Source organism: Nicotiana sylvestris, chromosome 1 (genome assembly GCF_000393655.2).
Source record: "Nicotiana sylvestris chromosome 1, ASM39365v2, whole genome shotgun sequence".
Classification (NCBI taxonomy): Eukaryota; Viridiplantae; Streptophyta; class Magnoliopsida; order Solanales; family Solanaceae; genus Nicotiana; species Nicotiana sylvestris.
In genome coordinates this window covers 142,888,572-142,941,297 of record NC_091057.1, presented here as the reverse complement: position 1 = coordinate 142,941,297, position 52,726 = coordinate 142,888,572, and the positions used below count along the sequence as shown (strand labels likewise).

General features: G+C 38.3%; 2 protein-coding genes across 3 annotated transcripts; both read left to right on the top strand.

Annotated features, from left to right (window-relative positions):
* The first annotated feature begins 10,634 nt into the window (after positions 1-10,634).
* On the top strand, positions 10,635-16,059 carry LOC104233930 (receptor-like protein 56). Of its 2 annotated transcripts, XM_009787390.2 has the most exons (5): positions 10,635-11,121; positions 11,399-11,554; positions 11,658-11,810; positions 12,504-12,659; positions 14,039-16,059. In XM_009787390.2, exons 1-5 carry the CDS (start codon positions 10,743-10,745, stop codon positions 15,871-15,873), a joined length of 2,679 nt encoding a protein of 892 aa, XP_009785692.1. In that variant the 5' UTR covers positions 10,635-10,742; the 3' UTR covers positions 15,874-16,059. The 2 variants fall into 2 exon arrangements, with proteins under 2 accessions (XP_009785692.1, XP_009785693.1); XM_009787391.2 differs by lacking the exon at positions 12,504-12,659.
* Positions 16,060-22,347: 6,288 nt separating this feature from the next.
* Positions 22,348-25,004, top strand: LOC138875532 (uncharacterized). Its single transcript, XM_070154369.1, has 3 exons — positions 22,348-22,751; positions 22,901-23,115; positions 24,721-25,004. Exons 1-3 carry the CDS (start codon positions 22,348-22,350, stop codon positions 25,002-25,004), a joined length of 903 nt encoding a protein of 300 aa, XP_070010470.1.
* Positions 25,005-52,726: the final 27,722 nt, after the last annotated feature.

Genomic DNA, 52,726 nt, shown 5'->3' with positions numbered 1-52,726 from the left:
CTCAGCGAGATCAAGCGACTGTGTAATGTCTATGACGGTGGAAGGTATACAGAAATGTTAGTTTGAGACAAGGTAGGTGGGTTACCTCCTGCGGAGTGTTCTGAAGTTGTGTGATACTTATGTTGTCTGTTAGAAGATCTCATTTACAAGTGAATTATATGTGTTGAAATTTGAATTTGGGTCGCTTAAGAGAGTGGGCTTGACCGTTACGAGGGTGAACGCGATATTTGCAGAAGGTTTAAAGTACTAAATGGTCTGTGTTTCATGAGCCATGAAGTATGGAGTTTAATCTCACTTTGGTACTATGGCAGCAATAGAGTATATGCGTTAAGAGTCATCGTGTATGTTTTGATCTATGGCTTCGAGCCAAGTGGGGGAGTCTACTATTGATTAGTTGACTACACGGTTATGTGCTATGTTGGTATCAGTTGAGGCGTACGGGAGAATCAGTTATGGCCTATGGAGTTTGAGACCGAAGATGTCTCAAGTAAAGGAAAATTCTTGACAAAGGTTATAATATGCTTCATAGGTGTGAGAATCACGGAATGTCTTGAGTTGTTGTTGGTAAAGGATGCTCGGTGCATAGAGTAGGAAGTTGTTGGGTTGTTTTAGGATGAGGTTATACTCTGCGGTGTCGGAGTGCTATTAAGGCACGGGTTGTTCGGTTCGTTTGATCAAGCTAATTGCAGTTTGAGTAGAGTGAATGACTCTCGAGAATGTTTATAATGCATCCAAGATTTTATATGTGATAATTGGATATTTTTAAGTTGTATATATGTCTAGAAACTTTCATTGGAGGATGTAAAGACTTGTGGCATTTCTATATCAACTATGGGGGTCTATATATAAGTATCAGAAAGGTGAAGGTAATGGCTTGGGATTCGCAGGAAGTCTCTTTAGGGTAGGTATTTTGAACGTGGTGCTTTTGGGAATAATTAAGAGAGTATTCAGTGGCTTATAAGCCTTAAATGGTGTGCTTTATGCTTGGGTCTCGTGTGGTAAGTCTGGGTTAAGGAATTGTGATGTTATAGCAAGAAGGAGTATCAAGTTGAAGGTAAATTAGAAGGGAACTCGGATAGATGGGATAGCTTGGTAGTAGGCTGGTTCGGTATGGTAAGGATATGATTAGTTATTGGATGCTTACGAGGTAATGAGTTTCTACAGGTGTTTTGCAGAAATTCTTTTGGGTTTTAGTGACATGCGTAGCTCGGTTGAGTTAGAAGGACTCAGTCCTGACAATTTAGAGTTACGCAAATGGAATTCAGAGAGTTCTAGATGGTTTCCACCACAGTTAGAGAGGTATATTTTTCCTATTAACATGAGGATCATGGGATGTATATTGATTTTCTACTAGATGGGATCAATAGGAAGTTCTTGGCTAGTGGAGTACATAGTTTCTTGTGGCTCAGATGGGATATGAAGTTCTCGTAGTTATCCTAGGATGGTATGGTTTATGCGGTATGTTGTGTAGGATTGAGGTTTGCATGTGTAAGTACACGGTTCAGATTTGAAAGTAAGGTCACAAATTCTTAAATAGCATGGGTAGCTTCAGGTGACTAGATAAATGAGATCGCTGATTGGTGTGGCTTGATGAGGGTATATATTTCAGAAGGGATGATGTGTTTGAGTTATGGATGCTTTATTGGTATTGCAGCACTATCTCGTCTAATCGATTGATGATATTCGAGTTTGTTTGGTGGCACAGAAGAATTATGGGTGTACCCCTCATGGGATGATTGAGTATTAGAGGTGTGTTGTATATTCGAGCGGCAAAATTGGGATTAGATATGGTAGTTCGTGTGCCTTGTGGACTTGGAGACTGAAAGTTATCATAAACAGGTTAACTCGTGGTTGTGGACGGTATAGATGTGGGCAAGTTAGTCAGATGATAATATGTGCTATGATTCAGTCATTATGAACTTTCGGAGGGTTATTTATTTGTTGTGGGTGACTAGAGTTGATGTGTGGTTCATTGGTAGACCTATATGGATGTGTGTTATGCATCGAGATGGCTTTGTTGACTTTGAGTTGCTAGGTGAGGGATGTGTTGATTTGGTTGTTATGAAGCTATTAGTAATCAGGGGGATCTATGAGGTATCTTCCATGTTGCGAGACGTTAGGATTTGTTGGTTATAGGCACATGTGGTGCAGTATTATTAGGGCCTCTCAGTGGAATTCGAGCGGGAAGAGCACTAGGCATTACTCGGTGGATGGCGTATCAGTTATGTCCTTTCAAGTTGTGTGGTGTTATGTAATTGCCTCGTGGTGGTTATGATGATTGCTTTGGTTTTAGACATCATATTGCGCACGATTGTCGATTTTGAGCATAGTAACTTAAGGTGTCTCATGTGGACTAGTGTTTGGATTAGGTCGTGCATTGGAGCGAGGCTATGTGGAAGTATGATCCTGCGGGTTAGATTTGTGTGTTTTGTTTCTACAATGTGTGGTAGGTTCTCAGCCTTGTGTTGTGGTGGTACTAGTGAGCTTGCAGTACAGCTCTTCCATTTGAGTCATTTTCATGGTTTGAGTAAGTTCGGATTGTGGCTTATTGGTGCACGGATTGCACAAGTCATGGCTTTAGTTTGTATTGATGTGTTAATGTCACCAGAGTAGATATGTTGGATTAGATGAGATCGTCGAGATCTTTAATGACTACAAATAGATTTGATTTCAGCATGTTGGAAGGATAACATCGAGGTTCGACACAAAAATTTGCTATGGTCTTTGCCAAAGGAGAAGTGGCTTCATGAATGGTTGATCTGAGAAAACGGTTATGGCTTACTGCGTGTTTTATTTATCATTGGAAGTATATGAAAGTATTGGAATGAGACTTTAGTTGATAAGAGGTTTCCTATCGATATTCGGTTGTTGTGTGCAGCTGCTGTGATTAGAAGTTATCGCTGCAAGCATTTGAGTTATATGGTATATCATGTAATCGCACCGAGGTTGCGGGTATGGGTTATTATAGCTTGTTCAGGTTTAGTTAGAGTATAGATGTGAGATTTTGATATTGTGGATGATTTCGGTGGTGGAAATGTGGTTCTAAGGTTTATGGGCTAGGATGGATTGTGAAATTTCAGTTATATTGTGTTATCCGACCTATATGAGATAGGGTGATATGGGATCACCCTCGGATATGTGCATGGTAAGGTTATTCAGTGATTGGTTGGCTTTTAGAACAACTTTGGGCATGTTCGAGGACGAACGTATGTTTAAGTGGGGGAGGATGTAACGACCCGACCGGTCATTTTGAGCTTTTGCACTTTGCTCGCCAGTTCTCAGGCATGACTTGCTCCGTGTGATGTATTATGACTTATGTAAATTGTTGCTTTTGGTTTTCAGGGTAGTCGAAATGAATTTGGAAGAACAATTCTCAATTTGAAGCTTGAAATTTGAAAGGTTTGACAAAGATTTGACTTGTTTGTATATGATCTCGGATCAGAATTTTTATGACTTGGTTAGCTCTGTTAGGTTATTTGAGACTTAGGATCGTGATAGGAATGCATTTTGGAAGTCCGTGGAAGGTTTAGACTTGAATTGGCGAAATTGAGATTTTGGCATTTTCTGGTTGATAGGTGAGATTTTGATATCCGGGTCGGAATGAAATTCCGGAAGTTGCAGTAGCTCCATTGTGTCATTTGTGATGTGTGTGCAAAATTTCAGGTCATTCGAACGTGGTTTGGTTGGGATTTTGAACAAAAGCGTAATTTGGAAGTTCTTGGAATTCTTAAGCTTGAATCCGATGTGATTTTGGTGTTTTGATGTTGCTTTGAGCGTTCCGAAAGTTGGAACAAGTTTGAATAAGGTTATGGGATATGTTGGCATGTTTGGTTGAGGTACCGAGGGCCTCGGGTGAGTTTCGAGTAGTCAATCAGACCATTGCATGTTGTTTGGAATTGCAGAAAATTTGTTGATCAGTGTTGCAGAGAAATGGCCTTCGCGTTCACGAGTAGGCCCTTGCATTCACGAAGGGTTAGCTGGTGAAGGCTGGAATTTTAGCCTTCACGTTCGCGAGGAAGGTTCCGCGTTCGCGAATGGTTAATTATTTGGGCATCACGTTCGCGGGTGAAGCTCCGCGTTCGCGTAGAGGAAATTGGCCAGCTGGGCTTGAGGTGTTTTATTCATCGCATTCGCGAGAGAGGTAACGCGATCGCGAAGGGTCAAGCTGAGGAGCCATCACGTTCGCGAGTGGCTGGTCGCGATCGCGAAGAGTAATTTTGGGTCAAAGTTATTTTGTGCTTCGCGAACGCGAGTTGTTGACCGCGTTCACGAAGAAGGTTTTTGATGCCTGGGCAGAATGTTTAAATAGCCATTGTTTGCGATTTTGGGGCTAACTTTCACCATTTTTGGGCGATTTTGGAGCTTTTTGAGAGGATTTGAAAAGGGATTCAAGAGATAACACCTGGAGGTAAGATTTTTGAACTCAATACTCGATCCTATGTTGATTCTTACTTGTTTAATCATGAAAAATGTAGAAATTAAAGCCTAAAAATTGGGAAATTAGGGCTTGGATTTGAAGAGTGTAAATTGGGAATTTGAAAGGGAAATTGAGGTCCGATTTTGATGTTCTTGGTATGTATAGACTCGTGAGAGGATGATGATTCTATTGATGTGACTTTTATCAGATTCCGAGACGTGGGCCCGGGGGCCGTGTTTGAGCAATTTCGGGATTTTTTATGTAAATTGGATATTTTCTAGTGGGCTTTGTTCCCTTAGCATATTTTAATAGTTATGTACTGATTGTGCTAGATTTGGAGCATTCGGAGGCCGATTCGTGAGGGCAAAGGCATTGCGGGCTAGAGTTTGGACTAGATCAAGGTAAGTAATAATTGTAAATACCGTCCTGAGGGTTTGAAACCCCGAATTTCACATCGTTGTGCTACTTTGAGGTGATGCACACGCTAGATGATGAGAGTGGAGTCATGCACCGTTGGAGATTATGACTTGGTCCGTCCCGTACGACTGTTAAGTCGCGTACTTGATTTGAAATCTTATGATATTCCATATTTTAGAGATTAATATTATATTTTGGGTTGTATGTCATGTTTGGGGCCTTGTGCTGACCCGTTGAGACCCTTAGGGGCACCCTTACTATTTTTCCTCACTCTATTTGTTTTGAAAGCATATCCCCAGTCATGTTTTACCTGTTTATTTTTTAAATATGGTTTTATCACTTTACTTCTTAAAATGTGAAAATTGTTTGGGCTGAGTTCCTTATTTTACTAATGGTTCGAGTGATCGTGAGGTTGATGACTGAGTTAGACCGAGAGTCTGATTGTGAGGCTGATGACTGAGATAGACCGAGGGCCTGATTGTGAGGTTAATGACTGAGAGAGGCCGAGGGCCTAGTTGTGAGGATTATATATTTAACGATCGGTCTGCATGCCGCAACGATATAGATCTTGGGCTGTAGGAGTCTCTCCGGAGTCTGCACACCCCTAGTGAGCGCAGTCGACTATATATATGGATCGGGCTGCACGACGCAGCAATATATGGATCGGGTTGTACGCCGCAGTGGTTACTATATGGTACTTATTGAGTGTGAGTGCTGAGTGTGAGCGCTGATTGGTAAGAGTTGAATCACAAGTGACTGAGAGGCTTGCCCGAGAGGCTATCTATATACATGTACACGAGTGATGCTCGCCTGAGGGGCCTGTTTATGAGCTTAGTGTTTTTCACTTTTCCTTAAAGTGAGTTTCTATCGAATATGTTGATTTAATTATTGCTTTCACTCATCTTTAGACCAAGCCTCTATTGAAAATGTTGAACAAATGCTTTAAACAATTTTTATTTAAACTGAAGTTTTAAGTTATGAAATGGGTATGAATTTATGTTTTGCCGAGAGGCTGTATACGAACTATGTTTCGCCCGAGGGGCCGATTATGATTTTCATCACTTTCACTATATATATATATATATATATATATTTCATTAAACCTATATTGAAAAGGTTAGAAAGATAATTGTTAAAGGATTTTACTGAAGTGGGAGTTTAACGAAATGATTTGAGTGGTATCCTGATTTGGAAAAAGGCTGTAATCATTGTGGTGCTATGACGTGGTTGACGCGTTTTCTTACTGCTCAGTCTTTATTTACTCTTATTACTTACTAGGTTGGAGTACTCACATTACTCCATGCACCTCGTGCGCAGATTCAGGTATTTCGGAACCCGGTAGCGGGTGTTGATTGCTAGAGGCGGAGTCATCAGAGTTAGCAAGGTGGTTGCACGATGTTCGCAGCACTATTTTCCTTCCCCTCATTTTCATTACTGTATTTAGTACAATTTTTAGACTCTTGTTGTATTCAGACCTTGGTAGATGCTCATGACTAGTGACACCCCAATGTCGGGCTTGTATAATTATTCCACACTTTTCTTTAAAAATTTCATTATGAGAATTATTGTTTATAAATAGTATAAAAAACAACTTTTATTGGAAAATGGTTGACTCGGGAGTTGTGTTGGCTGGCCTAGTTTCACGATAGGCACCATTATAACCTGGTCGGTTTTGGGTCGTGACACAGATATACCTCGGAGTCTCTATGAACGCCTCGTCTCAAGTGTGGAAAGTTTGAGTTGAGGTACTTAGATCTGCATATGAAAAACATGCACAGAAAGGACATGAGTACACCACATCGGTAATTAGTAAGTGCCAAGTCTAACCTCGGTCGAGTAATGACGAGGAAGGTCAGGGCCCTACTGAGATTAAATAAAATATAAGGGATGACAGAATAAGATAAGTAGTACAGTTGAAAGCTAACAGTAAGAATTTAATACAGGATAATAAGGAATACAATAACTGGAACAGAGACAAAAAAACAATCACAAGGAAATACCACTCTTCACAAGAATAATAACCGGGGATCTCTCAGTATCCCGAGGATCTCTTAGTATCCTCAATACGTGCCAGGAATCTCTTTGTATCCCGATGATCTCTTGGTATCCTCAATATATGTTAGGGATCTCTTGGTATCCTCAATATATGTTCTAAGGATCTCTTGATATCCCGAACCTCAGCTCAATCATAAATACGTACAGGGGATCTCCTGGGATGTCGTCACGTAGTCCCAAAGTAAAACACATAGCAGGCTTACATAAAGAATACTCAATTAAGCTCAATTTCGTACCAAGTAAAACAGGTAATTCTAACCTAACATGCTTCACATAATACAATTAGGGCAGTTCAAGCAAATAAGCAATTAAGTCAATTAAACATGCTTTTTCTAAGCTAACAACAGGCTTAAGTTGCAAGTAGTATAAAACAAGAAAAAGGAAACACAATTGAAATTAATTAAAGAAAACCGGATTTTCAACAATTAGCTCAAGTACGTACTCATCACCTCACGTACAAGGCATTTCAATTGTCAAATATACCAAATCCTAAGGGGAAGGTTCCCCACACAAGGTTAGGAAAGCCACTTACCTCGAACTAGCTCAAATCAACCTGAAACCACGCTCTTGTCACGAGTAATCAACTCCAAATGGCTCAAATCTATTCAATTCAATTTCATAATGTAAATAACATATCAAGTAACTGATTCTATAAGAACATTCTAATCTAATACGTGAAATTAGGTAAAATGACCAAAATGACCCTCGGGCCCACGTCTCGGAATCGGGTAAAATTTATATTTCCAGAATCCTCACACTCTCACGAGTTCATTCATACCAAAAGTACTAAAATCGAATCTCAAATAGTCCCTCAAATTATCACTCAAAGGTCTTTAATTAGTCAAGCCCTAACCCCCAATTTACCACTGATTTTCTTAAATTTTCATGTTTATAATGATAAACATTGCCCCCAATAACGATTTTAAGGACCAAAGACCTTATCCCAATGAATTCCTCTGAAAATCTCCCTTGAAAATGCTCCCCCAAGGCTTCTTCCCGTTTGAAAAGAGGTGAAAATAACTCAAATTCGCGAAGGCAAGTATTTATATGTTCTACCCAGTTAAACCGCATCTATGGCTCTGGGACTGCACCTGCAGTCCCGCTTTTGCAGAGCCAAGGTCGCATCTGCGACTTCTCATTAAATCAATTTTTCGCTTTTGCGACAAACTTTCCGCATTTGCGGTCTCGCAGGTGCGTTACCCTTCTCGCACCTATGGCTCCTGGAGCTGGACCAAATTTCCGCTTCTACGGTCCAATAGCCACTTCTGCGGCTCCGCACCTGCGGTCCCACACACGCAGGTGCAGTTATGACAGGTTCAGCAATGCAAAATTCTTCCTAAGTCCAAATTCAACTTCCATCAAGCACCCGAAACTCACCCGAGGCCCCCGGGACCTCAAACAAATATGCCAACCAATCCTAAAACATCATTCAAACTTGTTCCAACCTTCGGAATGCTCAAAACGACATCAAAACACCAATTTAACATCGAATTTAAGCCTAAGACTTCAAAAACTCACAAATTATGCCTTTGATCAAAAAGTCTATCAAACCTCGCTTGAATGACCTGAATTTTTGCACCCACGTCATATTCAACACTACGGATCTACTCCAACTTCCGGAATTTCATTTCGACCCTCGGATCAAAATCTCACTATCGACATTTCGGCAATTCAAGCCTAAATTAGTTACAGACCTCCAATGCACAATCCGAACACGCCCTAAGCCCGAAATCATCCAACAGAGCTAACGGAACTATCGGAATCCCATTCTGAGGCCGTCTTCACATTGTTCCTACTATGGTCAAATTTTCAATACTAAAGCTCTCATTTAGGGACTAAGTGTCCAAAAATTCTCCGAAACTCAAAACCGAACATCCCGGTAAATTAAATTAGTAGAAATAAATACGGGAAAAGCAGTTAATAGGGGATCAGGGCGTTAATTTTTAAGACGACCGGTCGGGTCATCACACCGTAAAAGTTCAACTCAATTTTGTTGAGGCCATTTATCAAATGGTCACTCAACTATCACAAATTATCTACTAAATTCACTTTTCTTACGTTTGTAACAACAAAGTCACTAACAAAATCATTAACAAAGTCATTAACCTATGCTTATTGCACTTACAAGATAACTTAATTAGATTTTCCAAATTTTGGATTGTCAAATACCTATTTTACCCTCTAAATTATAAACATTTATCTCTTTTTTAAAACTTTTTAATATTATGATTTTTACCTTTTTAATTTATATTATGAACTTACTTATAGAATAAATAAATATTATTTATAAATTAAAAAAATAAAAAATTATTAAACATATATAATGCTGGAATAACAAAATAATGAGCATAGTAAAAAATTAATTAGAATAATTTGTTAGTAATAATAATTTTAGTATTAACAACAAAAATTCTAAAATTTATTTACACAAATTAGAATGAAAGAAAATAAAGTTTATAAAATATATATTCCATGCAAGTAATATAAAAATAATTATTTAAATAAAGTTATTTTATTGTATACATTATATATTCTTGAAAATTATGCTCAATTATATTATTATGATTCTACCAACTTTCCGATGACACAAAGTTACTATCTGTATAGGGTAAAATATGTTATGTTAAGTCGTGCATGGAATATATATAATATAATTGAGCATAATTTTCAAGAATATATAATGTATATTATAAAAATACCTTTATTTAAATAATTATTTTATATTACGTGCATGCAATATATATTTTACAACCTTTATTTTCTTTCATTCTGAATTGTGTAAATAAATTTTTTAATTTTTGTTGTTAATACTAAAAAGTTTTTTTTAAAAAAAGAAGATAAATGTTTATAATTTAGAGGGTAAAATAGGTATTTGGCAATCCAAAATTTGAAAAATCTAGTTGAGTGACCTTCTGAGTGCAATAGACATAGTTCAGTGACTTTGTTGTTACAAACGAAAGAAAAGTGACTTTAGTCTTTAGGAGATAATTTGGAATAATTGAGTGACCATTTGAGTAATTAACTCCAATTTTGCTCCTGCTCGAGACGCACTTGATCGATTGAATCCGAATCTTGAACTCTAGTTGTGTTTTACCTTGAAGTTAAGACAAAAATGCTTGTCCAGCATTTTGAGAATTAGTTTATCCTTTTATTTACGTCCACCATGATTGAATTTCAGAGTTTGTGTATCAGAAATACTCAGAGCAAACCAACAAGTGAACAACTAATATGCTGAATAATATATTTTGATCATTGAGCCTGTAGGCACAAATTAAAGGTGATCAACTTAGTTCTTTATGATGCTGCAGCCTGCCTAGCTAATTAATTTTTATTAGGCAAATAGTTTTGCCAGCCTCTGTAAGATGATCATTAACATTATTTAGATTGATGACTGTAAGATGATGAGAATGGTAATTGATCTTTTTTCCATGTGCTTAAGTGGTATCTGTATTGGTGGGAGGATAAATATACTTGACGGAACAGTGGAGGTGCGCACCGGTTGACACTGCCCTGTATAGAACGTTTAATTAAAAGATGATATGAATAGTTGATTTTAGAAGTCAGGACCAAAATTCCAGCAAGGCGGCAGCATTTGTTGGACAAAGTAAGGATTGGCCTGCTTGACTTGGCATATCTAAAAGTCTAAAATGGTCACTGTCATATCTTTGAAAAACTTGGCATATCTTAACGTCTAAATATAAAGGTCACTGGTATATCTTGGAAAACAGCAAATGCTCAATTACTGATGTACCTAAGGTCTATGATCATCTGGTGACTTCAAAATCTTTAATTTGGTGTTGACTCATGGCTGTAATGCCTACATTTAACAAAGGGCAAATTTAGTGACAGTACAATGGCTGGGGGGTTGTGTCCTATGCTTCAGCTTCTAGGGACATGCTGGATACTGCTGTGCTTGAATTTCTTGGGTTGCAATGGAAAATTAGTGGAAGAGGAAAAAAGGGCACTTTTAGAGCTGAGGGATTCCCTTAACTATCCCAATGGCTCTGCTTTAATTAATGAATGGGTTGGAGAAGACTATTGTGCATGGGCTGGTATTTTTTGTGGCAGTGATCCGAACAATGATTCGCGTGTTCTTGATATTTTTCTTACCAATAAAAGACAACTTGGACTTGGAATATGGAATCCTGATGCAAACTTGTTGACTCGTTTCACGCATCTTCAGTCTCTGTATGTATCTGGCAATGCTATTGGCAACTGGATCATGCCAGAAGGTATTCTTTTGACCAAAAAGTGCGTTCATTACCTGTATTCATGTTTCATTTGATCAAACCTACATGATGCTACAGCTTATCTCCCTCAGTATGTAGTAGTATAATTTGTACAAACGCTTACTGCTGTTAATATTTGTTTAACACAATGAGCACTTCCCCTTGAATCCTTAGATCTCTAAGATTTGTTGTTTTTTTAAAAGATTCTGCACCCATGGCCCTGATCTCCTTCACTTCTTCGCATGTTGGAGTATCACTTTTTAACAACTTAAACTTGCAGCATTATGCAAATTGCACAACCTGAAGGAATTGGATCTAAGTTTCAACCCTTTAAATGGTGATGCTCTGCCTCATTTTCAAGTATGTAGCCTCACATCTCTAGAACAGCTGTACCTTTCAGGGGTTTATCCTAGTTCCTCTTTACCACTTCTCAGAGGTTTGTTTTTTCTCAGTTGTAGATTCTTAATCAATCGTAGATGGTACATCAAAGTTTTTACCTTGGTTTCGTTGTAACACATTTTAATGAATTCATGTATCAGTGTGTGGACTAAAGAATATCCGGAGATTGGATCTAAGCAACAATAATCTTATGGATGATAGTATGCCACATTGCCTATTCAATGATCTTCCATACCTTGAAAGCCTTGACTTGTCCAGGAATAACCTCAAGAATTCCAATCACATTCTATCAGGTAATTTAAGTTGGATATTTCCTGTTGTTACATGCGCTGATCTTCTTCAAATTGTCATTGTCATTTTGATTTTCCTATTGTGAGAACATCTTTTAATATTAGTATTTCCATGTATAAATGGTTGCCTCCAGCTGAACAAACTGTTAATTGGTGGTAGACCCTCTCATTTGCTCTCCTCAACTGCCATCTTCTCGCTCAATACTCTTTTATTAAAGCATTTCTTAGTGAGTGTGTATGAAACACATATGAACTGACTACAATGTTGAAGTCAATGACATGATTCTCATTAACTAAATATAGCTTGTATAAATGAAATACATGTCACCAGGAAGGGAACTTGTGTCATCAGATGAAGACTGCAAGGATGAACTATTTTCTTGGTTGGCTAACTCCAACCTTGACCTACTCAAATTTCTTAAACTGGACAGGAGTGAGTTATGGAACCTTCCATAAGCCTGAGAATTTTTTTCCGATAAAAATACATAATAAACATGGTACAAGTGAAGTTCTAGCCTGTAGATTTCCCAATTTTCCCTAACAATCTTCATGCCAGCATAAAGCAAGGCACAAATAATTTATCCACTGTGTCGAGTTTTCAGAATTTTCCTATATATACGAAACTCGGTTTTACTCTGACTAGTGAACTTGACAAAAAACAACCCTCATATTGCTTCATGTATTTCTTGCATGCAGCTTTATGTAGACTGCGGAATCTCAAAAGGTTGGATTTGAGTTATAATTTTCTGGATGATGGAAGCGTACCATCCTGCCTATTTGAAAAGCACTCGCTGCTCGAAAGTTTAGATATTTCACATAATAATATCGGGGGTTCACCTGGTTTCGTTTCGGGTAATGCTGAAATTTTTAAAATTTCTTTCAATTCCTTTACTTTCAGTTCAATGATGAAATGGAATTCACTGAGCAGGCATCAGCACTAGCATGTCTTTTCTATCTATGAGACATGGTTCTCTGTCAGGTTTATGATCTTCTGATGAAGTCCTCAATAGAAATGTTCTACGCCTGGTTCTAGGATGAAAAAAACTTTGACAAAAGTTTCTACTATGCTTTCCATTTGTTGTTACAGAAATGTAAGGCTGCATACGGTAGATCTTTGTGGTCCGGCCCTTCCCCGCACTCTGCGTATAGCGGAAGCTTAGTGCACCGGGCTACCCTTTTTTCCATTTGTTATTCATCCATTGCTAGGGCAACTTTTGGATTTGAAAAGCCTAGTAATTTTATTTTTTTTTTGATAAAGAAGCCTAGTATTATTGTTTTCTAAATATGCTATTCTTATTTTCCCTTGCGAAAAAAACAACTTCTTGTCGATGACTCTTCCAATATTCTGTTTGAATCATCAGAATTGCAGTTATTTTCATGTTCTAACATGCCCTGAATTTAATCAACTTAATTGGGACATATTAGTCTCTAGTGTCAACTCTTTTGCTCGAGTCAAGAGGGGTTGTTCTGATGGTAAGCAACCTCCACTTCCAACCAAGAGGTTGTGAGTTCGAGTCTACCCAAGAGAGCAAGGTTGGAAGTTCTTGGAGGGAAGGATGCCGAGGGTCTATTTGGAAACAGCCTCTCTACCCCAGAGTAGGGGTAAGGTCTGCGTACACACTACCCTCCCCAGACCCCACTAAGTGGGATTATACAGGGTGGTTGTTGTTGTTGTCAACTCTTTTGCTCGTTGATATCATATTTTAATTTTGCAGTCTTTCGTGCAAAGAGCGTTTTAATTTCTGATGTGCCTTTTTGTCTAGTGAAGTTCTGGTCTCGGACTCACAGTCTGCCCAAATGGTAGAATCAACATTTTGCATCTTTAGTGTGACTGACAATCCTTTTTTGGTGGAGAATATCTACAAATTTTAGTTCAATTTCCTGATTCAAAAGGTTGAAGGTAAAAACCTAATTGTTGAGTTGAAAACTGACCTGCTCTTTTTTTTTTCTTTTTTCGGTACTCAGCTCCCCTCCCCCTTTTTGTCAAAAAAGAAAAAAAAAAGCAAAAACAAATGTGATGATCAATAATGTAATTAATCTGTCTTTTGCTCTAAAGCGGATCAAGAACATTGGACAAAGCTAATAGTTGGTGTCTTCCTTCGAATAATTATTCGGACAACTTGCTGAAATTTACTTCTGTCATGCCAGAATTTGAGCCAAAACCTGTATATATTTTCTGCATAACAATGTTAAATTTCTGCTGGATATTAACTACTTGTTACGCTTTTCAGGAATCTGTAAACTTAGGAACCTGCAGGTGTTAAATCTCCAGGATAACCTTATCCAAGGTGGACTTGATCCATGCTTTGGTGGAATGAGTTCCTTGGTTTCTTTAGATCTTTCTTTTAATTATTTTGAGGGGAGTGTTTCTTCTTCCATATGCAGCAACCTGACTTCACTCGAGACCCTCCTTCTTTCAGACAATCGGTTTGATGGACTTCTCCTGTTTTCAACTTTTGCTAACCTCTCCAACCTTGAATCCATTGATCTTTCATTTAACGAGTTCATAGTTGACACTGAAACTCCATCTTGGGTCCCATCTTTTCAACTCGTATCCCTTAACCTACGAAATACTAGACTAAACCAGAAATATGGCCACGTAATTCCAACTTTCCTTTCCAAACAACACAAGTTGAAGTCCCTGTCTTTGTCCTATAATGCCCTTCAAGGAAACGTTCCGTCCTGGTTGTTGTATAACAATACACTTCTTATGTTGTCTTTGAGAGGCAACCATCTGTATGGTGGAATTCCTGCATCTTTTCAGTTTCAAGCATCAAATCTTCTGATGCTTGATGTATCAGATAATTGCTTGGGCCGTACACTTCCCACTAACCTGCTCGAGTTATTTCCAGACTTACGCTATCTTAACCTGTCAAATAACGCCCTCGAAGGCATCCTTCCTTCATCTTTTGACCATCTGTCAAAGTTAGAGGTCCTGGACCTTTCTGACAACTTCCTGTGGGGAAAACTTCCTCCAACTTTAAGGCAGAATAACACTTCATTGGCACATTTAGTTATTTCAAACAACAACTTTCATGGGGAGGTTATGCCCCAATTTTCGAATATGTCAAATCTTGCATATTTACATCTTCAAAATGATGGATTTATTGGAGTCCTCCCTGATGCTATGTTTAACCTTCCTGTTCTGAAGGTCATGGACATTAGTGGGAATTATTTGTCAGGAAATATTCCAGATTATTTTCCTCGGTTTCCACATCTGGCCATACTTCTCTTGGCAAGAAACCGATTTCATGGGACAATTCCATTGTCTTTGTGCCAGATGCAAAAGCTTCATATTTTGGACATGTCTGCAAATTTACTCTCTGGGGTTTTACCTTCTTGCCTTGTTAACATAGCTGCGTGGATAAAGGAATCTGAAGTTATACTCCATTCCTTTATGTGGTTATCACCCTCATATACTAACTACAGAGTCAAAGTTCCTTTAACAACCAAGGGCAATACACTCTCTTACGAAGGCATCCCTCTCTCTCAAATGACTACACTTGATCTATCTATGAACCGTTTTACCGGTGAAATTCCATCACAACTGGGAGAACTTGCAGCCCTTCATTCATTGAACCTTTCTCACAACATCCTATCTAGCCATATTCCAGAATCTTTCAGGAACTTAATGAAACTGGAGAGTTTAGATCTTTCTTATAACCAGCTAGTGGGAAAAATCCCTCCTCGGTTGGCTCAACTTGATTCCCTTTCAACTCTAAATTTGGCTTTCAATCATTTATCAGGAAGAATCCCGTTTGGAAACAAATTTGTCACTTTTGCAGCATCTAGTTATAGAGGTAACAAGAAACTCTGTGGACTTCCATTGGAAAATGATTGTGTGCTCCCGAGGCCGCCTCAGCAGCATGAAGAAGAAGAAGAAGAGGACAAGGAAGGAATTGGTGAGAGTGACTTCTTTTTCTTCTCATGCATTGCTGTTGCTTATGTTGTGGGATTTTGGAGTGTCATTGCTCCTCTTCTTCTTAGTAGGAATTGGCGCAGGACATATTATGCTAAGGTTGATACTTGTATTGAATTGTGCAAGGAGAAGCTTCATCTTTTCTAAATCTTCTTGAAAACTTGTGTTTCTTGACATCTTTTATTGTGGGATATGAACTCTCAACTTGCTTTGATGAACACACTGTGGGATAGTTGCAGTGTTTTGTGAAAGAGTTCATAAGTTTGACGGGAAGTTGACTTCGGTGTTATCAAACTCCTATTATGGTTTAGAAACTTTGGATAGGTTCATTTAGTTTGTTGTGACTTGTGTGCAAAGTTTGGTTAAGATTGGCAAATAATGTTTTCTGAAACATCTTAGTAGCTAAAGGAAGAGATATCAACATTGCTAGTCGGTTAATTTAGATAATTGACATTATTTAAAAAATTGAAAGTTTCGCGTCTATTTTTAAATTTCATAGACGACAAGGTCTAGCAGTTGAAAACTGAAACTTAAATTATCTGTAAAACCATAGTTCAAAAGCATACTAAAATTTGTTTCGATCTTATTAAATCGTGAAAATGTCATGTTAAACGCACTATATCATAATCGAGACAGATCAATTATCAGTGCTGTTATGATTAAGATGACTTCTGAACCAAATTAAGATAATCTAAGAGCTCCGTAATTTGATTTTTGCTTAGTGTTTGGGAGTAATGTAGCCACATATAAGTTATAATCACAATAATTGTAGTCCGATTTCTTATCACAAGGACATTTAAATTGAGGTGGACAACATGATATATTATTATGGGTGTCAATGGATATTTAAAAATCGATTAAACTGACCGAACCGATTTTTAAGTTTCTGTTAATAAAATCTTAGGTTTTTATATAAACCTATAAGCGTACCGATAATTAGGGTAGGTTTTTGTTTTATCAGAATAATCAAAAAAATACTGAATCGTATTGAATAAATTTACATGTGAAAAATATATTTATATATTAAGTTTAAAAATAATAAAACATTAAAATTTTTATTGGGCCTTGGAATTATGAAAACGGTTACAAGCCAACAAGTAATTAAACTCAAAATCTCTAATTCCCAAACCGATTATGTTACTCCTATTAAAATTAAGTTATTTCCAGCATATTCACTAGCAAGTCACAAGATATTCTAGCGGTTATCAGGGGCGTATCTAAGTCTTAGGGTATGGGTTCACGTGGACCCATACTCCTCACCCTAAGCCATGTATAATAATGTTATATTTCTTGAAAATTTATTTAATTATATATGCGTGAACTCATGCTCAAAAACTCATATGGTGCAATAATCATTGAGTGCACCTCTACGAATGAAATTGGTGGTTCAAATTTCACTCTGGACGGTCTTGTTTTCGGCACAGACATGGGTGTATGTAAGTCTTAAGGTATGGGTTCACGTGAACCCGTACTCCTCACCCTAAACCATGTATAATAATGTTATATTTCTTGAAAATTACTTAATTATATGTGCGTGAACTCATGCTCAAAAACTCCTATGGTACAATAATCATTGGGTGCACATCTACAAATGAAATTGGTGGTTCAAATCCCACTTTGGACGGTCATGTTTTTGGCACAGAGTGTAGATATATACGTGAAAATCACTAAAAATTTAAAAAGAATAAAATTTTGAACCTATAATTTCAAAAGTGTAGTGAGTACAGGGTAGATACTAAAATTAAACTCGTCAAATATAAATTTTAAATCCGCATCTTCACAATAGTGCACACATCCTCTTGAAATTCTGGATCCGCCTATGAGTAGCAAACTACAATGTATTGAATATGTTTCTTTTCGTATGATTTATATTTATCTTTTTGAATATTTAATCTTCGACTTTATTCTTGTCCTAGCTTGGTTAATGTTTTTCCGCTTGTGTGATTTATATATATATATATATATTTTGTCTTTCCTTAGTTCTTTACACTACTATATAACAGTTGATGGATCTATACTCTAGCAATTTTTCATATTTTCTTAATTCATCAACCTTTAAACAGTAAAAATATCTAGAGAGTTTTACAAAGTCCTATAAAAGTATGTATGTTATTGCATTCTACTTCTACTAGTGACGTTTACATGATATTAACAAAATAACCAAAAATTAAACGAACCATACTGATACCAAAGAGTAACCGACATGATTTGAAAGGTTTTGAAAAGTCTAATTTTAGTTATACATAATAGAATAACCGGAAAATTAGTATGATACAAATGTTATAAAATAACCGGCCGAACTGAATCGTTGGCACCCCTATATATTATAGAGTATGATTAGTTACCTCACTAATAGTTCAATAAAAATAAAAATATGCGCTTTTTTAAAAAAAATTAAAAAATGAAAACTGCCAGCTATGTCTATTTATAAGTAGCTTATTACAAAAATTGGTCAATTCATTAAATATTATCACTATTAGCCAATTAGCTATTTATAGCCAAAAAAGGTCAAATCTTTATTTTCTTTTGAATGAGTATAAATAGAATAGATTAGGTACATCTTAAGGAGTTTGAATCTCAGTATTGGAATTATTTGGTGAGTTTTGCGGTAGTTTGAATTGAAAATCAAAGTAGAAGATGAAACATGAAAAAACAATAGTGTGTATAATATTGAGTATCATTTGTATATCACATATGTATCATATTTGTATCAAATGTGTATCACATGTATATCCATGTATACATGTGTGTGTGATATATACATGCGTGATATTTGTTTGATACATGTGTCGTAGAAGAATTTTTTGAACTCAATTTTAACTACGAATTTCGATATCAAATTAGTCCAAATCACGTCTAATCTTCCTCAAAATTTGTATGTTGACTCATTTATATGTTTTCAATGAATTTCAACCATACCCACTGAAAAAGATCTTTTTTTGCTTAAATTGTTGGTGTGTGTGTGTGTATATATATATTTGTATTTAATCACCTTGTTTGCTAACTCCTCCATGAAATTTTCTTTCCGTCTTGCATCTAATATTGTTAATCACCCGTAAAAATATGAAGGGAGATTCTTGTGTGCGATTCTTGGAGAGAAAGAACCTTATTTATTTGGGTTTTCAATTTTTATATGTGCTTGACTAGTTTTGTTAAGTTTATGATTAATAGTTTAGGAACTTATTTTGAATATTTATATAAGATTCTCATTAAAAAAAAGCTGTTGGCTTAATTTTAATTAATTAGGGCAGAAATTATTTCTAAAAAGTACTTTACAGGTCAGAGGTTGAAAAGGTCTTCCCCAAGTTTTGGGATAACTTTAACTCCAATAGCGTTGACCCCGTGCTCTCCAAGGCACTGGTCAGTAGACCGAGTCCGCGACGTAAATGAGTTGCAACTTGAATTAAATTGGGGGTTGTTCTTTATTTTTGTCCGTTTATGGGTAATTTGCTGGTTTAACACACGATTTATAATATAATATTGATTTCCAGTTCATTCAGGATCGAATGTGATCCTAGATAGTAGAGCATGAAAATCAAGGATTATGGTAGAAGGTTAATAGATAGTCCTTATTTTGATTTTACTATCTGCTCTCTCTTCTTCTTATCATTATTATTATTCTGCTATTTTCTTATTCTTCAATTTTATACTACAGTTGTTTTTTTACATTGATTATCTTTATTATTTTTATTGTTAATTTTTTGTAATTTTCAAATTTATTTTGAAAATATTTTTCTTGAGCCGATGGTTTATTGAGAATAGTCTCTCTACCTTACATAATATAGAGTGTTTAAGCTTGTGTATACCCCATCCTCCATATATCACGCTTGAAGGATTGTTGTTGTAGCTGTAGGTCGCTCGTTGTTTCAGCGACTTACATGACTTTTTGTTAGAACTAGTATATAAAGTTAAAAGTTAAAAGTTAAATACTTAAAAGAAAAATAACTTCAGCCTATAAACTAGGGAACTCACCAAATAATTATATTCTACAAAAAAATTTAGCTTGTGAATAAGAGCTTCACTAGCAATAAAGCCAATTAACCTACCAGCAAGGGTTGCGGTAGAGTGGTAAATACTCATTCATCCTTAACCAGAGGTCTTGTGCTCGAGTCCCTAGGTATGAAGTCGCTTTTGTTAGGGAGGGCTTTACCCCCTTGTGGCACTTTCAGGCGCAAATCCGGATTTAGTCGGGCCCAAAAGTGGATACTGAACACCGGGTCTGAAATCAAAAAAAAAGCCGATTAACCTTAATCCTGACCCACTTTCCCATCAACAAGATGAAGAATTTATTTAACGTAGATTAAGGTGGAGAGCATTAAAAAATGGAGAATCTTTACAATGAGTGTTGACCAAGAGTTTAACTTGCTCAACACTTATCTCAATACACTATAAATAGTCTCCTGTCCTCCATTTTCTGATATAAGTGATTCAAATCCTTCAAATCACAGACAAGAAAAAGAGAAACTGAAAACAGGTCCAAGAATGGAATCAAAACTACAAGAATTCCAGTTACTGATCAACATGAACAGGGCAACTTGGTACTCCATAATTCTAGCAGTGCTACTAAATACTACTGCTGTATTATACTTGAATTGTCTTCTTGAGAAGATAAGGCAAATACTAAGAGATGAAGCTGAAAATGAGCTACTTCCACGTCTGTCCGGAAGCATAGTTACCTTAACGATCAAATATCTGAATTTCTGCATTGCCAAGATGTTGCAGTTCAGACACCTTGCGCCACTTCAAACTGCACCTTCCACTATTATGTCACTGCTTTTCTGGGTTGCGTTAACTCGATCAGTTTCTTCATTGTATTCTTGAATCTGTGTTGTATACCCTCTAATAAATCCTCATCTGTACAATAGTATTAGAGATGAAAATCTCAAGCCAGTTTTTCGGTTCTGATCCTTGACTTCTATTTTAAGAGTTTCCAAACTCCATATGCCAAAATCAACTAAAAGAGGCCAGTTAAAGTATTTCCACTGTGGCAGTATCATACTCGCACGAGTTTAGAGTCCGGGGCATGACACCCACCCTCGAGAATATCGAGGCCATTGTATTGGGAAAAATCAAGTTATTACATCGAGTTAATTATGTGCTGATATGTCATGACACGTGGATCAACAAAGGAATGACAGTTGGCGAAGAATATATAGTTGAAGAGGCGCGAGCTTTAACAGGCACGGACAAAGATCTAAGAAAACCAGAAGGAATGGGTGCTCGAACCTCTTGATAATTTGAAGAAGCATCGGGAGAATGAACCTAAATAACAAAAGAGTATAGATACGTATTATTGGTAATTAATGAGCATTAATTACGGAAAACGTTATAGAATCTGTACCGAAACAGTTACGATTGTCAATTATAACGTTACATTAAATGTCATTAATTGTCCATAATAACTCCATTATGGAAGGAGAGAAACGTATTACTTAAAAATAGCTATAAAAGATGAGGAATGAGCATTTGTAAGGACACGAAAATACTATTGGAATATACTGATTTACTTTATTTTTTATCCAGCTATTATTTACATCAATTATTCTTATATCTATTTGATTATCAGTAACCCGAGTTCTTCTAAAAACAAGCTTTAATCAAAAACCTTATTTTTGGTTGAACAAATTGATTCTGTTACCGAAAATCTGATAATCATCTGCTTTCCAAATCGACTCTTTTATCAAAAATAATCATGTCGAATGTCAACGATAATAACCAACACAATTTACCACTCCAAGAAGACCCACAACATCAACTGAACGAACAAGATGACAGAACCCCACCTCCTTCGCCACAACATTCTCAGCGGCAGTCACGAGAGGGGACTCCTAATAGATCTGAATCGAATGAAAATAACTGACTTGCAAATGATCAAGCTATCGATGAAGCTCTTAAAAAATTAATTGCTTAACAGGTCAACAACGCTCTCCAGGCTTTTGCCAGCCAGCCGCCGGTTGCACCGCCAACACCAACTCCAAATAACAACATTTTGGAAAACCCTCGTTCTAGACTCGTTAACTCAGGCAGTGGTGGAACTCCCAGCAAGTCTCGTGATGGAGAACCAGGTAACATAGTTAATTCTGATTTACAAAATTTAGTATTAACTTTACAGAAACAGCTCAATGAGCAGAGCGACCGCATAGAGCAAATACCTGAAGTACCGCATGTAATCAAGGGAATAGATATAGACAAATATTCACAACAACCTTGGAAGCCAAGTGCTGCTCCTCTACCAATTTCGAAGAAATTCAAGATGCCCGATATTCCGAAATACGATGGAACAACTGATCCACGAGACAGCGTAACTGCATTCACAACCGGTGTAAAGGGCAACGACTTGACCAAATAAGAAATTGAATCAGTATTGGTCAAAAAATTCGGAGAAACACTCACTAAGGGAGCATTAACATGGTACTATCTTTTACCCAAAAATTCTATAGATTCTTTTCCTGAGCTTGCAGATTCATTTATCAAAGCACACTCGGGAGCTCAAACAGTCGAAAAAAGAATGGAGGATATTTTCAAATAAAGCAAGGAGATTCGGAGCTGCTCAGAGAATTCGTAGATAGATTCCAGCGTGAGAGGATGATGCTGCCACGCGTACCTGATAACTGGGCAGCTATGGCGTTTGCCAGTAATCTAAATGAGAAAAGTTCAGAAGCCACGAGACGACTCAAGGGAAGTCTACGTGAATTTCCAGCAACAACTTGGAATGATGTTTACAACAGATACAGCACGAAGCTGCGGATAGAAGAAGATACCATCACTCAGTCTCAAAAAGAGGAGAGGGTAAGTTCAAGACGTGCTGAAACCGAAAAAAAAGGTCCGATAAAAACAGGTACGAGCCCTACATGGGACCAACAAGAAGAGATTCGCGTTCAAAGTAGGATAACTCAAGGTATGATCATAGATCAAGAGATAGAGAGTCAGGTTCATCATCAAGGTTCGGAAAAGAGCGAAATGCACGAGAGACGCGAGATGATGATAGAGGCTCGAAGGCGAAAATTGGCGGTTACAATTTTAATGTTAGCACATCAGAGTTAGTAGCAGTATTAAGAAGCATGGGAGATAAGGTACGATGGCCAAAGGAAATGAGGTCAAACCCGAATAGGCGAAATCCTGATTTTTGGTGCGAGTTTCATAATGATCATGGTCACAAAACGACGGATTGTAGATTGTTGCAAGGTGAAGTTGAACATTTGCTAAAGCAAGGGTATCTAACCGAATTGTTCAGTAAAAAGGGTAAGCAACCGTATATGAAGAACAAGAAGGAGCCCCCTAAACCCCCTTCATCAAAGAGGACAGTTAATGTCATAAGCGGAGGAGAAGAAATTAATGGCGTAACATATATGGCAGCTAAGAAGGTTTTGAAAATTACAGTCACATATGGTAAGCGAGTTTGACAGGTTTTGGAAGAAGAAAATATTACATTTGATGATGCAAATGCAGACGGCGCCAAAAAGTGATCGCAACCAACTCGACGCTACACTAAGGTAGGAAGAGCGGGTCACAATAGCTTTTACCTGATATAAGGGCCGGGATCGATTTCCTCAGGGAGCTAGTAGTGGAGTTGGATTGTCTGTCTATCCTAGAGATGTGTTTGTACTCCTAATGTCACTTCAAACATTTTTGAGTTTTCGAATTATAACTATTTTTATAAAACTATTGATTAACTCTAAATTATGCTACCAGAATAGTGCTAAGTTATATCTAATGGGAAGAAGGGCACTAGGGTCGTGACACTACCTAGGTGGCTAATTGACGGGTAGATGTTACTAAGATCCGATTGACATAATTGGGGCTTATGCTATAACCGTTGCACAATTTTACCCACTCTCACACCTCTCGGTAGAGAGAGTGATTTTGCCCAATTGACTCTCTCGAGACCAAATGGGTAGGCAAATTAGACCAAGCAACTAGGGTTCAAGTAGGGTAATTACTCTCTCGAGGTTTAACCCGTTAATTGGAACTATCATTTCTCATGAGTCCATCCCAATTCCTTGTTGGGTTAATTTTGGGGCCATAGACTCTCTTTCTTAAGAAGAATTAAGCCCACAAGGCTTGAATCAGTGTTTGCAACTACCAATTCTAGATTAAAATATAAAACCAACCCAAATAGCAAACACCCATAGTCAATCTCATACTAGATGGCAACACCCGTCAATTACCCACACTAGGGTTGATCCACAACCCTAGCTAATGGGTTTAGCTACTCATGCTAGATAAAGAAATTGAAGAAATAGATGAAGAACTAAGCATATTAATTAATTGCTAAAATTACTCTACAAGAATCTGTTGTAAATGTAAAGCAAAAGTGCCAAAAATGGCTACAGAAGTCGGTCTCACGAGCGCAGCTATCAACTGATATGTCTGAATACCTAAAAATGGTAAAATATTCTATTTATACTAGGCTGGAAAAACTGGATAAAAATACCCCTGCGGGGTCAGTGCGGGCCGCATAAAATGGACCGCGGCCGCGAAGGGAGCTGGTGCGGTCCGCGCACTCACGACCGCGGACCACATGGCTTTGGCTTTGAAAACTTCATCTCTCTGAATCTCATGACCACGGACCGCACAAAAGAGTAGTGCGGCCGCAGAGCCTTTACCGCGGACCGCGAGATGTGTACCGTGGCCACGCTTCTTCTAGCCTGAATCACCAACTTTCTGAACCACCTAGTGCAGCCGCATTCCATTTTGCATTGTCCGCACTAGGCCTTCTTTTCTTAGATTCCTTGGTCTTTGATACTCGAGCAGGTTTCACTCCTTTTTGAGCCAATCTTTGACATTTCGTCACTTTGTCGATCAAACCTGCAATCAAGCATAACTTGTAAGCCTTTTAGGACTATTTTGTAACAATATATGATCAAAGCATAGGCAAGTAGGGGCATAAAATATGTTAAAATCCTAAATTATCACTAACCCCGCACAGTGATGCACTGGTAATATCTTTACTTGTACATGACACTAATGTGAAACGAGTTTTGATTGATCCAGGTAGCTCCGTGAATATCATTCTGCTAAGAGTGGTAAACAAAATGCAAGCTGAAGATAAGTTGATACCCAAGGCACACACCTTATCTGGTTTTGACAACTCGAGCGTCATAACAAAAGGGGAGATAATACTCACCACATTCGCAGAAGGAGTTGTCAAAGACACGAAATTTCAGGTGGTAGAAATGGACATGGCTTACAATATGATTCTCGGTATACCATGGATTCACGAAATGGATGTTGTTCTATCTACCATGCATCAAGTTATTAAATTCCCTTCACAATAGGGAATACGGCAAATTTGTGGTGACCGGCAAGCGTCTAGGAGCATTAATTCTGTAGAAGATTCAAGCACAAAATACAAAGAGAAATAGCAATCATAGAATCTAGTTGAGGATGCTGCAACACAAGCCTCAACTGAGCACGGGTGAACAGATGTAGGCTCGAGACCCGATACCATCCAATAGCCAGAGGAAAATGAAAACGTCAAAACAACGATTGAGGAATTGGAAGCTGTATTACTATTTGCACCTGGCCTGAAAGGAAAGTCTACATTGGGGGAAACCTAAGCCAAGAAATGAAAGGTAAGTTGACTGAATTTTTGAAAACTAACGTGGATTGTTTTGCCTGGTCCCATTCTGATATGACAGGAATACCTCCAGAAGTGATGAACCATAAGTTAAATGAAGATCCATCATACTCACATGTTAAACAAAAGAAAAAAAAGCAAGGATCTTTCAAAAATCAGGTGATTCAAGATGAGGTACAAGAACTTTTACAAATTGGGTCCATACACGAGGTAAAATATCCAAATTGGTTAGCTAATACTGTAGTAATACCTAAAAAGAATGGTAACTGGTGAGTTTGTGTAGATTATACTGACCTAAACAAAGTTTGTCCTAAAGATTCTTTTCCATTACCGCATATAGATCAACTAATTGATGCCACTGCAGGACATGAATTGTTAAGTTTTTTTAGATGCATATTCAGAGTATAATCAAATAAAAATGGATCCCATAGATGAGGAAAAAACTTCATTTATAATAGACAGGGGGACTTACTGTTACAAAGTAGTGTCATTTGGTCTCAAGAACACTGGAGCCACATATCAAAGGTTGGTGACCAAAATTTTTCAAGAACATTTAGGGAAAACCATGGAGGTCTATATAGATGATATGCTGGTCAAGTCACAACAAGCAGGGGATCATATCCAACACTTGTCTGATACATTTCAGATTCTTCGTAAATTTAACATGAAGTTAAACCATGAGAAATGTGCATTTGGAGTTTCGTCAGGTAAGTTCTTGGGATTTCTTGTTTCTAACTGTGGCATTGAAGTAAATCCCGCATAGATTAAAGCTATTGAGGAAATCCCAAATACACTGACAAGTAAAAAAGAAGTACAGATACTGACAGAGAGAATAACAGCTTTGGGAAGATTTATTTCAAAATCATCATAAAAATGCTTAAGGTTCTTTTCAGCCCTAAAAAGCATGATCAATTTGAATGGTCTGAAGAATGTCAACAGGCGCTTAAAATTTTGAAAGTATATTTGTCAAATCCACTGTTGCTTGCGAAACCAAAAGATGGGGAGAAACTACTCATCTACCTTGATGTTTCAGAAGTAGTGGTAAGTGTTGTGTTAGTTCGAGAAGACCAAGGTAAACAGTCTCCGATTTATTATGTTAGCAAGTTATAATTAGATGTTGAAACTCGATATCCTCATCTAGAAAAACTTGCACTAGCATTAATCATGGCATCTAGGAAGTTAAGACATTATTTTTAATGTCATTCCATCTCTATAGTAACTGCCTATACCTTGCGTACTATATTGCATAAACAAGAGTTATCAGGTAGATCAGCCAAGTGGGTCATAGAACTAAGTGAATATGACATTACATATCAACCTAGAAATGCAATAAAGTCACAGGTTTTAGCAGATTTCGTGGCTGATTTTAGTCAAGGGATACAACTAGAGGCAAAAAAAAAAAGAATTGCAGGTATTTAACGGGTCTAATCCAGGAACTTTGACCTTATTCATTGATGGTTCATCGAATGTGAAAGGGGAAGGTTTAGGTTGTAACGACCCGACCGGTTGTTTTGGTCTTTTGCACTTTAATCGCTAGTTCTCGGGCATGTCTTGTCCCGTGTAATGTATTATGACTTACGTAAATCGTTGGTTTTGGTTTTCGGGGAAATCAGAATGAATTTGGAAGATCAGTTCTCAGTTTAAAGCTTAAAATTTGAAAGGTTTGACCGAGATTTGACTTGTTTGAATATGATCTCGGATTGGAGTTTTTATGACTTGGTTAGCTCTATTAGGTGATTTTGGGACTTAGGAGCGTGATCGGAATGCATTTTAGAAGTCTGTGGAAGGTTTAGGCTTGAATTGGCGAAATGGAGATTTCGGCGTTTTCCGGTTGATAGGTGAGATTTTGATATAGAGGTTGGAATGAAATTCCGAGAGTTGCAACAGCTTAGTTGTGCCATTTGGGATGTGTGTGTAAAATTTCAGGTCATTCAGACGTGGTTTGGTTGGGGTTTTATCAAAAGCGCATTTCGGAAGATTTTAGAAAAACTTAGGCTTGAATCCGATGTGTTTTGGGTGATTTGATGTTGTTTGAGGCATTTTGATGATTGGAGCAAGTTTGAATAACATTTTAGGATGTGTTTGAGCCTTTGGTTGAGGTCCTGGGGGCGTCGGGTGAGTTTCGAGAGGTCAATCAGATCGTTTTTGGAGTTAAGAGATTTCAGAAAAATCTGCTCAGGTGTTGCAAAACTTTGTTCTTTACGATCACATAGGGTGTCATGTGATCCCGTAGGAGGTTTTGAGAAGGCTGTCCATTTGTGCTTTGCGTTCGTGGAGTTTGGCATGCGATCGCATTGTGTGGGGAGGTTGTTCTTTGCGAACTCGTAGTGAGTGCTGCGTTCGCATAGAGTAAATTTGGACCTGGGGGCCTGGATGGTTTTGTTCATTGCGAACGTGGAGGAGTGTCTACGATCGCGTAGAGTAAGGAGCCTGGGCATTGCGTTCGCAGGAGATTTAATGCGATCACATAGAGAGAATTTTATGAGTTAGATTTTTGTGCTTCGCGATCGCGAGGAATTTTCCGCGATCGCATAGAAGGGAATGAGGCATGGGCAGAATGTTTTTAAAGTCATTTTGTTCGCGAATGTGGGTCTATTTTCACCCATAGCTGCTCATTTTGAGAGATATTTGAAGGAGATTGAAGAGAGTTTCAAGAGGAAACATTTGGAGGTAAGATTTTTGAACGCAATACTCGATTCTTATGTGAATTCCACCTAGAAAATCATGAAATATAAGCCAAAAATTGAAGAACTAGGGCTTGAAATTGGAGACCTAAAATTTGGGAATTTAAGGGTCATTTGTGGGTGGATTTTGATGTTCTTGGTATGTATGAACTTGAGAGAGGATGAGGATTCCATTGATGTTAATTTTATCGAGTTCCGAGATGTGGGCCCGGGGCTCAGGTTTTGCTAATTTCGGGATTTTTGGTATTTTTCGAATGTTTTCGCTTGGATTTTGTTCCCTTAGTATATTGTGACGTATTCGTTCTGATTTTGGATAGATTCGACGCGTGTGGAGGCCGATTCGAGGGGCAAAGGCGTCGCGAGCTAGAGATTTAGCCGGTTCGAGGTGAGTAATGATTGTAAATGATATTCTGAGGGTTTGAAACCCCGAATTACACATCGTAGTGCTATGTTGAGGTGACTTACATGCTGGATAGCGAGCGTGGGGTAGAGCACCGTTGGGGATTGTGACGTAGTCCATCCCGATTGATGATTTTACCACGTAGTTGATTGAAACGAACTGTTATCATTATTATTTGGACTGAATGTCATATTTGGGCCTAGTGCCAACTATGTGAACCCTTCAGGGCTTGTTATTGATAGTTCCTTACTGTTTTGACTTTATACTTGAACTCAGTCATGTTATTTTCCATTGTTTTCAAAACTCAGCCAAGTTTACTTTGATTTAACACTTGAAATGATATTTTAAATAATATTTTAGGCTGAGCATCATGTTTTACTGTTGTCCGAGTGGCTTATGTGATTTTTGACTGAGTAAGGTCGAGGGCCTAGTTGTGAGGAAACCCTGATACTGATTTGAGGCCGAGGGCCTGAGATATGTATGTCACGAGGTGGCTTGTTGATATTGTTTATGAGGCCGAGAGCCTAAGATATATACGCTACAAGGTGGCTTGACTGATATGAGGCCGAGGGTCTAGATTTGATGCCACGAGATGGCTTGATATTGCGCTTGGGCCATAAGGGGCCCCTCCCGGAGTCTGCACACCCCCAGTGAGCGTGGGTACCCATTGTGATGTGAGATATAGCCCGAGGGGCTGGTACTATTCTGAGATATTGCCCGAGGGGCAAACCTTTATGTGTTTATCTTCTTAATTGCCTGCCAATTACCTGTTGATTGTGTATTTGTTCCCAAGGGGTGAACCGTTATGTGTTTATCTTCTTAATTGTCTGTCATTACCTGTTGATTGCATATTTGTGCCGGAGAGGCGGATTTCTGTGCTTATCTGCAGTCATTATTTTGCATTCATTTGTATAACTGTTGAAAAGTCATTTTCTAAAGAAGTTTGAACTGTGCTAAGATGTTTTTAAGAGATTTCACAACTTCATTGTTTCTCTTAAATGGTTTTATACTGCTTCTATACAGCATGTTGATATGCTTTACGTGATTTCTTACAGCTCAGTTGTTATTTACCTTTATTACTCACTGAGTCGGAGTACTCACTTTACTCCATGCACCTTGTGTGTAGATTCAGGTATTTTCTGAGCTTGGTGGCAGTTTCATTGGAGTTAGCAAGGTAGTCGCCTGGCGATCGCGGCTCTGCTTTCTTCCTCTGTATTCCTCCTTATGTATTCTTGTGATTTTACCTACCATTTCGGTCCCGTTGTGACTAGACAGTTGTAGTAGATGCTCATGACTAGTGACACCCCGATGTCGGTCTGTGTTGGGTTGCTATTCTGCATATTTGTATTGTTGGCTGCTTAAAGGTTGGATTATTCATCCTTATAAATGACTTATTGATTTATTAAGCTGTTAGAACTGAATTGGGTAAGTGTTGGCTAGCCTTATCTTCACGAGAGGTGCCATCACGACCAGATTCGGGGTTAGGGTCGTGACAAGTTGGTATCAGAGCCTAGGTTACACAGGTCTCACGAGTCATGAGCAGGTTTAGTAAATTCTCGCGGATCGGTACGAAGACGTTTGTATTTATCCTCGAGAGGCTGCGGAACCTTTAGGAAAACTTCACATTCTTGAATTCTTATCGTGCATCCCTGATTCAACTTGAAAAGTAACTCTTGAAATCCTTCCACGCATTCGTATGCGCGCATGAGCGCTCAGTATCAGATGTGCCTTGATGGCTTGTGATTCCCTGATCGAGTGGCGAGATGTGATCTCTGTAAGTTGATGTTGGGCCAGTCTGGAGGACTTGAGGCCGGATCTTTGCCTATGGCTTGAGCACCGAGGTGCTGATTGTGTGAGCAAGTGTCTTCGAACTGATATGTTCGGTAGTGTCCCTATTAGTGGGAGTGACGGTTGCATGGCTATGTGATGAGTATGTCGTGACTGCGAGATGTATTCTTATGAATTGGAAGCGACGAGGAGGGTCTGCTGGAGGATAGAAGAACTATTAGGTGCTTGATTTTTGTCTTGATTTGAAGTATAGCCCCGAGTTTTGGGTGTGCGAAGAGTCTTTTCATGTGTCCTAGTTGGGAGTGAAGTAAATTTCATGTTGCGGTATGAGTTCAGACTCAGGAAGGCTAAGTGACTGTGTAATGTTTGTGACGGTGGAAGGTATACATAAATGTTAGTTGAAGACAAGGCAGGTGGGTTATCTCCTGTGAAGTGTTCCGAGGTTGTGTGACCCTCATGTGTCTTTTAGAAGGTCTCATGTGCAAGTGAAATATAAGTGTTGAAATTTGAAATTTGGGTCGCTTAAGAGAGTGGGCTTAACTGTTGCGAGAGTGAATGCAAGATTTGCAGAAGAGTTAAAATTCTAGATGATTTGTGTTTCACAAGCTTATAAAGGATTTGAGTTTAATCTCACTATGGTATTATGGCATCGATAGAGTATAAGTGTTATGAGTTATTGAGTGTATTTTGATCTATGGCTTCGAGCCAAGTGGGGGAGTCTGTTGTTGATTAGTTGATTGCACGGTAAGGTGCTATGTTGGTTCCAATTTGAGGCGTGTGGGTGAATCAGTTATGGCTTGCGGAAATTGAGACCGAGGATGGCTCAAGTAAAGGAAAATTTTGACAAAGGTCATATTATGCTTCATAGGGTATGAAAATCACGGAATGTCTGGAGTTGTTGTTAATAAAGGATGATCGGTGCATAGAGCAGGAAGTGACTTGGTTGTATTGGGATGAGGTTGCATTCTGCAGTGTCTGAAGTGCTAATGAGGCACAGGTTGTTCGGTTCTTTTGATCGGGATAATTGCGGTTTGAGGAGAGTGGATGACTTGCGAGAATAGTTTAATGTGTTCAAGATTCTGCATATATCAATTGAGTAATCTAAAGTTGCATATGTGGTTAGAAACTGAGCTTTTTGGAAGATGTCAAGACTTGTGGTATTTTCTATAAATTGTGGGATTCTATGTATCAGTATCAGGAAGGTAAAGGTAATGGATTTAGATTTGTAGGGAGTGTCTTCAGAGAAAGTATTTTGGAATGTGGTGCTTTTGGGAATATTTAAGAGAGTATTCAGCGGCTTATGGGTTTTACATAGTGTGGTTTTATGCTTGGGTCTCGTGTAGTGAGCCTGGGTTGAGGAATTGTGGTGCTACAGCAAGAAGGAATATCAAGTTGAAGATGAATCAGCAGGAAACTCAGATAAATGGTATAGCTTGGTAGTGGGTCGGACCGGTATGGTAAGGATATGATTAGTTCCTTGGGTGTGTTCGGAGTAATGAGTTCTACAGGTATTTCGCGGCGATGCTCTTAGGTTTTGATGGCTTGCGTAGCTTGGTCTAGTTGGAAGGATTCAGTCCTGACAGTTTAGTTTTGTGCAAATGGAATTCGGAGAGTTCTTTTTGATTCCTACCGTGATTGGAAATGTGTATTTTCTACGAGTGTGAGGAGCATGGAAGGTGTAGTGATTTTTCTTCTGGATGGGATCAATGGAAGTTCTTGGCTAGATGGGTTACAGTTTAGTTCTGAAAGGAAGTTCAAAAAACTCTTAGGCAGCGGGTAGCCTCAGATGATTAAGGAAGCGGTATTACTAATTGGAAGTGATTTGACGAGAGTATACGTTTCACAAAAAGGCAATGTGATTAAGTTGATGGCACTTAAATAGTATTGCGGCACTTTCTAGCTAGATCGACTGCTGATATTTGGGTTTGCTTGGAGGCACAGAAGAATGTTAGAGTATCTCTCATGGGAATGATTGGATATTGAGGTGAGACACGCGCTTGATGACGAGCGTGAGGTCGTATACTATCGGGGTTTGGAGACCCGAGTGGATCTTTTGCTGCTTGGTATGTTAGATTTTGGATGTGATATTGGGTATAGACTGGTTGTCGCAGTGTTGTGTCATTCTGAGCTATTGCGCTAAGGTGGCACTGTTGGCTATGCCGGAAATGCCATGGATTGAGTGGCGTGGTTCGACGGATTATGTTCTAATAGAGTGGTTTTATATTCGAAGACCCGGCGGACGGCTGGGAAGGATTGTCTTCCTTATTTGGGTTCTCGTGATGGATGCCAGTAATGAGGCTCCTCATATTGATTCAGTTCCGGTGGTGAGGGACTTTTCGGATGTGTTTCTTGTGGTCGGGCATGTTGCCAGGCAAGGTTGTTGATTTCGGTACTGATTTGGTCTCGGGCACCGCATCGTATGGCACCGACAGAGTTATAGAGGTGGAAGGAGCAACTTCAGGTTTCCTTGATAAGGAGTTCGTTGGCAGGCCAATGTGGATGAATGTTCTATCTTGAGTCGGCTTGGTTGGCTCGGAATGGCATTGTTGAGGGAGGTGTTGATTCGACCGTTGTTGAGCTTATCAGTGATCTGGGGAGACCTATGAGTTACCTTTCTGTGTTGCGAGGTGTTATGATTGGTTTTGGGCACATATGGTGCGGTTCCATTGGGGGTTCATAGTGGAAGTCGAGCGGGAAGAGTAATTGGGGGTTGCTCAGTGAATAACATGTCGGTTATGTCCTATCGGGTTTGCGTGGTATATGTTATTTGTTTCATCGTGGGTGTAAAGATTTGTTGTGGTTCCAGACATCAAATTGTGCGTGGTTGTCGATTTCGAGCATAGTGGCTTGAGGTGTTTCATGTGGAGCCATGTGCGCATTGCAACGAAGATTATATGGAGGTATGATCCTTCGGGTTAGATTGTGTTCTATTTCTATGATGTGAGACGGGTCCTCAGCCTTGTGTTGTGGTGGTTCTTGTGAGCTTGAGGTACAACTCTTTCATTTAAGTTGTTTTCATGATTTGAGTATGTTCGAACTGTTGCCTATTGGTGCGTGTATTGTACAAGTTATGGCTTAGGCCTGTATTGATGTGTCATGATGCCAGAGTAGTGTGTTGGATTAGAGGAGATCGTTGGGATCATTAATGAATACGGACAGATTCGATTTCAGCATGTTGGAAGGATAATATCGAGGTTCGGCTCGGAAATTTGCCATGGTAATTGCCAAGGAGAAGTGGCTTCATGAATGGTTGATCTGAGAAATGGTTATGGCTTACTGTGTGTTTTAGTTATCATTGGCAGTATATATAAAAGTGTTGGAATGAAACTTGGGTTGATAAGGGGTTTCTACCGGTATTCGGGTGTTGTGTGCAGATGTTGTGAATGGAAGTTATCGCTACATGTGTTTGAGTTATGTGGTATATCGTATAATCGCACCGAGGTTGCAGGCATGGGTTATTACAGCTGGTTCGGGCCCATTCAGAGTATAGGTGTGAGGTTTTGATCGCATTGATGGTTTCAGAAGTGAAAATATGGTTCTATGGTTTATGGGCTAGATTGGATTGTGTGATTTCAGTTACAATGTGTTATCGGACCTATATGAGATAGGGTGACGTGGGATCACCTCCGGGTATGTTCATAGTAAGGTTATTCAGCAATTGGTTGGCTTTTAGAATGACCTTGGGCACGTTCGAGGATGAACACATATTTAAGTGGGGGAGGATGTAATGACCCGACCGTCATTTTGGTCTTTTACACTTTGATCGCCAGTTCTTGGGCATGACTTGCCCCGTGTAATGTATTATGACTTACGTAAATCGTTGGTTTTAGTTTTCAGGGAAATCAGAATGAATTTGGAAGATCAGTTCTCAGTTTAAAGCTTAAAATTTGAAAGGTTTGACCGAGATTTGACTTGTTTGAATATGAGCTCGGATTGGAGTTTTTATGATTTGGTTAGCTCCATTAGGTGATTTGGGACTTAAGAGCGTGATCGCAATGCATTTTGGAAGTCCGTGGAAGGTTTAGGCTTGAATTGGCAAAATGGAGATTTCGGTGTTTTCCAGCTGATAGTGAGATTTTGATATAGAGGTCGGAATGAAATTCCGAGAGTTGCAGCAGCTTTGTTGTGCCATTTGGGATGTGTGTGTTAAATTTCAGGTCATTCGGACGTCGTTTGGTTGGGTTTTGTTTTTATCAAAAGCACATTTCGGAAGATTTTAGAAAATTTTAGGCTTGAATCCGATGTGTTTTGGGTGATTTGATGTTGTTTGAGGTGTTTTGATGATTGGAGCAAGTTTGAATAACGTTTTAGGATGCGTTAGTTGAGGTCTCGGGGGCCTCGGGTGAGTTTCGAGGGGTCAATCGGATCGTTTTTGGAGTTAAGAGATTTCAGAAAAATCTGCTCAGGTGTTGCAGAACTTTGTTCTCTGCGATCGCATAGGGTGTCATGCGATCTCGTACGAGGTTTTGAGAAGGCTGTCCATTTGTGCTTTGCGTTCGCGAAGTTTGGCATGCGATCGCATTGTGTGGGGAGGTTGTTCTTCGCGAACGCGTAGTGAGTGTTGCGTTCGCATAGAGTAAATTTGGACCTGGGGGCCTGGATGGTTTTGTTCATTGCGAACGCGGAGGAGTGTCCGCGATCGCATAGAGTAAAGAGCCTGGGCATTGTGTTCGTAGGAGATTTAATGCGATTGCATAGAGTGAATTTTATGAGTTAGATTTTTGTGCTTCGCGATCACGAGGAAATTTCCGCGATCGCATAGAAGGGAATGAGGCCTGGGCAGAATGTTTTTAAAGTCATCTTGTTCGCGAATGTGGGTCTATTTTCACCCATAGCTGCTCATTTTGAGATATTTTTGAAGGAGATTGAAGAGAGTTTCAAGGGGAAATGTTTGGAGGTAAGATTTTTGAACTCAATACTCGATTCTTATGTGAATTCCACCTAGAAAATCATGAAATCTAAGCCAAAAATTGAAGAACTAGGGCTTGAAATTGGAGACCTAAAATTTGGGAATTTAAGTGTCATTTGTGGGTGGATTTTGATGCTCTTGGTATGTATGAACTCGTGAGAGGATGAGGATTTCATTGATGTTAATTTTATCGAGTTTTGAGACATGGGCTCGGGGCTCGGGTTTTGCTAATTTCGGGATTTTTGGTATTTTTCGAATGTTTTCGCTTGGGTTTTGTTCCCTTAGTATATTGTGACGTATTCGTTCTGATTTTGGATAGATTCGACGCGTGTGGAGGCTGATTCGAGGGGCAAAGGCGTCGCAAGCTAGAGATTTAGCCGGTTCGAGGTGAGTAATGATTATAAATGATGTTCTGAGGGTTTAAAACCCCGGATTGCACATCGTAGTGCTATGTTGAGGTGACTTACACGCTGGATAGCGAGCGTGGGGTAGAGCACCGTTGAGGATTGTGACTTAGTCCATCCCGATTAATGATTTTACCGCATAGTTGATTGAAAACGAACTGTTATCATTATTATTTGAACTGAATGTCATATTTGGGCCTAGTGCCAACTATGTGAACCCTTCGGGGCTTGTTATTGATATTTCCTCACTGTTTTGACTTTATACTTGAACTCAGTCATGTTATTTTCCACTGTTTTCAAAACTCAGCCAAGTTTACTTTGATTTAACACTTGAAATGATATTTTAAATAATATTTTAGGCTGAGCATCATGTTTTACTGTTGCCCGGGTGACTTATGTGATTTTTGACTGAGTAAGGTCGAGGGCCTAGTTGTGAGGAAACACTGATACTGATTTGAGGCCGAGTGATTGAGATATGTACGCCACGAGGTGGCTTGTTGATATTGTTTATGAGGCCGAGGGCCTTAGATATATACGCCACGAGGTGGCTTGACTGATATGAGGCCAAGGGCCTAGATTTGATGTCACGAGATGATTTGATATTGCGCTTGGGCCGTAAGGGGCCCTTCCTGGAGTCTACACACCCCCAGTGAGCGCGGATACCCATTGTGATGTGAGATATAGCCCAAGGGGCTGGTACTATTCTGAGATATTGCCCAAGGGGCGAACCTTTATGTGTTTATCTTCTTAATTGCCAGTCAATTACCTGTTGATTGTGTATTTGTGCCCAAAGGGCGAACCGTTATGTGTTTATCTTCTTAATTGTCTGTCAATTACCTGTTGATTGCATATTTGTGCCCGAGAGGCGGATTTCTGTGCTTATCTGCACTCATTGTTTTGCATTCATTTGCATAACTGTTAAAAAGTCATTTTCAAAAGAAGTTTGAACTGAGCTAAGATGTTTTTAAGAGATTTCACAGCTTCATTGTTTTTCTTAAATGGTTTTATACTGCTTCGGTACAGCATGTTGATATGCTTTACGTGATTTTTTACCGCTCAGTTGTTATTTACCTTTATTACTCACTGAGTCTGAGTACTCACTTTACTCCATGCACCTTGTGTGCAGATTCAGGTATTTTCTGAGCTTGGTGGCAGTTTCATTGGAGTTAGCAAGGTAGTCGCCTGGCGATCACGGCTCTGCTTTCTTCCTCTGTATTCCTCCTTATGTATTCTTGTGATTTTACCGACCATTTCAGTCCCGTTGTGACTAGACAGTTGTAGTAGATGCTCATGACTAGTGACACCTCGATGTCGGTCTGTGTTGGGTTGCTATTCTGCATATTTGTATTGTTGGCTGCTTAAAGGTTGGATTATTCATCTTTATAAATGACTTATTGATTTATTAAGCTGTTAGAACTGAATTGGGTAAGTGTCGGCTGGCCTTGTCTTCACTAGAGGCGCCATCACGACCGGGTTCGGGGTTAGGGTCATGACATAGGTATTGTTTTGGTACCACCCACGGGAGAAACAATACGACAAGCCATAAAATGTCACCCTATAACTAACAATAAGGCAGAATATGAAGCTGTGATTGTAGGTTTAGAACAGGAACGAGAGCTTGGTATAGAACAGGTCGTAATCAAAAGCAATTCACAGCTCGTAGTTAACCAAATGTTGGGACTTATATAGCCAGAGAGGCAAGAATGCATCTATACCTAGAAAAGGCACGTGATTTGGTCAGGCAGTTCCAAACTTGGAAAGTCGTGCAAATACCAAAAGAGGAAAATGCAAAGGCTGACGCCCTAGCTAATCTTGCATCTACTGTAAAAGTAACGAATGACAAAAATGCTTCTATGATTCATTTATTTCATTCCGTACTTGATCAAGACAAAAACGAGGTAAATTTCAATAACCTAATTTGGGATTGGAAGAACGAGATTGTCAATTTTTTGCAGTATGGAATTTTACCTGAAGATAAGTAAAAGGCTCAAGCACTTCGCAAAAAAGCTGCTCGATACTGTTTAAAGCAAGGCAATCTTTATCGTAAAATGTTTGGTGGTCCTCTAGCAAGATGCATCAGGCCTTTACAAACAGAGTATGTGATGAGAGAAATACACGAGGGACATCGTGGAAATCACGCGTGAGGAAGATCTTTAGTAAAAACCATGATTAGAGCCGGCAATTATTGGCCAAAAATGGAAGAAGACGCGAAAAATTTTGTTGCTAAACATGACAAGTGCCAAAGATACGGTAACAACATGCATCGACTTGCTGAATTATTACATCTGGTTATTGCACCGTGGCCGTTTATGAAATGGAGGATGGATATCATGGGTCCGTTACCCCAAGCCAAAGGCAAGGTAAGATTTCTATTACTACTCACTGATTACTTTACTAAGTGGGTAGAATTAGGAGCTTTTAAACAGGTACGAGAAAAAGAGGTCAGAGATTTCATTTGGCGAAACATCATATGCCGATTCGGTGTACCAAAGGAAATCGTATGTGATAACGGCCCGTAATTTATAGGCATGCAAATCATAGAATTTTTTCAGAGTTGGCAAATTAAAAGAATTGCTTCAATGCCTTACCATCCGGTGGGTAATGGACAAGCTAAATCAACGAATAAAGTCATTATCAACAACTTGAAGAAAAGGTTGGAGGAATCTAAAGGCAATTGGTCAGAGGTGTTACCTGGAGTCTTGTGGGCTTATCGAACAACTACAAAAATAAGTACGGGGGAAACACCATTCTCACTTGTATACGGAGCTGAAGCCTTAATTCTAGTTGAGATAGGGGAACCAAGCACGAGATATACACAAGTAACTGAGGAATCAAATAAAGAAGAGATGCGAATAAACCTGGATTTACTTGAAGAAAGGAGGGAAACTGCATTAATAAGGATAGCAGCGCAAAAACAAGTTATGGAACGATACTATAACTGAATAGCTCGTCTCAGATACTTCAAGATTGGGGACTTCGTACTCAAGAAAGTTTTCCAATCAACGAGGGCAGCTAATGCAGGAAAGTTAAGTCAAACTTGGGAAGGACCTTATAAGATTCATGGTATCGCAGGAAAATGAGCATACGAACTGGAAACAATGGATGGAAAGATTCTACCTTCAAATTGGAATGCTGCTCATCTGAAGAGATACTATTTATAAGGAAAAGAAATACCCACGGGCAGGTACCCTCATTAATAACTTTTATTTTTGAATTGTTAAAATTTTACTAACAATTTTAGATGATAGGAAAAAGGCTAGCCCACACTAAATGATGAATTACGACCTGAAAAGACACGTGGAAAGAACATAATTCTCGGTCTAGGGTTACAACTATTCTGATAGAAACTTAAATGGGTTAAGCAGTCTTCATCTAAAATCGTACCTCCGAGTCCTGTATATTTTTCCTTTTCAGGAAAAGGACCGCATGGAAGGAATAATCAAGTGCTCGAGAATTCATACTTCAAAGCTCAAATACTTGCGGGACTATATAATATACATATGATATATGTATAAAGAAGGCAAAGAATACTGAAAACAATTAAAGTTCAAGTCAAGCCCAAAAGTTTACTTATCAAATGTATCAAGTTCAGAGCAAAGTCACGAGCCAATACCACAAGCCAATCAAAAAACCTTCATATAGATTTCAAAATCTTATGATGTCTCGGTTAAAGGCAGTATTTAGCCATGGGTTATAAAAAAACATTAGATTTTCTTTCCTTTTTTGCAAATCTATTGTAAAGAAAACAGTTACGAAAAAGTTATAGAAGATATTTAAATACATGTAAGATGTTATTTAAACTTGACAAAGTTCAAATGAAAACTTTATCAAAGTTATTTCAAGAAACATGTGTGTTCCTATTTCTTTTTTCGTATATTTACACTGTTATGAAGTTGAGACGTCTTTTTCATTAAGTGTCGTATATAAAAGGGCCCTCTTTTATAATTTCATGTCTAATTCAAAGATACATGAAGTTAGTAAAGCGTTTTATAAAAAAAGGCAAAAAGTGTAAGACGAAAACCCATGAATTAAAAAGCAAGACCTTGAAGTTATATAATGAAACAAGGCAAAAAGAGTAAAATAGAAACTCAAGATAATTAAGTTGAAACAAAAACTTTATAATATTAAAACTAAGTCATAAACTAATTGTCATATTTTTACAAAATGCCCCAAAAAGGTCTGGGGACTTGTCATTTCCAAAAACTGAACCCCCAAATGGGACCAGGGGTAAAACCACATTCCACCTAAAAGAAAAAAAGAAAGAAAGGGAACTTCATAAACTTTTACTGGGGAGCAGAAGAAGAGTCTAAAGCATCATCAGCAGCAGGCTCGATTTGATTTGGAGGAGCTGGGACATCCATCGCGCCTACATTAGCTTCAATATACTCAAGAGTATCAGCCATAGGATAAGAAAAACTTTGATCTTGCTGAGTTTTCTCAATGGTTTCCTTTATCTTAGCCAACTCAGCATCCAAATTAAAACCTTCTTGGCTAGCCTCCACTAGGGTATCATGGCATGTATTTAAGATAGCCCAACTCACTTCAATAGCAGTTTTGTCCTTGAGAGCTTTATAATCCTTCTCCCATTGGTCAATCTCATTTTTGAGTTCTTCCTTCTCGGCCAAAGAAGCATCATAAGAGGATTGCAAAGGGGCAAGTAAACTTTCCAAGATACACGAAAGATTCGGGTCTGGGTCAGTGTCTGAACAAGTTCACCTGCATAAACTTCTTTTTCGTTCAGCAAAGCCCTCAATCCTCTAATCTCTTCACTGGACTTGGAGAGTTGCTCGAAAAAAGATGTCTCAGGGAGATTTTTATCCTTGCCAGCCTGATTGGAAGAAGCCTTCTCAACTGCTAGCTCCGATGCCATGACTCTTAGCTGCTGCTCTAAGGTACACTTGCTTTCTTCTAAAACTTCCATCTCAAGTTGTAGACTTTCGTATTGCTCTTTTCAATTGTTTGCTTCAATTTGATAATCAAGCATTAACTACTCCGCATGAGAAACTCTCTTCATCATCTCTGTGCCAATAAGATTGATCTAAAAAAAAGAAATGGGTAAGAACCTTAATATAAAAAGAAGAGAATGGAATAAAGTGTAACGAGAGCAAATACCTGCAATGACGATTGCACTATATCATTCATCCAAGTCAAAGAGCTGTGGCTCTCAATCTTGGACTTTCTGACTGGACCGATCAAAGGTTTCAACCATACGTCAGCACGACCTGACTTTTTCAAAAGATTACCATCGGCAGGGACCTCAATAGTAATCTGCTTCATCGCTCCACTTCCACACGAAGAACCAACTTCAGTACGAGGAACAGTATTAGTGGGAACTGTAGAGGAAGTCATAACAGCTTGGGGTGGAGCAGAAACAGTAGCAGTAACGACTGGCAAAGAACGCACCATAGGAAAGGCATGGTAAAGGAAGAAATGGGTACTTCATCAGAAACTATATCCAAATTCTCACTATCAAACCCACGAGAGAAAAGCTGATCATCAGAGTCATGAGCTGCCGCAAGAGTATCATCATCAGAGCTCACCAAGGTGGCTTCAACATGCTCGGTTATGGGAACAGAACGGGGGGAGTCGCTTCATCATCTGAAAAGACGCGTCTTCTGGCCCGTGGCCTTTCAACCAAGGAGCTTCCATCCTGTTCCTCCTCCTCCTCCTCAGAATCTTGGGTTGCATCAGCCTTCCTTTTCGATGAAGAACTCAAGATTATCTCTTGAGCTCTTTCCAAAGAAACTTTGGAAGCCGCAACTGCTTCAGAACTTACACCACGTATGGGAAACCCTGATAAAAAGAAGGGTCAAATAAATTCTAAGTAAAAGATGAATGAAAATATGAAAAGGAGGGGGGGTAAAGCATTTATCATGAGTTTTAACCTTCCAACCAAACCTGTGTGAAAGATTTTTCCAAGATCTACCTTCCATCGGAGCAATAGTCAGTAACTTCTCTACCCAACCATAGAAATTGGGAATCTCATCAACAGTTCCCATGGTTTCTAAAAAAAGAGAGAGAAAGTTAAACAACTACGGGTAAAATAAATCCTTTCAAAAAAATGGGAAAATGCAAAAGTAAAACTTACGTGCAAAATTACACTTTTCGGGGAATGGTACATTTTCTTCACCTACTAAACCAACAGTAGGGCCAACAACAAATCTAGCATACCAGCCACGGTCTTTATCATCCTCAGGGCTAACTAGCACTCTCTTACTTCTCGCCACTAAAGTGAAGATCCCACATCGGAAAAGCTTAGGGGAGTAGAGATGGATCAAATAGAAAAAAGTAAAAGGCAAATTAGCCAACTTTGTTAATTGCCTTAAACAAGCAACAACCCTCCACACAATGGGTCCAATATGTCCTAGACAAACGTTAAAAAAATGACAGAACTCAATGATAACAGGATCAATGAGGGGTTTGAAATTCAATGTAAAGGGATATGTATACACACAAAAAAATCCGGTCATGTAAGATGTAATTCTTTGATTTGCATTAGGAATTATGATAGGGAAATCAGGTCTCCAATGGCAATCCCTACGAACAACAGAGATTAAACCTTCGGTAATTTGAGAAGGATAGACGTCGGCACGATCTAAAGAAGACATAGAAGAAACTGGGTTTCTGATCGATTCTCTATCAGTGTAAAAAAGATAGTTCAGAAGGGACAATCTCATCTACTAAAGGCTCACGAACTGATTCACTAGAATCTTTACCTCTAGAAGAAGATCTATTTGAATGAGAACCTCTAGTTCTAGAAGAAGGGGTAGAACTCACTGGAGGTAAAGAAGCACCCCGTACAGATGAAGAACCTAAACTACACAATCTCCCCCCTCTTCTGCTTCTAACAGGAGCAAGAGGAAGTTCGTCAACAATGGGGACTCTTCGAGGATTAGGGTTTGAAGAAGACATGACTGTACGAGGAAGAAGAAAACAAGAATGAATATTCCAAGATAAGTAACTTTTTATGAGAAAGGCAAATACAAAAGCTATATTTATACTCAGAAGCAACCGTCAAAGGAAAAGATGTAATGATGGAAACGTCATGATGGAAACTGTCACTTCGTAATTGATGAAGCCGCAAAAAAGCCCTAAAAGACGCTGAAGAGTTGCAGATCCAATCGGAATATGCCACGTGTCACGAGCATTAAATGGAAGTGACATATGAAGCGTCAGTTCCAGAGAAGGTATAATGGCGGTAAAAATTCCCGCTTTAATGAGATCCACTTCCCAAATATTCTATTGATGAATAAATGACAAGTGGAGGGACTATCTTTATTGGGAAAAATCAAGTTATTACATCGAGTTAATTATGTGCTGATATGTCATGACATGTGGATCAACAAAGGAATGACAGTTGGCGAAGAATATATAGTTGAAGAGGTGCGAGCTTTAACAGGCACGGGCAAAGATCTAAGAAAACCAGAAGGAATGGGTGCTCGAACCTCTTGATAATTTGAAGAAGTATCGGGAGAATGAACCTAAATAGCAAAAGAGTATAGATACGTATTATTGGTAATTAATGAACATTAATTACGGAAAACGTTATAGAATCTGTACCGAAACAGTTACGATTGTCAATTATAACGTTACATTAAATGTCATTAATTGTCCATAATAACTCCATCATAGAAAGAGAGAAACGTATTACTTATAAATAGTTATAAAAGATGAGGAATGGGCATTTGTAAAGACACGAAAATACTATTGGAATATACTGATTTACTTTGCTTTTTATCCAGCTATTATTTACATCAATTATTTTTATTTCTATTTGATTATCAGTAACCCGAGTTCTTCTAAAAACAAGCTTTGATCAAAAACCTTATTTTTGGTTAAACAACCATGATCCGGAATCGGTCCAAATCTCAAAAGACTTCGGAGAATGTTGTCAGACAACCAAGCACGACTAGCAGAAGGCCGTAATATCCGCAACCGGCCAGATATCACGGCGTGGATCTCGACACGTACCGATCGAGAACCGGTGATTAGTTAAACAAAAGATTTTTTGACCTTTTATAGAATTGTACTTAGGGTAAAAAATTTCTATTATATAAAGGGGAGTTTGATTATTCATTGAACACATTGTAACGCGCTCATACCAAGGCAATATACTATTATGTTCTCTGCTATTGAAAGCTCTTATTCTTGTTCATCAGTGTTGTTCATTGTGAGTCCGGATCGAGGGTGGATATTTCACTAGGATGGAATCATCCTTCTCATGTGGTTTAAATTTACTATATCTTTATTTATTTAATCTAATGCAATTTATCATTCGTATCGAATTAATCTGCGTATCCTTAGAATCATTTACAAATTCAATTGGTAGGAGTATCTGTTTTTGAGGGTAAATACCACTCTTGCCTTTTGCATTGATCACTGTTTCCTCCGAATGCGACAGTGCTTTGCCTTTTTTCAAGGAACTGGTAAAAGTAAAATCTACTGTATATGTCTGAGAATTAATTAATACTACAACATTTACACTGACAATCTTTTTAAGCCAATTAAAAGTATATTTCTTCCGATCTATAATAATTGACCAATTTACTTTTGTCACGCTCATTAAGAAAATACTAAATTCTATATCAAAATACCTAGTATAACTAAGCTACCCTTAATTAAATATTTAATGTGAGGAGTAAGAAAACTTTTTAGGGATACATACATAAGGGTAATTTTGTAAAAACAAATTGAATTCTTTCTTGATTATATAAATAGACACATATTTTGGACCAAAATCAAAAAGCAAATTTGTCATTTATTGTGAACCGGAGGGAGTATAATAATAGAACCACAGTAAAAGAAAGCGGGATTTTAATACTCCCTTCGTTTTAAATTAGCTGAGGTATTTTCTTTTTTAGTCTATTGCAATATAAATAACATATTTCTAAATTTGAAAATAATTCAATTTTAAACTCTTCATTTTACCCACTTTACCCTTAATCAGAAGTTTTTATAACCACACAAATGTCATAACCCCATAAAGCTTTTACCCCTTAAGCTTTAAGACTACAAATTTCAAAAAATATCCTTTTTTTTAAATTCCGTGTCAAGTTAAACTATTCATCTAAATTGAAAGTGAGGGAGTAGTTCCAAAAGCATGCTATAAAAACCTCCTTTGGTTACAATTTAAGCTAGCGTTTAGCCATAGATTCTCAAATTTGTTTCGAAAAATTTAATTTGGATGAAATTTGGTTTGAAGACCAAAATATTTTGGACATAAGTTTTCAACATATTTCACTTTTTTTGTTTGAAAATATGAAACATGACTTATACCCACAAGTTCTAAAAACTATCACAAATACCCAATAGAACCTTTATCAATAACATTCATTATATTATCACAAACTATAGTTCTGAACATAAATAAATTTGGTACAAAATTATTATTTTTATAATGAACTACTCCCTTCATTCCAATTTATGTGAACCTGTTTGACTGGGCACGGAGTTTAAGAAAAAATGAAGACTTTTGGAATTTATGTTCCTAAACAAGTCAAAAAGGGGCCCAACATATTTGTGTGGTTATAAAAGCTTCCTATTAAGGGTAGAATTGTAAGTTTAAGCTAAATTATTATCAAATTTAGAAAGGGATCATTCTTTTTGGAACAGACTAAAAAGGAAATAGGTTCATATAAATTGGAATAGAGGGAGTACATAATACACTATGAGATGACCGAAAAGACGAAACAACATTGTTACAAAATAAAAAATGGTGGACTCTTTTATAAAATATAAAAGTTTTTGGGTAATTTTTAAAAAATGTAATAGTGATTTTTGGGCTGGTTTTGAGATTTGGGTTTTGGGATTGCAAAAATGTATAGCCAAACATGTACATTTGCCAAAAAGAAATTCAAATATATTTTGGCAAAATATATGGGAAAAGGGGTCTAACTATCTGCAGCTTCAAGGTAACTCTTTTCCCCCTTTCTCCATTCTCTACTCACAGATATGTACATGGGTATGTAGTGTTGTAGAGGTTCATAAAGATGAAAGCTTGGTTCTCAAAACCAGCTTTTTTCTCTTGAAAATTTTGCGAGAAAAAGTTATTTGAACTTAGAAAAATTATGATCCTTGCTTCAAATTTGAAATTTTCTGTTTTACTGGGGTTTCTGTTTTGATCCTTTTGCATTTAATGAAATTATATGCCTTAATATGCTTGTCTTCTTTTCCAATTTTATGTTTAATTACAAACAGAAATAGCTATCTTTCCCACCAAATTTGTTCTATGATAAACTCATCCTTTGAGCCCATTTTGAAAATTCTGATTGGTTAAAGGTTGAAACTTTTGCTTTCTTAGAAATTATGTTTTGAGCCTTTTGGATTTGATGAAATTCTACGGCTTATTATGCTTTCTTTCTGTGCTATTTACACGTTTCACAGCAAAATATTCTCATGAAATTTTTTGTGTAGAGTTTTCTTTAAACCCATTTTAAAATTTTCTGATTGTTGTGTAAAATTTGAAACCTTATGTTTTGTTGGGAATTTCCTTTTGGCATCCTATTGCATTTGATGAATTTATGTGTCTTACATGGTTGTCATATGTTGCATAATGACATGACTGGGATTGGAAACCATTCTTGGTTAAAGTTTGGAACTTCTTGATTTGTTGGGGATTCTATTTTGACACCATATTGCATTTGATCAAATCCTTTGTCTTATATGGTCTTCATATGCTTAATTTTATGTTCCGTAATGATATGACGAGTCGGGGATCATAAACTATTCTGCTTGACATAACCTGCTTAGGACAAGTACTTTTTTTGCTGGATCATATTTAGATATGTTTTTTCTATCTACAGCCAAAATTCCTATACTTAATTTAAAATTTAGTGTTGTTCCAGGATCATGAAGTTTGACATGTATTTACTTAAGAAAAAAATGCTTTCAATCTTGTATTTGAAGATGCTTGGTTAATGCTCAGGCTTTTGTGTCCTATTTTAGTATATTCAGCCTTGATAAGTAACTCCCTTTAAATTCATTTTATTTCTTTATCAGGTTTTTAGTTTTCCAGATTGTTACCCTTCTCAGGAAAGAAGAAAGATATTTTGAAGATTGTTACAGTTTGAACCCTCTGTGGTTATGTACACTACTTCATGATGGGAACTGAAGATAAAACACTGGTTTGTTTCTGTCATTGGGGCAGGAATACTAAGGTGCTTCCAGATGGATCCATTTCATATGTGGGAGGTATTACCTGTCAGGTTATTGCAAAGACAGGCATAAAGTATAATGATTTTGTGAATGCAGTTTTTGACCGATTAGGCATTATTGATCCTTCGGATAAGATCTTGCATTACACTGTCAAGTTTGATAGCTCCCAATTGATACAGCTGAGAGACCATGAGGATGTCAATACTCTGTTACAATTTAATGATGGTTTTGCTCATGTTTATGCATCGAGTTTGGAAAAGGAGCTTTATTCTAGACCGCCATCAGGTGGCCCGGAAAAAGTTAAACTTATTGTTTATCCTAATACAAAAACAGATTCAACTCCTGCAGGTGATGATGAAAATGATTTGGCAAGCCCTCTGAAGAATGTGCGGTCTAGCCAGTCAGCTGGAGACAGCAAAGCTCTGAAGAAAGCATGGGCTCACCAGTCAGCTGGAGATTGTAAACCTCAACAGAAAGAAGCTGTTGGTGGTGATGATCAACATCATGCCGGTGTAACTAGGCCATGCAATAATTCTGTGGAAAGATTAAATCAAAATGGAGTGGGCCGTCTTGAAGGGGATGAGCAAACCAACAATTTTCAAATTGGGACTGTTAATGGACAGGCTTCCAGACCGCCATCAGGGGGTGCCAAAAATATTGAACTTCTTGTTGATTCTGATTCTGAACCAGATACCATTTCTGATAGTAATCCTGCACAGGTGTATGATTATTCTGATACTGAATTCAGTGATTTTGACAAGCACAAAGCAGAAAATCGCTTTGCAATTGACCAAATCTGGGCTTGCTATGATACGGAGGATGGTATGCCAAGATTCTATGCCCACATTAGGAAGGTATCCAGTCCTGAATTTAATGTGATTTTCAGTTGGCTCGAGGCTCATCCAGAAGATCAAGGACGCAGAGCTTGGGTCAGGGCAGAGTTGCCTGTTGGCTGTGGGAAATTTAAACGTGGGTGTACTGATTCCACTTCTGATCGACTTACATTTTCTCATCAAGTTCAGTGCGAAATGGGCAAGAGAGGTTTGTACGCTGTATATCCTAGAAAAGCGAAACGTGGGCCCTTTTCAAGGATTGGGATATTTGTTGGAGCTCCAATCCAAAGAACCATAGGAAGTACGAGTATGAAGTTGTGGAGATTCTTTCTGATTTTGTTGGGGATGTTGGTATCCAAGTTGGTTACCTAGATAAAGTGACCGGATTTGTTAGCATTTTCCAGCGAACAAGGCTGCTTGTAGCTGGTATATTCTTTGTAAAGCCAAGTGAACTTTACAAGTTCTCTCATCGAATTCCCTCTTTCAAAATGACGGGAACTGAACGAGAGGGTGTACCTGCGGGATCATTTGAACTTGATACTGCTTCTTTACCCCTTGATCCAGATGATATTTGGTACCCTGGGAAAGTTAAGGAAGATAGTAGGACTTCAAATTCTCAACTTGTAGAAGAAGTTTTGTCTTCAGTTCCTCCTATAACTAGAGATAAATCCCGGAATGCAATGACATCTTTGAAGTCTGGGGACTTGAATGGCATCCATGATACTGATGGAGAGTCTGCTATGGTTCGAAGATCTCTTAAGGGAGTGAACATCTCTGAGAAAAAGGGAACTCAGATGAGCTCTCGTTCAGCCAATAACAGTCCTTACCCGGATTGTTTTGATAAAATTGTTAAAAAAAGCCGTTACTCAAGTCAAAGCTTACCAATCTATTTGTCATGTCAAGATGATAAAGAGTTGCACTCGCGCATACAAAGCTTTGGTCTCAGCAACTCCTTTGGAAGCTCAAAGAGTCCAATAGCTTTGTCAGATAAAGGTTTTGAAGTAGTTGTTTGTGATTTTAAGATGAACAGATCTGTGGGGAAGTTTCGAGTAGATCAGGTATGGGCGATTTATGGTCAAAATAGTACATTGCCAAAGACTTATGCTCAGATTAAAAGGATTATTCCTTCCCCATTCAAATTGCATGTAGTCCTACTTGAAGCGAGTGCAGGGCATAAAAATGCTCCTCAGACTGTTTGTGGGATGTTCAAAGTCCTGAACGAAAAAGTTCGAGTCTTTGATCCTAGTACCTTCTCTCATGTGGTGAAAGCAGTCTCTAATAATAGGAATGGGTTTGTAATCTATCCAACGGTTGGTATGCCCGATTTGTTGTTGCCCCCACGGTTGGTTTAGTGGGTGAAGATAATGTTCCCTTCCCTGAGAAGTGGAATTTTGCACGTAAGTCTTTTGTCCTTCTCGTACCTTCTTCTTTCAAGTTTATTAACTTTTCTAATTTCTCCCCCCTTTTTTTTAGCAACCATGGGAGTTGTGGGGGATGTTCCCAATTTCCATGGTTGGGTAGATAAATTGCTGAAGATCGCACCAATGGATGGTAGATCTTGGAAAACACTTTCTAACTGTTTTGGTTGGAAAGTAAAGACTCATGGTAAGAGTTTACATTTTGTTGTTTTTTTTATTCTTCTCTATTGTTCTAACTTCTATCCTTCTTTTTATCAGGATTTGCTATTCGAGGGGTTACTGCTGAGGCAGTTGCGGCCTCTCGCACCTCTTCGAGAACCCATATCTCTTTAGAAAGGGCCCGAAAAATAGTCTTGGGTTCCTCTTCTACAAAAAGGAAAGCTGCCGAAGAGGAAGATTCTGAAGAAGAGAAAGATGAGGGTTCTTTGGCTACAAGGCCACGAGTTAGAAGACGCATTGTTTCTGATGACGAAGCTGTTGAAAGCCCAATAATAATTCCTGATGATGAGGCCACTCCCCACGATACTCGTGAGTTTATTAACCAGCTTTTTATTAGTGGATTTGGTCGTGGAGATGTTGGGCCTGTTTTAGACGAAGTACTTTTATCGTCTTTTTCATCACCCGTGCCTATGATTCCTTCTTTACCGACCCCAGTTATTTCTGTTCCTTCTTCTACTATACTCACCTCTTCTCCGGCTCCTCCTTTGACTATTCCCCCTCCTATTGTTCATCATACTGAAATGGGCTCTTCAAGCAGAAGTGCCGCTATGAGGCGGGTAACTATTGAGGTTCCTGCTGAGAGAAGCCTCTTGAGGAAGTCAGGTCAGGCAGATGTATGGTTGGAACCCCTTATTGGCCCAATTGAAAAAGCAAAGCTGGAGAGTCATAGCTCCTTGACTTTAATGAATGATATCGTGCATACCACCTTGAAAGTATTTTCCTTCTCTCCCTTCTTTACTTTGTAAAATTTTTCATCTTTGGGATTCTTATTTCCCTTTTTTTTAAAGGCCAATCTTATCGGCACGGAATTGATGAAAAGAATCACCCCTTTGGAAAAGATGGCACGTGACTCTCAATTGGAAGCAATCAATTGTAAGGAGCAATTTGAGAGTGCACAAATTGATATAGAGGACTTACAAAAGAGAAAGAATACCTTAGAGCAGCGAGTGCGGGCTTTAACTTTGGAGTTGGCGGTTTCAAAAGCTTCTTCAAATCAAGCAGAAAAAGAGAAAGAGCATCTCGAGTCCTCCTTCTCAGAACAACTGTCTAAGGCTAGTGAAGAGATCAGAGAATTAAATGCTCTTTTAGACCAAAAGGAAGTTTACACTGGGGAGCTCGTGCAAAACTTGACTCAAGCGCAAGAGAACCTCAGAATCTCTGATGATAAGATGCGTGCTTTGGAATGCTCCCACGCCTCTCTTCAAGCTTCCTACAACTCCACCTTGGCTGAAAATAAAGAGCTGAAGAATGAGATTGCTGCTTGGGAAAAGAATTATGAAATCCTTGAAGAAAAATCCGCTGTTGAGGCAAGTTGGGCATTTTTGAATTCTCATCGTGATACCCTTCTTGAAGCTGGCCAAGAAAACTTCAACCTGGAGTTGGAGTTAGCTAAGATCAACGAAACCATTGAAAAGGCTCAACAAACTCAGGATTTCCCTTCTCCTGTGGACGAAGTTCCCGTGGCTGAAGCTACCGTGAATGTTGAAGCTGATACGGGTATCCCAACTCTTTCAAGTCCAATCGAGCCTGTTGCTGCAAGCCAAGTTGAAACCGCACTTGTTGATGCACCTGCCCAAATTGAATCCGCTGCTATTGATGTTCCTGCCTCAGTACCACAAACTTCTCAGTGACCAATTTTTAATCATTTGAATGATTTTATTTTTGTTTTTATTTTGGAAAATTGTAATCAATCCCTTAGCTTTATTTGAGGGTTGATTTTGGAAACGCAAGTCCCCAAGTCTTTTATGGGGCAATCTATATAAACAATTTCATGACTAAGCTCAAACTTAGTCTTAGATTTTTGTTTTGTATTTTGAGAAGTTTTTCGTGTTATTATCTTAAACTTCTGTTTGCTTTATTCTCGCCTTTATTTTTAAGGACTTACATAATAATTTGCATTTTTGTTTTTTGAAAATGCTTCTGTTAACCTCATGATTAATTTAATCATGAGTTTTATAAAAGAGGGCCCTTTTATATTTCGACACTTAATGAAGAAGACGTCTCAACTCTATGATGGTGTTATCATACGATAAAAAAATAGGAACACACATGTTTCTTTGAAATAACTTTGACAAGTTTTTATTTTTGAACCTTGTCGAGTTCCGAATAAAACTTTACATGTATTTAAATTACATCTATAACTTTCTCGTAACTGTTTTTCTTGTAACAGATTTTGACAAAAGAAGAATAATAGACACGGGATTTTTCCTTATAACCTGTTTTAGTACATAGCCTATATCCTAACTATGGTGAGGTTTTTCTTCGATCTTAGCTCGCGGCTTAACTAGTGACTTTGTGACTCGTGACTTTGTGACTTTTACTCCGCACTTGACTCTTTTAGGTTAATTTTTCCTTTTTTGCATCTTCTTTGCCTTTTTTATACACATGTCTGTGTATATTATGTAGTCCCCCAAGTGTTTGAGTGTTAAAGTATGAACCCTCGAGCACTTGATAGTTTCTCTCATTTGGTCCTTTTCCTGAAAAGGAAAAACATATGGGACTCAGAGGGACGATTATAGATGAAGACTGCATAACCCGTTTTCGTTTCTATCAGAATAATTGTAACCCTAGGCCAGGAATTTTAGGTTACTCCGTGTGCTTTACAGGTTGTGACTCATCATTTAGTACGGCCTAGCTTTTTGCCTATCATCTAAAATCATTAGTAAAATTAATAATTCAAAAATGAAATTTAAAATGGTTATACCTAACCGTGGGTTTTCCTTAGAAATAGTATCTTTTCAAATGAACAACATTCCAATGTGAAGGTAGTATTTTGCCATCCATTGTTTCCAGTTCATATGCTCCCTTTCCTGCAATATCACGAACTATGTAGGGTCCTTCCCATGTTGGACTTAATTTCCCTATGTTAGTTACCTTTGTAGATTGAAAGACCTTTTTAAGCACGAAGTCCCCAATTTTGAAGAACCTGAGGCGCGCTTTTCTATTGTAGTATCGTTCTATGACTTGCTTTTGTGCTGTCATTATTATTAATGCAACTTCTCTCCTCCCTTCGAGCAAATTTAGATTGACCCGCATCTCCTCGTCATTTGATTCTTGTGTCGCCTGTGCAAACCTTCTACTTGTTTCCCCTATCTCAATTATAATTAAAGCCTCAGCTCCATAAACCAATGAGAACAGTGTTTCTCCTGTGCTTGTTTTTGCAGTTGTGCGATATGCCCATAAAACTCCAGGTAACACTTCAGTCCAGTTTCCTTTTGATTTTTCTAGTCGTTTCTTCAAATTATTGATAATAACCTTGTTTGTTGATTCTGCCTGTCCATTACCCACCGGATGATAAGGTGTTGACGTAATCCTTTTAATTTGCCAGCTTTGAAAAAATTCCGTGATCTGAGCTCCAATAAATTGAGGGCCATTATCACATACGATCTCATTTGGTACGCCGAATCGACATATGATATTTCGCCAAATAAAATCTCTAACTTCCTTTTCTCGCACCTGTTTGAATGCTCCTGCCTCAACCCATTTAGTAAAATAATCAGTGAGAACAAGCAAAAATTTTACCTGTCCATTTGCTTGTGGTAATGGACCCACGATATCCATTCCCCATTTCATAAATGACCATGGTGCAATGACCGGATGTAACAATTCCG

Coding starts and splice junctions, on each gene's coding strand:
- LOC104233930 (XM_009787390.2), top strand. CDS start 10,743: ATGGCTGGGGGGTTGTGTCCTATGCTTCAGCTTCTAGGGACATGCTGG. Junction 11,555..11,657: donor CTCTTTACCACTTCTCAGAG/GTTTGTTTTTTC, acceptor TTCATGTATCAG/TGTGTGGACTAAAGAATATC. Junction 12,660..14,038: donor TTCACCTGGTTTCGTTTCGG/GTAATGCTGAAA, acceptor TACGCTTTTCAG/GAATCTGTAAACTTAGGAAC.
- LOC138875532 (XM_070154369.1), top strand. CDS start 22,348: ATGGCGTTTGCCAGTAATCTAAATGAGAAAAGTTCAGAAGCCACGAGA. Junction 22,752..22,900: donor TTGGCGGTTACAATTTTAAT/GTTAGCACATCA, acceptor GACGGATTGTAG/ATTGTTGCAAGGTGAAGTTG. Junction 23,116..24,720: donor GAAAATTACAGTCACATATG/GTAAGCGAGTTT, acceptor TGATTGATCCAG/GTAGCTCCGTGAATATCATT.